The sequence below is a fragment of the Rutidosis leptorrhynchoides genome, chromosome 7 (assembly GCF_046630445.1).
Source record: "Rutidosis leptorrhynchoides isolate AG116_Rl617_1_P2 chromosome 7, CSIRO_AGI_Rlap_v1, whole genome shotgun sequence".
Taxonomy (NCBI): domain Eukaryota; kingdom Viridiplantae; phylum Streptophyta; class Magnoliopsida; order Asterales; family Asteraceae; genus Rutidosis; species Rutidosis leptorrhynchoides.
The window spans coordinates 365,483,072-365,555,160 of NC_092339.1; the positions used below are offsets into that span (position 1 = coordinate 365,483,072).

Below are 72,089 nucleotides of genomic sequence, written 5' to 3' on the forward strand. Positions count from 1 at the left end.
TATAAACCACCGTTTTTGCTAGAACGAGATATGATCGAAATTTGTCAAAAGCAAAGACAATAGCAAGGAGTTCTTTTTCAGTAGTTGTATAGTTCGTTTTTGCTCCTTGTAACGTCTTACTAGCATAATATATAGGTTGAAATCGTTTTTCAATCCTTTGTCCTAAAACGGCTCCCATTGCAAAATCACTTGCATCGCACATTAGTTCAAATGGTAGATTCCAATTTGGTGTTATCATGATCGGCGCATTAGTGAGTTTCTCTTTAAGAATATTAAAAGATTTGATACACTCATCTAAAAAGATGAATGGAGCATCCTTTTCTAGGAGTTTATTCATAGGAATGGCAATTTTAGAAAAATATTTTATGAAACGTCGGTAAAAACCGGCATGCCCTAGAAAACTCCTAACTCCTCTAACATTGGTGGGATGTGGAAGTTTAGCAATTACATCTACTTTAGCTCTATCCACTTCAATTCTTTCTTTTGAAATTTTATGTCCAAGAACGATGCCTTCTTTAACCATAAAATGGCATTTCTCCCAATTAAGAACTAGATTTGATTGTTCGCATCTAATAAGCATTCGTTCCAGATTAACTAGACACGATTCAAATGTATCACCGAAGACTGAAAAGTCATCCATGAAAACTTCCATGCATTCTTCTATCATGTCGTAAAAAATCGCCATCATGCACCTTTGAAAGGTTGCAGGGGCGTTGCAAAGTCCAAATGGCATGCGTTTGTAAGCAAAAGTACCATAAGGGCACGTGAACGTGGTTTTCTCTTGGTCCTCGGGTGCTATTGGAATTTGAAAATATCCGGAAAATCCATCTAGAAAACAATAGTAACTATTTCCGGCTAATATTTCCAACATTTGATAAATGAAAGGTAAGGAAAAGTGATCTTTTCTAGTGGCGTCATTTAATTTTCTATAATCAATACACACACGCCATCCTGTTACAGTCCTAGTAGGAATAAGCTCATTTTTTTCATTTGTAATGACAGTCATGCCACCCTTCTTAGGCACGCATTGAACTGGGCTTACCCATGGACTATCAGAAATTGGATAAATTAGACCTGCATCTAGCAGTTTAATAATCTCTTTCTTAACTACATCTTGCATATTAGGATTTAGTCTTCGTTGGCGTTGCACATACGTTTTATGACCTTCTTCCATAAGAATTTTATGTGTGCAATACGAAGGACTTATTCCTTTAATATCATGAATCTTCCATGCAATGGCTGGTTTATGAGCTTTCAACACAGAAATGAGTTGTGATTTCTCATTTTCAGTAAGAGAAGACGATATTATTACAGGTAATTCAGATTCACCATGTAAATAAGCGTATTCCAAATGGTTTGGAAGTGGCTTTAACTCTAATTTCGGAGGTTCTTCTATCGATGATTTATATCGATATCTGTCTTCTTCTTTTAGCATTTGAATTTCTTCTGTTGTTGGTTCATATCCATTAGCTATAAGTGTAGCTAACAATTTAGCTTCATCAATTGGTTCATTACCTTCTCCTAAAGAACATTCTCCTGTTCCTTGTAATTCTAGAAATTCTTCTAATAATTCTGCATGTGCATCTATAGTTTGAATATAATAACATGTATCATCTGCAGATTGTGGTTGTTGCATTGCTCTATCAACTGAAAAGGTAACACTCTCATCCTCTATACTTAGGGTCAGTTTCTTACCGAACACGTCTATCATTGCTTTAGCCGTGTTTAAAAATGGTCTTCCTAATATGAGAGGAACTTGAGAATCTTCTTCCATGTCCAGAACAACAAAATCTACTGGAAATACTAAAGTACCAACTTTAACTAGCATGTTCTCCATTATCCCTCTAGGATATTTTATTGATCTATCGGCTAGTTGTATGCTTATTCTAGTTGGTTTCAATTCTCCAAGGTCTAGTTTAGCGTATAGTGAATATGGCATTAGATTTATACTAGCACCTAAGTCTGCCAATGCTTCTATTGAACTAAGACTACCCAGAAAACATGGAATTGTGAAACTTCCTGGATCAGATAGTTTTTCTGGTATCTTATTCAACAGCACTGCTGAACAATTAGCATTCATAGTAACAGCCGAGAGTTCTTCCATTTTTTTTCTATTTGAGATTAGATCTTTCAAGAATTTAGCATATCTAGGCATTCCTGAAATCACATCAATGAAAGGAAGATTTACATTTATCTGTTTAAACATATCCAAGAATTTGGATTGCTCGGCTTCAAGTTTATCTTTCTTCATTTTACTCGGGTAAGGAAGTGGTGGTTGGTATGGTTTAACATAAGGTTTATCCTTAGCTGTGTTATCTTCATTAACCTTTTCAACTACCGGTTCTTTTTCCTTATCTTGATCAGGTTATGGTTCTTGTGGAGTAGGAATAGCTTCATCAGAATTTACAGGTATTTCAGGTGGTTTAAGTGTTGTACCACTTCTTGTGGTAATAGCTTTAGCTGTTTCATTCCGGGGGTTAGCATTTGTATCACTAGGTAGACTTCCCGGTTTTCTTTCACCTATTAATCTTGCTAGGTTACTTACTTCTTGTTCCAGATTTTGAATAGAAGCTTGTTGATTTCTAAATGCTTGAGCATTTTGTTCATTAGTTTGTTTTTGAGATGTGAAAAACTGCGTTTGAGTTTCAACTAGCTTTGTCATCATATCTTCTAAATTCGGCTTTTTATCATCGGTTTGTTGTGGTGGTTTGTTTTGAAAATTAGGTCTTTGCTGATTGTAAGTATTATTGGATACTTGTTGATTGCTAGGACCTTGTTGGTTGTTGTATGGAATATTTCGGTTATAGTTCTGGTTTTGATTGTAAATCGGTCTTGGCGGTTGATAATTATTCTGATAATTATTTCCAGGCCTTTGGTTTATGTATGAAATATTCTCTCTTTGTTCTATTGTTAATTCAATACTGAGACAATCTTTTGTCAAATGTGGTCCTCCACACTGCTCACAACTAATTCGTATTGAGTGAATATCCTTAGTCATCTTTTCCATTCGTCTCTCGACAGCATCTATCTTTGCGGAAATGGAATCTAAGTCATGGCTAGAATCGGCTCTAGCTGCTTTAGATGATCTAACGATATCTTTTTCTTGGTGCCACTCATGTGAGTGGGAAGCAGTGTTATCAATAATTTTGTAAGCATCAGTTTCGGTTTTCTTCATAATAGAACCACCAGCTGCTATATCTATGTCTTTCCTTGTAGTGATGTCGCATCCTTGGTAGAATATTTGTACTATTTGACAGGTGTCTAAACCATGTTGCGGACATCCTCTTAATAACTTTCCAAATCTTGTCCACGCCTCATATAGAGTTTCATTTAGTTTCTGTGTGAACGTAACAATTTCTGCTTGAAGTCTTACGGCTTTAGATGCAGGAAAGAATTGTTTAAGAAATTTTTCAACTAAAACGTCCCATGTATCAATCGCCCCTTCAGGTAACGATTCCAACCAATCTTTGGCTTCTCCCTTTAAAGTCCAGGGAAATAACATGAGATATATCTGTTCATCCTCAACTTCTCTTATTTTAAATAGTGTGCAGATCCTATTAAAGGTACGAAGATGTTTATTTGGATCTTCCTTTGGCGCACCACTAAATTGGCATTGATTAGTCACCATGTGTAGAATTTGTCCTTTGATTTCATAATCTGGCGCATTAATGTCTGGATGAGTAATTGCGTGACCTTGGCCAGTGCGTTTAGCTCTCATTCGGTCTTCCATACTTAAAGGTTCTGTTACTTCCATAATTGAATTTGTTGAATCGGAATCACTAGAGGATTCTGATTTAATGGTTTGTTCCTCAACAATCTCTGTTTGAATGATTGGTGGTTCCGGAGGAAAGTTTAGTGGTTCAGGATCTACGAATCGTCCTTGAATATTCTCCGGATTCTCAATTGTGAGGTCGAGTTCAAAAAATGGATTATCGGAAATTTGAACTGGAGTACTTGGTCGACTGGATGACGATTCTAAAGAAAAATCAATGGCAGTAATATTTGCTAAATGTCTTGATCTAGTTACAGGTGGTGAACGTACAAAAGGTGGTGAACGTCTTGCTCGGTGCATTCACTGAATTTCCTATTAGTTTTTAAAAGGAAAGAAAAATTATAATAAGTTATCCAATCAATAGACTTTTCTGATTTTGCCCACGTTTCGAATAGCCAAAAGATGCAGCAGAGGGGCAGGATTCGTTTGGTCTCAATATAATTGAGGACTGTTTGGCTCCAATAACCCGGTCCACGTACAAATCCAACTATTACTACGAACTAGAAAATTTTGATGTCTATCAATTTAACCACTTAAAATAAATTTTCGTAATTTTAAGAAAATTAGATAAGAAGTAGAATAAAAATCTATGTCCTAAAACTAGAATAGCGAGAAATAAGAAAGAAAAAGAGTTCGTCGAAAAAGGTCGAAAAAGAAAAATGGTTGAAAAATAAAAGGTGACGGAAAAATAAAAGAAACTTATAAAACTTAAAAACACTTGACTAACCCAACCTTATCACTACAACTAACTTAAAATTATAATCGCAAATTGAGATTACTAATTGGAATGATAATTGATACATAGGTAAAAGGTGTCTAAAAATATTAAAGCTTACAAGTAAAACTATATCCCAAATGGAAATAACTTAAAAAGAAACTAAAACTTAAAAAGGCGTCGCAAAATTCTAAAGTACCTAAATCTTAGTCTAAAGAAAAAGCACTTAAGGGATTTTACGGCAAGGCCTAAAAATCTAGAAATAAAAATAACTATGGCAAAAACTATGAATTAAAAATAAATACGAGCGAAAAATACAAATATTACGCTAAAACTATTAAAAAGGGACAAAATATAAAAATATATAAAAAGTTGTAAAAATTACAATTTTTATAAAAATATTATTTTTATATTATTTATTTAATAAAACTATTAATTTTACAATTTAAATAAACTAATTAAACTAAAAATACAAATTAATAAATAAAACTAAATTAATATATTAATTAACTAATAAACCCTAATTAGGGTTTTAATAATAATAATAATTAAAATATACTCCGTAATTAATGCAGTTGCAGTCTGGCGTGTCAGATGGGCTCATGCGATCGCATGAGTCCTAAACTATCCGGCCATGCGATCGCATGGGCTAGGGTTTCGGGCCACAGAGTGGGCTGCTACAGTACCGACCGAATTAATAAATTTTTTTTTGTTTTATTGTTTTTGCTGTAAAATATAAAATATATTTATAAATTAAATAAAACTTATATTTTTACAAACTAAAAAAATAGAAATAAAGAAACTTTATAAAACTTAAATATTTACCAAACTCTTAAAAAAAAATATTTATATTTTTGTTTTTCTTTTAATATTTTTGAATATTTAAAACGTATTTTTACAAAAGCGTACTAAAAATAAAAATCTTTTTTTTTATATATTAGCGTTGCGCTTCCGGCTTTTAAGCTAGATTGATTCCCCGGCAGCGGCGCCAAAAATAACTTGATTTTTCGCGAGGTATATATAAAATACTATTAAATTTTACAAGGAAATACTATTAAATACGATACAATTTTACACAAGATATTTATTTATTTATAGAATGGATATACTTAAACCTTGCTACAACACTTATAGGCAGTGTACCTAATCGTACAGTAGTGTAGTTTTTAGTAAGTCCGGTTCGTTCCACAGGGAAAATCTTTAAACAAAGCTTAACGCTATATTAGTTTACTTTTATAAAAATACAAATATATATATAAGTAATATTATTATTATAAAGGGGGGTTTTTACCGTTTAATGACCGGTTTATCGATTTTAAAACTTTAGTTGCAGTTAAAACCAAATGTAAAATATTAAAAATAAATACAAGACTTAAATTAAAGCGTAAAGTAAATAACGATAATGAAATTTCGAATAATAAAAGTGCGATAAAATAAACTTGCGATAATTAAAAAGTACGATAATTAAAAGTGCAATTAAATACAATAACAATAAAAATGCGATAATTAGAAGTGCAATTAAATATAAAATAAAGGAAATTAAATATGAAATAAAAGAATTATGCTTATTTAAACTTCCGTAATCATGATGTTTGACGTGTTGATTTTTAGTTTATTCCCATGGGTTAATTGTCCTTTGTCCTGGATTATTTAATATGTCCGTCTGGTTTTTGTCCATAACAGTCCATCAGTCATAAATATAAAGTGCGAGTGTCCTCGTCAAATTATCCTTATACCCGAAGTTAAATATTCCAACTAATTGGGGACTTAAACTGTAACAAGATTTTAATACTTTGTTTAATAATTACACCAGGATGTCGACTGAGTGTAACCCCATGTTTTAATATTTTGTTATCAATTATACCAAGTGTCCTTGTACATAATTTCACCCCTGTTTTAATTATTCTAGTGGCTATTAATCCATTCCCGTGTCCGGTTAAATGAACGATTATTCGTACATATAAATACCCCGCCCATCGTGTCCGATCGAGTGTATATGGTAATTTATAGGGACGTCCAATTGTAAATCTTTATATTAACATTAACAAACTATCATTTAGTTAAACAAATATAAAGCCCATTAATAGCCCATAGTCTAATTTCCACAAGTGTCGTTCTTTTATCCAAACCCCAATTATGGTACAAAGCCCAATTACCCAATTTTAGTAATTAGCCCAACATCATGATTACTTCGTATTAAATAAGCATAATAATAACTTAGCTACGAGACATTAATGTAAAAAGGTTGAACATAACTTACAATGATTCAAAATAGCGTAGCGTTACACGGACATAATTTCGACTTACACCCTTACAACATTCGCTAACATACCCTTATTATTAGAATTATAATTAAAATTAAAATTAAAATATAAATTATACATATAAATATTACGTATGAATGGAGAAGAGAAAGATAGATGGATTTTGTGGTGCACCAAAGCTCGATTTTTATAGGCATGTGGGCTGGAACTGGGGCTCATGCGATCGCATGGATTTATGCCTTCCAGGCCATGCGATCGCATGGCCAGCTGGGGAGGCTCACATTTGGTTGTTTTCTTCTGCCGACGGTTTTATAAATAAATATAATATATTAAATAATTATAAGAATTATTTAAATATTAGATTATATTTATGTGCATAGTTGACTTGTAATTTTTACTCCGTTGCGTCGAGCGTTGAGAGTTGACTCTGGTCCTGGTTCCGGATTTTCGAACGTCCTTTCGTACAATTTAATATCTTGTACTTTTTGTTTTGAATCTTGTACTCTTGTAATTTTGAGACGTTTCTTATCAATAATTGGAACCTCATTGATTGTATTTTGTACTTTTGAGCTTTTTGGTCGTTTGCGTCTTCAATTCGTCGAATCTGTCTTTTGTCTTCACCTTTTATTTTTTAAGCGAATATCACTTGTAAATAGGACAATTGTAACTAAAAGCTTGTCTTTCTTGAGGAATAATGCTATGAAATATATGTTTGTTTTTAGCATTATCAGCACTCTTTGCATCAAAACACACCTGAGCCCATTTAAAGAAGCATCACAATAAACCGTCATGTCTTCTACCCCTTCCGGCAACACTAACACCGGGGCTTGACACAATTTCTCTTTTAACAATTGAAAAGCGATTTCTTGCTCGTTCTCCCAATTGAATCTTACGTTCTTCCTCGTCAATTTAGTCAAAGGAGAAGCAATCTTGGAAAAGTCTTGGATAAACCGACGGTAATAACCGGCCAACCCGAGAAAACTTCGGATTTCCGTAGGCGTAGTCGGTTGTCCCCAACTCTTCACCGTTTCTATCTTCCCCGGGTCTACTTGAATACCTTCCTGATTCACAATATGGCCAAGGAATTGAACTTCCCTTAGCCAAAATTCACATTTGGAGAATTTTGCATACAACTTCTCTTTCCGCAATGTCTTCAAAACTTCACGCAAATGGTGCTCATGTTCCTTCATACTCTTAGAATAAACAAGTATGTCGTCGATGAACACAATTACCGAATTGTCCAACATAGGTTGGCACACCCGGTTCATAAGATCCATGAATGCCGCCGGTGCATTCGTAAGACCAAAAGGCATAACTACAAACTCAAAATGCCCGTAACGAGTTCGAAAAGCCGTTTTCTCTATGTCTTCCTCACGGACCCGCACTTGATGATAGCCGGACCGTAGGTCAATCTTAGAAAAATACGTTGCACCTTGGAGTTGGTCAAACAAATCGTCAATCCGAGGTAATGGATAACGATTCTTGATCGTCACTTTGTTCAACTCCCGATAATCGATGCACATCCGCATACTACCATCTTTCTTTTTCACAAACAAAACCGGAGCACCCCATGGCGAGGAGCTCAGTCGAATAAAACCCTTCTCAAGTAACTCTTGGGTTTGATTTAACAACTCTTGCATTTCCGTCGGCGCTAAACGATAAGGAGTTTTAGCAATGGGAGTAGCTCCCGGAACCAACTCAATGCGAAATTCTACTTGTCTTTTCGCCGAGACACCCGGTAATTCATCCGAAAAAACATCTTCAAATTTATTAACCACTGGGATTTCACGAATAGGTGGTGGCTCATCACGAGTATCAACTACATGAGCAAGATAACATATACCACCACTCTTGAGAAAACATCGCGCCCGTGCATAAGTGCATAATGGCACGAGTCTTCTTCGTTTGTCGCCATGAATAATCAACTCTCCCCCACTTGGGGTCTTGACACGAATGAACTTATCATGGCATGCAATATCGGCTCTATAACGATCGAGCCAATCCATACCAACAACAATATCAAACTCACCCAAAGTCATCGGGATGAGATCGATTTTAAACGTTTAGGTACCAAACACAACATTACAATTTTCACACACATCAACCACTAGCACCGTCTTGCCATCCGCTATTTCAACTTCTACCGGATGACTCAACTTAACTAGCGGTTTATTTAACTTAGGCACAAATCGAGGCGACACAAAAGACAAATTAGCACCGCTATCAAATAATATCCGTGCCGGATTAGAATTAACCATGAAAGTACCTGAGACAACTTCATTGGAATGCTTGGCCTCATCATTGGTCATCAAATAGTTTCGCCCCCGGGCCGTACCCGCCGCCTTCTCTAACCTCTTAACATTATCATTATTCAAATCGGGACATTCCAGCTTCTTGTGCCCTTCCTTACCACAATTATAACAAGTGAGTTTGGTTGTAGAAGATGGTTTGGTGCAATCACGGGCCATATGCCCCCTTCGCCCACAATTGTGACAAGAATAAGGAAAATCCCCCGAAGCACCTTGCTTCACGCTTCCAACACTCTCGGATCCCTTCTTATACTTCTTGTTAGAAAAATTCGATTGACTAGTAGCTTCAAACTTCTTTTTGCCCAAGGTAAAGCCACTTTTTCTCAACACAAGTGCCTCAAAACCTTTGGCCATGTTAAACAACTCATCAAAACTTTTCACTACATTCACACTTATCTTCTCTTGATAACTATCATTTAAGATCCGATAGAAATCTTCTTTCAACATCTTATCATTCCCGACATACTCCGGGCAAAATTGGGTCTTAGACAAAAACACGGATTTGAGAGTGTTCAAATCCATCGACCCTTGCCTCAAGGAACGTAACTCGTCCTTAAGCCTAGTAAGATCGGCCGGAGTTCGGTATTCATCAAAAAACTCTTTCTTGAATTCATCCCAAGTGAATTCCATGCATTGTTCTTCGCCATATAGTTGGATCTTCGCGTCCCACCACAATTTAGCATCGCCCCTTAACATACTACACCCGTACCTTGTCTTCTTATCGAGAGGACATTCACAAGTACGGAAAGCCCCCTCCATATCGGAGATCCATCGGGCACTCTTAAGAGGGTCTCTTTCACCTTCAAAGGTGGGAGGTTGAGAATCCTTGAAGTTCTTATAGTAAAAGTCTCGTCTTCCCACATTATCTTCGTGAAGAATGGCCTTTACTTGCTCCTTGACTACATTGACTAATTGCTCGTCAATCGTATCTAGAAACATTTTCTTAACATCCTCGAGGAACTCCGCCTTTTGACGTTTAAATATGGCCTCAACCTTGGCTGTGAACTCAACGTCCTCACTCGTACCCCCGTTATCAACATCGGGTCCATTTCTCGTCTTCATTCTATAAAACGAAAAGGATTAAATGACGAAGCAAAAGGACTTAACACGAATGTATGTACACATACACCACACTACCCCATCTTGCTCGACAATCATCGTACATCACTTGTTTGACACGATTTGCACCTGTAACAATGGTAGCTAATCATTGTTACGCGAGCACGTCGCATTAACTTGCTAGTACCACGTTCATCTCGCTTGATGATTGCTAAACACAACACAAAACCATTAGCACAAGGTTAGTTCACATAAACTAAAATACTAACAATTCCCGATTAGACCCAAAGTCCTACAAGTCCCGCATAAAAGCGCTTACACATTACAATCTAAGTCTAGGCACCTATCTCAAGTAGCCTAAATCCCTTAGACCATGCTCTGATACCACTTGAAACAACCCAACCCGTATTCCATGCAATAAATTTTTTTTTTAATGATGCACGTTTACGCGCCAATTAACGATGTAAACCATTCCCCAAGTTCCATTTAAAACATACAACAATCTAAATATTTACAAAAGGCACGAAGGCCATTAATTAAGTTTAATACAAGTTCGACCCATTAAAATGATAGTTTTAATCCAAACAACACTTCGAGCATGGTTTGGGGCTAAACTACCCAAAACGCTAGGCCAACTTCAAAAGCTTCAACAAGCAACATCAAGGGACATCTAGTGCCCAACAACCCCTTTGCCCTTATTCGCACCTGCATATAAAAAGATAAACAACGAGAGGGGTAAGCTAACTCTTAGTGAATGCAATAATTATACATGTTCATATATAACCTACTTACTTGCAATCACTTACAAATACCTCATACGAGCTAGCAATTTGACAAACATGCAAACATCATGCATAAACTACTATCCACAATTCACAAGAAGCTAGCAACCAATAATAGCATATAGTTCATAATTCAATATGCTAAATACACATTCACACATCCATGGTTACCCGATCATACAAGGGAACGGTACTCGAAAGACCGCCGGAGTTCATAACATCCATTAGTGTTACTTAAACACCGCGTAATCACTAATTTCCCCCGGGTGATGTCTTAAACACCGCGACTAATTCACCCTCATGACAACATGGCGTCTTAAACACTGCGACGAATCCACACGTCAATCAAAACAATGAGTGGTGTCTTGAACACAGCGACAATTCCACTCCCATGACAATGTGGCGTCTTAAACACCGCGACAATACCACATGTCAATCAACCATGAGTAGTGTCTTAAACACCGCGACAATACTACTCGTTACTTAGAATGTGGTGTCTTAAACACCGCGACAATGCCACATTCATACTACGCAAATAAATACATTATATACGTACACGCATAATTATTCCACTCACCTTAACACCTCGGTGGTGATTTAATGCTTCCGAATGCTTCAAAGCAAGTACCTATTACATAAGTACACATTTAATTACATAACTAGTGAAATTAATCACATTACACATACTTGAGCATTTAATGACCCGATTCGCATTAAATGACTCAACCGCACCAAAACCGCCCTTAATTGGCCAAGACACAACTTTAATCACTAAAGCTAGTGAATTAAAGTTTACTAACTTCAATTAACATAACTTAGGGTAATTCATACCCATTTCACCCAAACTAGGTCAACATTACCCATTTGACCCATTATAACACTTACACTTACAAACTTAGTCTAACATGACCCAATTAACATCTCTTTCAACTTTAAACAAGTGTCTTGATGCTTAACAACACAATTTACACTTAAAATTCTCATTAAACAAGACCAAACCCTAGATTACATCTATTTAGGGTTTTTCCTTTCATCACATGACCCAAGTTCACCCATTTTAACCCCAAATGGGTCATACAAGTCTCTAGTGGCCAAAACCCTAACCATAAACTAATTAAAACTCAAATCATAGAGTTAGGACTTACCAAGACTACCAAAATGTAGCTAGAGACGCAAGGAACAACTTTAACACTCGGACTTGGACAAGATTTGGCCTTCTTCCCTTCCAAAATGAGCTCTCTCACTCTAAAACTCAATCTCTCTCTCTAGATTTGATTTTAATTAAATGAAAATGTGAAGAATGAGTTTTGGATAAGCTTGAACCAGCTTTTGACTCCCAAAACCGGCCACCAAGTGAAAAGACTAACATACCCTTCTTTTAAATTACAAAATAAAAAGGTATGCTGATTCAGGGGTGTGCGCGCCGCGCACACTATATACGCGCCCCGCGCACCAAGTGTAATTTGTGTGAGTCGCGCACCTATAATGCGCGCCCCGCGCACCAAGTGTAAATTCTGTGAGCCGCGCACATGAAAGTGCACCCCGCGCACCTAGTGTAATTTTTGACTGGTCACTTTTTCTTCATACGTGCGCGCCTCACACCCTAACAAGCGCGCCTCACACATTCTAGACTTCGATTTTTGGACATTTTCTTGCACTTTTAACCAATCGAACTTATACCCACAACCTTTATAACCCGCGATAACATAAGAGCTTCAAAATATAGGAAAATAACACAACTTTCGCGATAAACACTCAAACTATACATAATTGATCCCGATTAATATTAAACGTTTACAAGGTAACAATACGCACCTTAAGTCATATATAAGAAAATCGGGATGTTACAGTTGATGACAATTCGTTCGGTCAATCTTGGATCACGAATGACGAAACAATAACTGGTTGTGAAATCTGTGGAGATTATCACTCAACATGGGAATGTTATTATTACGTTCCTATGGAAAATTATGCACCCACGGAACCTGAATGGAACGATTATGAAGAATACAATTCAAATTGGGATTATTCCCAAGAATATATCCAAACTCAACAACCAGAAGGCGAGGAAAATAATGTGCCTGAAAATTCTTTAGATTATATGAAAATCAAACTCGAAGAACTTGATGCTCAAAATGAACAAATGAGAGAGTTTGTAAATCGGTAAGCTGAAACTCTATCAGATTACGCACCTGTTGATCTGAGGAGTCATGTACAAGAAAATCTCATATCATCAAATTTTGATGAATTCGAGAGCTCCGAAATCACCAATTATCCCGATGATACTTTTTATTCAGTTTTACCAATTTCACAACATATTGACACATTAGCCTCTACCGACAAAATCATCGATCCATCAATGAATGAAGAAGAAGTAAGGGTGACAAATTGGTACTCTTGGGAAAACGATAACGTTGAAAATTTTACCCCCGAGACCAAAATGGTGAGACCAATAAGTACCATTAATGAAGAAGAATTTGCTTCTATCCCGAAATTCACCATTCCACAACCTTCCAACCCAATATTCTCAATAGATGAGTCATCTACCAAAGATGAACTACAAGCTGTAATAGATATTGACACCTTGAATTTCACCCAATTGGGTAATAGAGGTGAAAACTTTAATCCCGAGAATAAACGAAAGGAAATGTTAGGAATTGTCCACCCTATAGAAATATGTATGTCAGTGTATATCGATCCATTTGACCAAGAACCAGAAAAGAGACGTATCTATTTACTAAAAGCTACACTTAAAAAAGAATTAAGTAGTGACGATCGGGTGATTCTAAACTTTAAACCCATTGATATATTATACACCACCCGAGATGTAAATAACTGGCTCACTATTCTAATTCGTGAAACTTATTCTACCGACTTCACATATCGTCAGCTAAGTGTGGGGAAGTCTAACCCCACTTAATGTTAAATTAGGGGTTCGGGTTAGTGCATAACTCGTTAATAAACATGCATAATAAGTAAGGGTAAAAGACGCATTTTCAAATATTAACAAACAGCTCAGAAAATCAGCCGTTTTTGAAGAAAAAAAACATGTGTGATAAAACAAGAAGGGATGAACGATGAGGCGCGCCATCTATCATTCGACGAGCTTTGTAATTACAAACTGGGTATTTTCAATCACTTTTCTACACTAATCACCCTCATGAATTTATAATTAGAGTCTGATTTCATGCAAATGAGGGCATTGCATGATCTCAAGTGTGGGGAAGAGTTATAAATTCTCTCCGGTTTATACTTGGTTTATTTTCTAAATTTTGTGAAAATTTTAAAAAAAAATTTCAACTAAATGAATTCAAAATCATGTTTATACATATTTATGAACGATGAAAACTAGGTGTTAATACCGAAATTATCGTTACCTCGGAAAGGACATAAATTGAGAAAAAACTAAAACGCTTGAATTTATTTATTAAGATATAAAAAGACGCATGAAAAAAGCCAAGTGTGGGGAGAATGTACCAAGTTATTCAATTAAAAACTATCTATCACATGTTTCTGTAAAGTTTATTGCAGGTGCTTTTGTTTTGGACTAAATTGACCGTTTTACCCACAATATTATAATAAAAATAAAAGAAAAGATGGATATACACGATGAATCAATTCCATCATTAAAAGGAAGTAAAGTCTTCCGAAAAAGATACGCGCTTCTTGATTTAGGTCAAGAAGTTGTCGTCCAGACCAGCTGTAGGTTGACGAAAAATCTAGAAAAGTCATCTCTAAAATCAGCAGGAAATCCACGGACCTCAGCATCAAACAGGGTCACCATGTGTTCAGACTTATCCTAACCATGAGAGGATATGTCTCATAAAATGGGGAGGGCGCCGTGCAAATTAGCTTGATAAGACTAATGAATCAGACCCCCAGAAAGGATAATCTCCTTAAAGATTAAAAATCAGCTTTTAAGCCTGATATTACTCAATCCTTGAGATTGACCTTAAAGATTGAGAATTACAAACTCATGGAATTTGATGATATCTAAACTCGAGCTTGAACGAGAAAATATTTTGATCAAAATTACAAACCGATTTGTTTTCTGAAGACCCATTTTCAATGCGTTCATTACCATTGAATGTAAAATCCTAGAAATTCACCTGGAATTCATTAGGTCACCTGAACCAAATTGGGTGTCAACCGTAAGAACGGTGGTTGCATAACATGGTCGAAGACAGGACCTTGTTCCAGACCGAAAAATCATAGGATGATCTTTACTATTGCTCCTACAAAGGATAGTAATAGCATCTGACACGTTTTTGGACCATAATCAAATGCATGTCATTAGACATTGCCTTAACAGTTGCTTGTTCAACACTTTCCTTTACAATCGGACGGTAGTTTGCCGAAAGGTAATATACGGAGCAAGTAAACTGGACGTGTTGCTTTCCTAAATACAAGGTTAGCAAGTGGGTAACACAAAACCGCAAGTGTTGAGCTAAAATTTTCAAATCTGAAACCCACAAAACCCACAAAAATATTTTGCAAAAACCGGTGAAGGGTTATTCCGGAAAACTTATCTAGGGTAAAAGCTCGATTGAATTTTCAAAAGATCAAATGTTTTCATAAAGATTCAATTTCCTTAAAGGATCTAAATTTTTAATAGTCATGTGGGACTGTAAACCACACCGTTACTATCATTGTTTATACCGCCGTATCAAAATCACTAATGTATAAAGTGTGAAGAATAAAGAAGTGATTCGTGTGATTCAATTTCAAGTTCTGTATTGCTTGAGGACAAGCAACGCTCAAGTGTGGGGATATTTGATAGTGCTCCAAATGAACATATATTTAGTAGCAATATCCTCCCAATATGTAAATTATTTAGTTGTAATTGTCCTATTTTAAGTTGTAATCGTTTATATTAAATAAGTGCGAAGACAAAAGGCGAAAACAACGATTTGAAGACGCAAACATCCAAAAAGCTCAATTGTACAAGATACAATTCAAGTGATTCAAATTATTGATGAGAAACGTTTAAAAATGACAAGAGTACAAGTTGCGGAACGCAAAGTACAAGATATTAAATTATACGAAAGGACGTTCGAAAATCCGGAACCGGGACCTGAGCCAACTATCAACGCCCGACGCAACGGACCAAAAATTATGAGTCTACTATGCACAAGAATATAATATAATATTTAAATAATTATATAAATTATTTATTTATTATATATTATATTATTAAATAAAAATGTCGGCAAGCTAGAAAACAAGGCAACTTGGCTGGATCCAGGTGGCCATGCGATCGCATGGCCTGGTAGTTATAATCTCATGCGATCGTATGAGCCGAAAAGTCAGGCCACATTCCTATAAATTGCAAGTTTGGGCGACGAGTTTTAAACATAATAATAATACTCCTCTGTAATAATAATAATACTCCTCTGTAATAATATATATATATATATATATATATATATATATATATATATATATATATATATATATATATATATATATATATATATATATATATATATATATATATATATATATAGTGTAGTTTTATATTAGATTAGTTTTGGGTTATGCAATGGTTATTTTACGGGTTTTAAAGTCGGAGCTCTGTCCGTGTAACACTACGCGATAAATAATCAATGTAAGCTATGTTCTTCTTTTTAAATTAATGTCTCGTACTTAAGTTATTATTATGCTTATTTAAGATGAAGTAATCATGATGTTGGACTAAAAATAATTACTAAAAATGGGTAATTGGGCTTTGTACCATAGTTGGGGTTTGGACAAAAGAACGACACTTGTGGAAATTAGACTATGGGCTATTAATGGACTTTATATTTGTTTAACTAAATGATAGTTTGTTAATTTTAATATAAAGATTTACAATTGGACGTACCTATAAATAACCATATACACTCGATCGGACACGATGGGCGGGATATTAATATGTACGAATAATCGTTCATTTAACCGGACACGGGAATGGATTAATAGTCTATGGAATTATTAAAACAGGGGTGAAATTATGTACAAGGACACTTGGCATAATTGATAACAAAGTATTAAAACCTTGGGTTACACGCAGTCGATATCCTGGTGTAATTATTAAACATAGTATTAAGACCTTGTTACAGTTTAAGTCCCCAATTAGTTGGAATATTTGACTTCGAATATAAGGATAATTTGACAAGGATACTCGCACTTTAAATTTATGACCGATGGACTGTTATGGACAAAAACCAGACGGACATATTAAATAATCCAGGACAAAGGACAATTAACCCATGGGAATAAACTAAAATCAACACGTCAAACATCATGATTACGGAAGTTTAAATAAGCATAATTCCTTTATTTTCATATTTAATTGCATTTCTAATTATCGCACTTTTATTTATTGTCATTGTATTTAATTGCACTTTTAATTATCGTACTTTTTAATTATCGCACTTTTATTTATCGCAATTTCATTATCGTTATTTACTTTACGCTTTAAATTAAGTCTTTTATTTATTTAATATTTTACATTAAATTTTAACTGCAACTAAAGTTTTTAAAATCGACAAACCGGTCATTAAACGGTAAACCCTCTTTTATATATTATTAATGTATATAATATATTTTGTACAAATATAATTGTTTAAAAATATAGTGTTAAATAAGTCGTCTCCCTGTGGAACGAACCGGACTTACTAAAAACTATACTACTCTACGATTAGGTACACTGCCTATAGTGTTGTAGCAAGGTTTAGGTATATCCCATCTGTAAATAAATAAATATCTTGTGTAAAATTGTATCGTATTTAATAGTTTTTCCTAGTAAAATATACACTATTTCCTAGTACGCCTCGCATAACATCAGCTATGTAAACTCGTTGTATGCTTTTGCTTATTCTCGTCACTGGATGCTGCTATCTGCTTTTGATTGCATGCTCGATACTGTTATTACTGCCATGCTATGTACTGCTTTAGACGATCTAGGCTGCTGTAGTTGATATGCCTGATTACACTCTTGCTACATGTCTGCTATTCGCTGTACCGACTTGGAGAACTTATCCTTCCCTGTTCAGATGTTTTTCTGAACTACTTTCCCACTCGTCTAACCCTAAGAACTAATAATGTAATCCACCTGTTACTACTGTTCCACCGTTCCAGAGATCGAAACATTACTTCACGCAATCTTGAAGGAGTACCCCTCGGATTACGCGCCCACTAAAGTTGATCCTCGGAGGAGGAGGTATGTGAGGACTTGTCGGAATAACCGCACCCCAAGCTCACTCTAATTAGCCACATACAACGTATGAACATTAGAAGGTTGGTTAGTTTCCGTAAGCTGGCCCGTATCCCGCACGCTTTCATGACCATCACTTATCTCTTTCATTCTTCACCACTACTCGACGAACTAACGACACTTCTAGACTTAGGTCCCTAACCCTCTTAGACATTGGAGAAGTCGGGAAGGCATCTCCTTTCGCAAGGTCATAGTGTCTTCTACTAATGCTCCGCCATACCCAAAGACTTGGGAGTTGCCTCAAAACACATCATGTTACTACTTGTTACACGTACGACTTGACACGAGACCCAAATCAAATTTATAGAAAGGAACCTAATGACATTACCTGAACCCGAACATTTCGAAGAAATTTCGGGACATTTAGACATTGATGCATGACCTACGGAACCTACGCACCCACACCGAGCAACCGTGAGATTAATTATGTAAATTTTATTTTGAGATAGCATAGATAAAGCACCGTTAGATGAAATCGAGTAGAACTTGAAGTGATCACATTACATTGACCATATGAAGTGATATTGGAATGAACGTACGATTTAGTACAATATAATGACGCCAGGCCAGCATGATTATATTGAAGTAAATCATGCAGAAGTCCCAATGTTACTATATAAGGAATATGAAGCGATTCAAAGGAAATTTTGATAGGAACCACTTGAACATACGCATTATAGTCTGTTAAAGTTAGGGAAGGAATAACCACGTAGCCCAGATACTGTACAAGAAGGGCCTTGATTTCAGAATTGATAACCCGAAAATTTTTTATAGATATCGACACCCTAAACATTTAAGGAAAAAGTTCTCATATAGGAAAAACTTTAAACTTACTTGCGGTAAAGCAATCGTTATGAAGACTTGCATGGATCCTGATTTTAGTTAGGGTACATTTCATCACAGCATTTTATTGTCTCGAAGTTGTTTAATACTAGAACGATAGAAACCTTATATCTAAGAACCTTAGTGTTATGACTAATAAGCCATTAACAACCATGGGAATTAAGTATTCTATAGGACAAGCTAATGGTAAGCTGGCAGAGATAGAGAAATAATTTAAGGTAGTACCTTAAAATTAACAGGTGGGTCATTTGGAGATGACCTCATGTCAACAAAACTTGGAAATTTTAAAGTAGTAGTTGGAAAGGATTAGTTACCTATGCACAAGCAGATGTTATTTGAGAAGATTGATAGAATTTTTCACGGCAGTATAATAAGATTTGGTTGGAATGAACCTTAGGATTTACCTAATACTCATCAAGTTAGGAAGCCTTGATGTAATAGTTGGAATGGACTGACTTTCAAGGATGAAAGTGAAAGTTATATATAGTAAGAAGATTACTCGTATACCCCGCTAGCATGGTGAGCCAAAAGCCACCTGGGTTACTTCAACAACCCGAAATCCCACAATGGAAGTGGGAAGGAATAACAATGGATTTCATCATGAAGTTACTGAAAACGATAGTCAGTTAGGACATCATCTGGGTTATTATTGACCATCTCACCAAATCTGCTCATTCTCTAGCCATGAGAGAAACCGATACAATGGACAAACTTGTACAACGATACATAAAGGAAATTGTATCCCGTCACTTCAGCAATTCAGATTCTATATTAAGGATTACCCAAGAATCTTATTTGATACTCATTCTTACGCAACTCTAAATCCTCACTTTTCCGAGAGATTACTTATTCGATGATAATCACAACATCATCCTTCTTACTTTGACATTAGTCATACCAGTTTGAAATTTTCCTAAAATTAACGAGTGGTTAATTCTCATCCTCATACTCTCCCATTCGTAACTCACTTATAAGTAACAACTTCACACTTAAGCATTTTTGGTCAAAGGACTTGTGCCCCACTAATAGTCATCAACCACATTTAAATTCAACAGTTTTCATTACCTCGTAACATTTTTGCTCAAATATCACCCAAAATTTTCAAAAATCTTTTACTCAACCCTTAACAATTTTTATCCAACTTGTAACCTTCGAAATATGAAAATTTTGTTTGCCAAAATTTTACACACTATTTTACCGTGCGATCCTCTCAAAGTTTTATAAAAATAAATTTATTTTATTGCCATTTGTACAAATTTTAGAAGCCGTATATGTTATATATAATAAAGTAAATGATTACTTACTTTTGACTAGTACATGTGAAATTTTACTTTCACTTTTACAAATTAATCCTTTTAATCAAAAGACATTTTACTTGGAGTAACCTATATTTACTAAGAACTTCGTTTCTTTTCTTACATTGTCACCTTAAACAATTTCTATAAAAAAAAATTCGTTGCTTGTTATATAAAGTTTTTCGTTGCTTATTCGTATCCAAGTCATCATGAAGACTCTACAACCGTCGAAATTGAGAGATTTATGTGTGTGTGATGAAGGCACTTACTACCACGTCATGCAAGGCCTTCGGACATCCACTAACACTTAAACCATTCAAAATTATTGCGTTACCCCATGGATCTTATTCGCCACACCTGTTGGAACAATGCTCTTTCTTACATAACTCTAAGTCCTGACTTATTCCAAGGGATTCTCATTTAGTTATATTAATACCATCAGTATTCTGACTTTAATACTAGTCATAACCTGTTTGGCATTTTGCAAATTCAAGAAGCGATTAACTTCTCATCCTCGTGCTCTATCCTTCGTACCTCAGTTTTTAGCAACGGCTTCGCACGTGAATATTTTTGGCCCAAAGATTTGTGTCCTGATAATTACCAAAACTATATTTAATTCATTAGTTTTCATTACCTAGTAACTTGTCACCCGATGATTTAAAGATTCTCCACTCAATCTTTTTCAAATCGCAACCTCTGAAATACGAAAAGCTATGTTTATCAAAATTTTTACAAATTGATTATTCGTGCGGTCCTCACGGGATTTATGGACAAATGAAAGTAATAAAATTTTTCTGTCACTTATGCGATTTATAAAATCGTATATGTATGTATAATTAAGTTAATAAATTTACCTTTACTTATTTTGGTTAGTACATACTAAGTTATATCTTTAAATTATTTAAAAATCGCTCATTTATCGAGTTATTCAACTTAAATCAAATAGTTTTGTGCAAAATGGTACACGTTGTACCTACTTCTAAATTTACTAAGAACTTCGTTCCGTTTATGTTGTCGCATCAAACGTTTAAAGGTTTTTTTTTCAAAACTTCCTTGGTTGATTTTATTAAAGGTTTTCGTATTAGACTACACCATGTATGGATCACACTTCTTCTCGCCCTCCGTTGGGGATGAAGCTTACCATTAAGATATTTGTTAAAAACTCTTGAGCCACTTTGGATGGCAGTTTTATAAAATTTGTTAGAAAATCTTAGCACCCATAAAATGTTCCTTTTAAGGTTAGACATGACAAAAGCGCGGGCCAATAAATCAGTTTTCTGAGGTACACTCAGTGGTCACCCTATTGTAGGAAAGGCACAAGGTGGGTTTCTGTTCTCAATACTTCACGGCAAATCACAACACCCTCGTAAACCTCATCTCTATGAAGCTGTATATAGAGGTACAAGAAATCATTTTTGAGATTCTTTTCACTTAGAGTAAACCATTCTTTATGACCAAGGGTTCACGTATTTTCTCATCCGCGCATCCCCTTAAGTACACGGATAAATTCAGAACGAACCGCTCAAAGAGTTCACTCTCGTTCAAAGATCACATTTTTTGTGCGACTTTCTTTCGAAAATGTAATGTAAGATACTTGAGAATATATGAATCTTGTTATCCTCTTGGAAGGGGACTGCTTAAAACATCTACGACACTGATGTGGTTACTCTACATATTCCTTCCTTAGTTGGTTGCAACTATCTATTGTCCAAGTTAATGTTAACCCTAACTTCAACATGTAACTGAAAGGATGAAGTTACATTACGGAACTGTGCTTTCATTTCATCCAAGGATAAGTTCACCTGCAGTATGGTAAACTGGGTGATATCCTTCATTTTTCATTCAAACCGTCCTGAAGACACTATAAATAATTATGGCTTGCAAGTCCGATTGGTCACTTTCAGCTAAAATTCCAATTCATTTATTCAAATGAAACGTTCTTAAATATCGAGTTCTTTATGCCTATGGCCTCCTTCCGAAATCAAGGGGTTGGTAAAATCCGTGGCTAACATTATCCAGACATCAAATCGCATGGTTGTGATCATCATGTTTTCCATTCTACTTGTCAGCTTTGTATTGCGACATAAGCGCTCAATGTTTTAGATGAGTTTAGAAACATTCATGATTCATTTCACGCATCTAGCTTACTGAAGATGCCTGTAAGGCTAAAAACACCATCTTTCCTTTTGTAGATATATATTCAGATGGCATACTCATGTTAATCAGAAACGAAACCAATTGGTTGAGAGACTTAATTAATGGCATATACCTATTCTTACTTTCATACGCCGAAGTACCTTTCAAGGTAAATAAATCACTTCTGAGCCTATGAGACTCACAGAACTTTGATACGCTCCTTCTTATTCAAACACGGTACCATTGTTGGTCACTCCCGAAATTTTCTTTAACAGGTGGATAATGTAACGACCCGACTTTTTCGACTTGCTTTTGTGCTTTGTGCTTTCACGAAACTGCGTATTTGTGCGTACTGAGCTAGCTTATGCTCTGGGATCTTTTATCATGATTAATTACTCTCATTAATATCTTACTACGTGCTATTAAGTGTGTAATCACTTAATTACTCTCTGAGAATTCTTTCTCACAGGTAAGTATGTACAGTTTTTATTTGTTTTTATTTATTGCTTTTAACCTTTTGATAATAAACGCTGAATCGTTCGCTATAAAGTATTAAATTGATATTCAATAAAATTAGGTATGCGAAACCGAAATTATTGATATCATACAAAAATTTATTACATCACTGCGAAATTTACCGTTTATTCTTAAGGTATAAATATCTTTAATCAATCAATCCAAAATATTTCAAAAATTCATCAGGAGTAAAACTAGGTAATATAGCCGAAATTACTTTACCGAAAAGAGGGGCGTATATTTTTGATAATATTTGATTGATTAAAGTGGGATAAAAGACCAAAAAGATTTTTAATTTTATCTTTACCATGTTTTTAAAATTAATATTATAAATTTTTAAAATCAATATATTTAAGTTTGTAAATATTTTAAACTACTATTTTTAATATAAGTTTGTAAAATTTAAAAATATTAATTATATTTATATGAATTTTTAATTTTATGCATTTTAAATTTAAGTTTGGTGTGAATTTAAAAACAAAAATGTACTTTATTTCATTAAGTTAAAAATTTGATACCTAAAATTCGTCGTGAGTTGAAGACTAGGTCGTTGAACCGAAATTGCTTTACCCGAGGGCGTGACGAGAAATTTTGTTATCATTATTTTTAATCTTATTGATTTAAAGTATGCCAAAAACATTTAAAAAACCAAAAAATCTTTGCTTTTAAAACAATCGCTTTAAAAATGACAAATTTTAAATTTTGTCGAGGGACGGACTAGGTAAACATACCGAAACTACCTAAAGTAAAAGAAAACAAAATTTTAAAAAATTATGAATTTAAATTGTTTTAATAAATAAAGATTTTATAAAAATAATAATAAAAATAATAATAATAATAATAATAATAATAATATTATGTATGTTTGTAGTTTATCTCATGTACAAAACAGGGTAAAATAGCGCACTTTCAAAGACTGGCACTAAGTTCAGCAAAAGCTATTAATTTTGACGAAAAAATAAAAAACAAGTGTGATGTAACAACAGACGGAATGAACAAACGATGTGCATCATTTATCATTCAACACAAACAACAATATGTTTGAAAACTTTGGTAAAATTTAATCATTTTTCTACGCTAATCACCCTCAATAATTTAAATTGTTACTGATTTCTTGCAAATGAGGACATTTTCAAGATCTTAAGTGTGGGAAGGGGTTAAATTCTTTCGGATTTTTAAAATTTTTGACTTATACACTTGGTTACCATTGAAAATACTAGTAACGCAGTAGTTGTATTAGAATCTAGTGCTCTCTGATAATAAAGAACAGCCCTAGTCTTATATACTGACTACCCAATTCTAGTAAAAATTTTCAAAATTTTCAAATAAATGAATTCAAAATCATGTTTATACATATTTATGAACGATAAAACTAGGTGTTAGCACCGAAATTATTGTTACCTCGGAAAGGACATAAATTGAGAAACAACCCAAAATGTTAGAATTCATTTAAAATGGAATAGAGGAAAATAAAAAGGTAAAGAAAGGCAAATAAAAGCCAAGTGTGGGATAAATTTACCAAGTTATTTAGAACATATGTCACATATTTTTGTACAAATAATTGAAGATACTTTTGTTTTGGACAAAATTAACTGTTTTACCCAGTTTATTATAATATAAATAGAATTTATAAGGAAGTAAAGTCTTCCGAGAGAAAAAGACACACGCTTCTTGATTTAGGTCAGGAAGTTGTCGTCAGACCAGTTTTAGAGTCTACGAAAAACCTTGAAAAGTTTTCTCGAAAATCAGCTGGAAATCCACGGACCTCAGCATCAAATAGGGTCGCCAAGTGGTCAGACTTGTCCAAACCATGAGAGGATCTGTCTCGTACAATGGGGGAGAACCGTACAAATTAGTTTATAAGACTAATGAATCAGATCCCCAGAAAGGATAATCTCCTTAAAGATCAAAAATCAGCTTTTAAGATTGATATTACTCAATCCCTGGGATTGACCTTAAAGATTGAGAATTACAAACTCATGGAATTCGATGATATCTAAACTCGAGCTTGAACGAGAAAATATTTTGATCAAAATTACAAACCAATTTGTTTTCTGAAAATCTATTTTTAATGCGTTCATTACCATTGAACGTAAAATCCTAGGAATTCACCTGGAATTCATTAGGTCACCTGAACCAAATCGGGTGTCAACCGTAAGAACGGTGGTTGCATAGCACGGTCGAAGACAGGACTTTGTGCCAGACCGAAAAATTATAGGGTGATCTTTACTATTGCTCCTACAAAGGATAGTAATTGCATCCGACACGTTATAGACCATAATCAAAAGCATGTCACGGGACATTGCCTTAACAGTTGCTTGTTCAACGCTTTTCTTTACAACCGGACGGTAGTTTACCGAAAGGTAATATACGGAGCAAGTATACTGGATGTGTTGCTTTTCTAATACAAGGTTAGCAAGTGGGTGACACAAAACCGCAAGTTTTTGAGCTAAAATTTTCAAATCTGAAACCCACAAAACTCACAAAAACAATTTCGCAAACACCGGTGAAGGGTTATTCCGAAAAACTTATCTAGGGTAAAAGCTAGATTGAATTTTCAAAAGGTCAAATGTTTTCATAAAGATATAATTTCCTATAGGATTTAAATTTTCATAGTCATGTGGGACTGTAAACCACAACGTTATTATCATTGTTCATACCGCCGTATTAAAATCACTGATGTACAAAGTGTGAAGAATAAAGAAGTAATTCTAGTATTTTTATTTCAAGACTATATTGCTTGAGGACAAGCAATGCTCAAGTGTGGGAATATTTGATAATGCTAAAAACGAACATATATTTCATAGCATTATCCCTCAAGAAAGACAAGCTTTTGGTTGCAATTGTTCTATTTACAAGTGATATTCGTTTAAATAATAAAAGGTGAAGACAAAAGACAGATTCGACGAATTGAAGATGCAAACGACCAAAAAGCTAAAAAGTACAAAGTACAATCCAAGTGGTTCAAATTATTGATGAGAAACGTCTAAAAGTTACAAGAGTACGAGTCGCAAAACGCAAAGTACAAGATATTAAATAGTACGAAAGGACGTTCGAAAATCCGGAACCGGGACCAGAGTCAACTCTCAACGCGCGACGTAACGGACTAAAAATTATAAGTCAACTACGCACATGAATATAATATAATATATAATTAATTCTTAAAATTATTTATATATTATATTATATATTAAAACCGTCGGCAAACAAGAAAATAAAGTTATGTGAGCTGTCCCTAGACTCCATGCGATCGCATGGCAAATGCAAAGGAAGACCATGCGATGACATGGCCCTAAAAGTCTGGCCACATTTATAAATTTCGTAGTTTTCGGTCGAATATCACACACCTAATTCAATCTCTCTCTCTCTCACGATATATATATATATATATATATATATATATATATATATATATATATATATATATATATATATATATATATATAATTTATAATTTTAATTTTAATTTAAGATTAATAATAATAAGGTTATGTTAGCGAATGTTGTAAGTGTGTAAGTCGAAATTCTGTCCGTGTAACGCTACGCTATTATTAATCATTGTAAGTTATGTTCAACCTTTTTAAATTAATGTCTCGTAGCTAAGTTATTATTATGCTTATTTAAATCGAAGTAATCGTGATATTGGGCTAAATATTAAAGACGGGTAATTGGGCTTTGGACCATAATTGGGGTTTGGATAAAAGAACGACATTTGTGGAAATTAGACTATGAGCTATTAATGGGCTTTATATTAACTAAATGATACCTCATTAATTTAATATATAGACTTATAATTTGACGTATTTATATATAACCACATACGCTTGACTGGGTACGGTGGGCGGGATATCTATAAATACCAATAATTATTCATTTGACCGGACACGGGGATGGGTTAATAATCAATAGACTTGTTGAAACATGGGTGAATTACATACAAGGGTAATTGGTGTAATTGTTAACAAAGTAATAAAACCTTGGATTACACGCAGTCGATAACCTGGTGTATTCATTAAACAAAGTATTAAGACCTTGTTACAGTTCGAATCCCCAATTAGTTGGAATATTTGACTTCGGATATAAGGATAATTTGACGAAGACTCTCGCACTTTATATTTATGACGATGGACTATTATGGACAAAACCGTATGGACATATCGAATAATCCAGGACAAAGGACAATTAACCCATGGTAATAAACTAAAATCAACACGTCAAACATCATGATTACGGAAGTTTAAATAAGCATAATTCCTTTATTTCATATTTTATCGCACTTTTATTTACTGTCAATTTATTTATCGCACTTTTAATTATCGCACTTTAATTATCGTTATTTACTTTACGATTTAAATTAAGTTATATTTATTTTAATATTTTACATTAGGTTTTAACTGCGACTTAAGACATAAAATCGACAAACCGGTCATTAAACGGTAAAAACCCCCTTTTATAATAATAATATTACTTTTATATATATATATATATATATATATATATATATATATATATATATATATATATATATATATATATATATATATATATATATATATATATATATATATATATATATATTTATACAAATATAGTTTTAAAAATATAGAGTTAAACTTGGCTAGTTCCCTGTGGACGAACCGGACTTACTAAAAACTATACTACTGTACGATTAGGTACACTGCCTATAAGTGTTGTAGCAAGGTTTAGGTATATCCACTCTATAAATAAATAAATAACTTGTGTAAAATTGTATCGTATTTAATAGTATTTCATAGCAAAAATATAACTATTTCGTATACACCTCTACGCACATCAAGTATTTTTAGCGCCGCTGTCGGGGACTTCTTAAACGCCGGAAGCGAAACGCTATAATAATAAAAAAAAGATTTTTATTAAGTTTTAATTTCTTTTTGTAAAAATACGTTTTAAATATTAAAAATACAAAAATATAAAAAGAAAAACGAAATATATATATTTTTAAGAGTTTGTTTAAAATATATAAAATTATAAAGTTTTTCTATTTCTATTTTAGTTTTTTTTTTTTAAAATTAAGTTTTTATTTATTTTATATAAATAAATTAAAAAACAGAAAAAAATAATAATAATCGGGCCACTACACTGTAGCAGCCCAATATCTGGCCTGGATCCACGAACCATGCGACCGCATGGAGTTAACAAAGAAACCTCATGCGATCGCATGAGGTAACCTGACACGCCAGTTCTGATCCTGGTACAGCATTAATTACGGAGTATTATTACTTATTATAATTAACTAACTCTAATTAGGGTTTAATTAGTTAATGTTTAATATTAGTTTTAATTTTATTATTTAAATTGTAATATTAAGTTTATTATTGTTTTAATTAATTATAAAATTAATACTTTTATAAAATAATAATATAAAAATAATATTTTAAAAAAAAAAGTTTTGTACTTTTATAACTTTATGTTCTATTTTTATATTTTGTATATTTTTTTAATCGTTAAAGCGTAATTTTATAAGTTTTAGTTCATAATTAGTTTTAAAACTAGTATTTTGCCGTAGTTATTTTTATTTTTATATTTTTAGGCTTTGCCGTAAAATTCCTTAAGTGCTTTTTCTTTAGACTAAGATTTAGGTGCTTTAGAATTTTGCGACGCCTTTTCAAGATTTTAGTGCCTTTTTAAGTTATTGCCGTTTTAGATATAGAATTCCTTTTAAGCTTTAATACCTTTAGACGTAAGTTTTAATTTTTAGTTTTTAGACTTTTAAGTTTCAACGCTGCATTTTATTATTTTTTCGACATTTTTTTTCCGACATTTTATTTTTCGACGCGCTCTTTTTCTTTCTTATTTCTCGACGCTCTAGTTTTTAGGACATAGAATTTTCTATTTCTTCTCTAAAATTTCTTTAAACTTCAACGAAAAATTATTTTAAACGGTTAAATTGATAGACATCCAAAATTTTATGGTTCGTAGTAATAGTTGGATTTGTTAGTGGCGAGTTGTGGGCTTCCGATTTAAAGGGTCCTAGCTACCTGCTGCATCTATTGGCTATTCGAAACGTGGGCAAAATCAGAAAAGTCTATTAATTTGATAACTTATATAATTTTTATCTTTTATAACTAATAGGATATTCAGTGAATGCACCGAGCAAAACGTTCACCACCTTTTATACGTTCACCACCTGTAACTCGATCAAGATATCTAGCCAATATTGTCGCCGTTGAATTTTCTTTAGAATCGTTATCTAGTCGACCAAGTACTCCAATTCAAATTTCCGATAATCCATTTTTTGAACCCGACCTCACAATCGAGAATCCGGAGGATATTCATGGACAATTCAGAGATCCTGAACCACTAATCATTCCTCCTGAACCACAAATCACTCATCCAGAGATTGTCGAGGAAGAAACCATTAAATCAGAATCCCTTAGTGATTCAGATTCAACAAATTCAATAATGAAAAATCTGGAACCTCTAAGTATGGAAGACCGAATGAGAGCTAAACGCACTGGCCAAGGTCACGCAATTACTCAACCAGACATTAATGCGCCAGATTATGAAATCAAAGGACAAATCCTACACATGGTAACTAATCAATGCCAATTTAGTGGTGCGCCGAAGGAAGATCCAAACGAACATCTTCGTACCTTTAATAGGATTTGTACTCTATTTAAAATCCGAGAAGTGGAGGATGAACAGATCTATCTCATGTTATTTCCCTGGACTTTAAAGGGAGAAGCCAAAGATTAGTCAGAATCGTTACCTGAAGGGGCGATTGATACATGAGACGTTTTAGTTGAAAAATTTCTTAAACAATTCTTTCCGGCATCTAAAGCCGTGAGACTTCAAGAAGAAATTGTTACGTTCACGCAGAAGCCAAATGAAACTTTATATGAAGCGTGGAAAAGATTTTAAAAATTGTTAAGAGGATGTCCGCAACATGGATTAGGCACTTTTCAAATAGTACAAATATTCTACCAAGGATGCGATATCACTACACACAAAGACATCGACATAGCAGCTGGTGGTTCCATTATGAAGAAAACCACAACTGAAGCTTACAAAATTATTGATAACACTGCTTCTCACTCACATGAGTGGCATCAAGAAAAAGATATCGTTAGATCATCTAAAGCGGCTAGAGCCGATTCTAGCCATGATTTTGATTCCATTTCTGCAATGATAGATGTTGTCGAGAGATGAATGGAAAAGATGACTAAAGATATTCACTCAATACGAATTAGTTGTGAGCAGTGTGGAGGACCACATTTGACAAAAGATTGTCTCAGTATTGAACAAACAATGGAACAAACAGATAATGTTTCATACATGAACCAAAGGCCTGGAAATAATTATCAAAATATTTATCAACCGCCAAGACCAAACTACAATCAAAACCAGAATTATAATCGAAATGTTCCATACAACAACCAACAAGGTCGTAGCAATCAACAAGTATCCAACAATCCTTACAATCAGCAAAGACCTATTTTTCCAATTAAACCACCACAGACTGATGATAAAAAGCCACATTTAGAAGACATGATGTCGAAGCTAGTTGAATCTCAAACACAATTTTTCACATCTCAGAAACAAACTAATGAACAAAATGCTCAAGCATTTAGAAATCAACAAGCTTCTATTCAAAATCTGGAACAAGAAGTGAGCAACCTAGCAAGGTTAATAGGTGAAAGAAAACTGGGAAGTCTACCTAGCGATACAAATGCTAACCCCCGGAATGAAACAGCTAAAGCCATTACCACAAGAAGTGGTATTACACTTAAACCACCTGAAATACCTATAATTTCTGATGACTCTATTCCTACTCCACAAGAACCACAATCTGAGCAAGATAAGGAAATAGAACCGGTAGTTGAAAAGGTTAATGAAGATAACAAAGTTAAAGCAAAGCCTTATGTTAAACCATACCAACCACCACTTCCTTACCCGAGTAAAATGAGAAAAGAAAGACTTGAAGTCGAGCAATCCAAATTCTTGGATATGTTTAAACAAATAAATGTAAATCTTCCTTTCATTGATGTGATTTCAGGAATGCCTAGATACGCTAAATTCTTGAAAGATCTAATCACAAATAGAAAGAAAATGGAAGAATTCTCGGCTGTTACTATGAATGCTAATTGTTCTGCAGTGTTGTTGAATAAGATACCAGAAAAATTATCAGATCCAGGAAGTTTCATAATTCCATGTTTTCTGGGTAGTCTTAGTTCAATAGATGCATTGGCAGACTTAGGTGCTAGTATAAATTTAATGCCGTATTCACTATACACTAAACTAGACCTTGGAGAATTGAAACCAACACGAATAAGCATACAACTAGCCGATCGATCAGTAAAATATCCTAGAGGGATAATAGAGGACATGCTAGTTAAAGTTGGTACTTTAGTATTTCCAGTAGATTTTATTATTCTGGACATGGAAGAAGATTCTCGAGTTCCTCTCATATTAGGAAGACCATTCTTAAACACCGCTAAAGATATAATAGACGTGTTCGGTAAGAAACTGACCCTAAGTATAGAGGACGAGAGTGTTACCTTTTCTGTGGATAGAGCCATGCAACAACCGCAATCTGCAGATGATACATGTTATTATATTCAAACTATAGATTCACATGCAGAATTGTTAGAAGAATTTCCAGAATTACAAGGAACAGGAGAATGTTCTTTAGGAGAAGGAACTGAACCAATTGATGAAGCTGAAATGTTAGCTACACTTATGGCTAATGGATATGAACGAACAACAGAAGAAATTCAAATGCTAAAATAGGAAGACAGATATCGATACAAATCATCGATAGAAGAACCACCGACATTAGAGTTAAAGTCACTTCCAAACCATTTGGAATATGCTTATTTACATGGTGAATCTGAATTACCTGTAATAATATCGTCTTCTCTTACGAAAAATGAAAAAAACTCAACTCATTTATGTGCTAAAAGCTCATAAACCAGCTATTGCATGGAAAATTCATGACATTAAAGGCATAAGTCCTTCGTATTGCACATATAAAATCCTTATGGAAAAAGGTCATAAAACGTATGTGCAACGTCAACGAAGACTAAATCCTAATATGCAAGATGTTGTTAAGAAAGAAATTATTAAACTGCTAGATGTAGGTTTAATTTATCCAATCTCTGATAGTCCATGGGTAAGCCCAGTACAATGCGTACCTAAGAAGGGTGGCATGACTGTCATCACAAATGAGAAAAATGAGCTTATTCCTACTTGGATTGTAACATGATGGCGTGTTTGTATTGATTATAGAAAATTAAATGACGCCACCAGAAAAGATCACTTTTCCTTACCTTTCATTGATCAAATGTTGGAAAGATTAGCCGGAAATAGTTACTATTGTTTTCTTGACGGTTTTTTCGGATATTTTCAAATTCCAATAGCACCCGAGGACCAAGAGAAAAACACGTTCACGTGCCCTTATGGTACTTTTGCTTAACGCCCCTGCAACCTTTCAAAGGTGCATGATGGCGATTTTTCACGACATGATAGAAGAATGCATGAAAGTTTTCATGGATGATTTTTCAGTCTTCGGTGATACTTTTGAAACATGTCTAGTCAATCTTGAATGAATGCTTATTAGATGCGAACAATCAAATCTAGTACTAATTGGGAGAAATGCCATTTCATGGTTAAAGAAGGCATCGTTCTTGGTCATAAAATTTCAAAGGAAGGAATTAAAGTGGATAGAGCTAAAGTAGATGTAATTGCTAAACTTCCACATCCCACTAATGTTAGAGGAGTTAGGAGTTTTCTAGGGCATGCCGGTTTTTACCGATGTTTCATAAAAGATTTTTCTAAAATTGCCACTCCTATGAATAAACTCCTAAAAAAGGATGCTCCATTCATCTTTTCAGATGAATGCATCAAATCTTTTAATATTCTTAAAGAAAAACTTACGAATGCGCCGATCATGATAACTCCAAATTGGAATCTACCATTTGAACTCATGTGCGATGCAAGTGATTTTGCAATGGGAGCCGTTTTAGGACAAAGGATTGAAAAACGATTTCAACCAATTTATTACGCTAGTAAGACGTTACAAGGAGCATAAACTAATTACACAACTACTGAAAAAGAACTCCTTGCTATTGTCTTTGCTTTTGACAAATTTCGTTCATATCTCGTTCTAGCTAAAACGGTGATCTATACCGACTATTCTGCTCTTAGATACCTATTTTCAAAACAAGATGCCAAACCACGATTAATCCGTTGGATCTTACTCTTACAAAAGTTCGATATTGAGATCCGAGATAAAAAGGGAGCAGAGAATCTCGCCGCTGATCATCTTTCTCGTCTTGAGAATCTCGAATTAGAAGTTCTAAATGAATCAGCTATACAAGATAACTTTCCTGATGAATATCTTTTGAAGATTGATTATAATGAAATTCCATGGTTTGCAGACTATGCAAACTATTTAGTATGTGGATTCCTTGAAAAAGGGTTGTCGTACCAAAAACGAAAGAAATTCTTTAGTGATATAAAACACTATTTCTGGGAAGATCCGCATTTGTTTAAAAGTTGTCCCGATGGAATAATCCGCCGATGTGTATTAGGGGATGAAGCTAGTCAAATCTTAAACCATTGTCACACAGGACCAACAGGAGGGCATTATGGACCTCAACTCACAGCAAGAAAAGTTTACGACGCTTGATTCTATTGGCCTACAATTTTCAAAGACGCACACCTTCTTTGTAAATCCTGTGATGCATGTCAAAGGGCCGAAAAAATAAGTCAACATGATGAAATGCCACAAAATCCTGTGATGCACGAGTTGTAGTCAACTTCTTAAAACGTCTTTTTGCAAGGTTCGGAACACCGAAAGCTTTAATAAGTGATCGGGGTACTCATTTTTGTAATAATCAACTTGAGAAAGTTCTCAAAAGATATGGAGTAACTCATAAAATCTCAACCGCGTATCATCCACAAACAAGTGGACAAGTTGAAAATACCAACCGAGCATTAAAACGTATTCTAGAGAAAACCGTAGGATCAAATCCGAAGGAATGGTCCATGAAATTGGAGGATGTACTCTGGGCTTTTAGAACAGCCTACAAAACTCCAATTGGTACCACACCTTTTAGACTCGTTTACGGAAAAGCATGTCAGCTTCCAGTAGAAATTGAGCACAAAGCATTTTGGGCTTTAAAGACATGTAATCTTGATTTACATGAAGCCGGACATCTACGGTTAAGACAATTAAACGAATTAGAAGAATTAAGACATGAAGCATACGAAAATTCGTTAATCTATAAGGAAAGAACGAAGAAATGGCATGATAAAAGAATCAGAAGTTCAAAAGAATTTAAAGAAGGAGACATAGTTCTTCTTTTCAATTCACGATTCAAGCTATTTCCTGGAAAATTGAAATCAAGATGGTCTGGACCATTCATAGTCAAAAGAATTTTCCCATATGGAACAATAGAGTTAATAAATTCAAATGGGATTGAATTTAAAGTTAATGGTCACAGAGTTAAACATTACATACATGGTCCGATGGAAGTTGACAATGAAGTCAATCATAATTTCACCACCCAAGAAAACCCTCAGAATGAAAACATAAATATGTTATCAACAACATATGAAAAACCAAAATTGAAAGACGGGGAAACTTCAAATTGGAGTGATGAAGAAGAATTTCTATACAAACCTCCCATTCCAAGAAACGAAGAAACTTTATAAACGGATTCAAGATGCTAGGATTAAGGGGAACTTTAAGTTATGTAACCGATTAGTATCCAATTTGTCGCCTAAAGAAAAGGCAATGTTAGTTGAATTTGTGAAAATTACAGAGGAAATCAACAATTGGCTTGAAGCAAAAGTCAGAGATATACAAGTTGTTGATAGTCCAATTGAAAACGAAGTTAATCACAATTTCGACACCACAACTAACTAAGTGTGGGAAGATTCGAATCTTTTAAGGGTAATATATATTTCTGTTAGAGTTAGATATTCTGTTTTCGTGTAATTTCCAAGAATGGAATCCGAATGGTCTTTCCCTAGCAGACCCTAAAGAACTAGTCTTCTTCCCCCATTCTGAATTTTTATTTTTTTAGGTTTTACGAGATAAAGAATTCCTTTGATTTGAACCATGGTCTAATGCTACACGCTTTGATTACTAAACGTAATAATGACACACTCCCGAGTGACCTGGTGTCAGTAATAAGAGGCAGATGTGATGAAGTAAGGAAAGAACTCAGGAAAGATCATCATAAGACACATTTTGGTAAAGGAAAATCAAAATCCGCAACAAAAAGAAGAGCACGACACCTTGAAAGATGTTATAAATGCGGAAAATGGTCACACGAAGGTAAATGTTTGAACAATCAAACATATTCAAATACCGAATTTGTTACTCTATGCAGAGAAGGACCTTTCATATGTTTAGAAGAAAAGATATTGAAGAATCGAGGTTACGCTTATGTAGCTATAGAAAACCAAATCACACGACTCTCCTATGAGTCAGCTAAAGCAGGTCTCTGAGAATTCTTTCTCACATGTAAGTATGTACAGTTTTTATTTGTTTTTATTTATTGCTTTTAACCTTTTGATAATAAACGCTGAATCGTTCGCTATAAAGTATTAAATTGATATTCAATAAAATTAGGTATGCGAAACCGAAATTATTGATATCTTACAAAAATTTATTACATCACTGTAAAATTTACCGTTTATTCTTAAGGTATAAATATCTTTAATCAATCAATCTAAAATATTTCAAAAATTCTTCAGGAGTAAAACTAGCTAATGTAGCCGAAATTACTTTACCGAAAAGAGAGGCGTATATTTTTGATAATATTTGATTGATTAAAGTGGGATAAAAACCAAAAAGATTTTTAATTTTATCTTTACCATGTTTTTAAAATTAATATTATAAATTTTTAAAATCAATATATTTAAGTTTGTAAATAATTTAAACTACTATTTTTAATATAAGTTTGTAAAATTTAAAAATATTACTTATATTTATATGAATTTTTAATTTTATGCATTTTAAATTTAAGTTTGGTGTGAATTTAAAAACAAAAATGTACTTTATTTCATTAAGTTAAAATTTTGATACCTAAAATTCGTCGTAAGTTGAAGACTAGGTCGTTGAACCGAAATTGCTTTACCCGAGGGCGGGACGAGGAATTTTGTTATCATTATTTTTAATCTTATTGATTTAAAGTATGCCAAAAACATTTAAAAAACCCAAAAATCTTTTCTTTTAAAACAATCGCTTTAAAATCGACAAATTTTAAATTTTGTCGAGGGACGGACTAGGTAAACATACCGAAAGTATCTAAAGTAAAAGGAAACAAAATTTTAAAAAATTATGCATTTAAATTGTTTTAATAAATAAAGATTTTATAAAAAAAATAATAAAAATATTATGTATGTTTGTAGTTTATCTCATGTACAAAACAGGGTAAAATAGCGCACTTTCAAAGACTGGCACTAAGTTCAGCAAAAACTATTAATTTTGACGACAAAATAAAAAACAAGTGTGATGTAACAATAGACGGAATGAACAAACGATGTGCACCATTTATCATTCAACACAAACAACAATATGTTTAGAAACTTTGGTAAAATTTAATCATTTTTCTACGCTAATCAACCTCAATAATTTAAATTGTTACTGATTTCTTGCAAATGAGGGTATTTTCAAGATCTTAAGTGTGAGAAGGGGTTAAATTCTTTCGGATTTTTAAAATTTTTGACTTATACACTTGGTTACCATTGAAAATACTAGTAACGCAGTAGTTGTATTAGAATCTAGTACTCTCTGATAATAAAGAACAGCCCTAGTCTTATATACTGACTACCCAATTCTAGTAAAAATTTTCAAAATTTTCAAATAAATGAATTCAAAATCATGTTTATACATATTTATGAACGATAAAACTAGGTGTTAACACCGAAATTATTGTTACCTCGGAAAGGACATAAATTGCGAAATAACCCAAAATGTTAGAATTCATTTAAAATGGAATAGAGGAAAATAAAAAGGCAAAGAAAGGAAAATAGAAGCCAAGTGTGAGAAAAATTTACCAAGTTATTTAGAACATATGTCACATATTTTTGTACAAATAATTGAAGATACTTTTGTTTTGGACAAAATTAACTGTTTTACCCAGTTTATTATAATATAAATAGAATTTATAAGGAAGTAAAGTCTTCCGAGAGAAAAAGACACGCGCTTCTTGATTTAGGTCAGGAAGTTGTCGTTCAGACCAGTTGTAGAGTCTACGAAAAACCTTGAAAAGTTTTCTCGAAAATTAGCTGGAAATCCACGAACCTCAGCATCAAACAGGGTCGCCAAGTGGTCAGACTTATCCTAACCATGAGAGGATCTGTCTCGTACAATGGGGGGACACCGTGCAAATTAGCTTATAAGACTAATGAATCAGATCCCCAGAAAGGATAATCTCCTTAAAGATCAAAAATCAGCTTTTAAGACTGATATTACTCAATCCTTGGGATTGACCTTAAATATTGAGAATTACAAACTCATGGAATTCAATGATATCTAAAATCGAGCTTGAACGAGAAAATATTTTGATCAAAATTACAAACCGATTTGTTTTCTGAAAACCCATTTTTAATGCGTTCATTACCATTGAACGTAAAATCCTAGGAATTCACCTGGAATTCATTAGGTCACCTGAACCAAATCGGGTGTCAACCGTAAGAACGGTGGTTGCATAGCATGGTCGAAGACAGGACCTTGTGCCAGACCTAAAAACTATAGGGTGATCTTTACTATTGCTCCTACAAAGGATAGTAATTGCATCCGACACGTTATAGACCATAATCAAAAGCATGTCACGGGACATTGCCTTAACAGTTGCTTGTTCAACGCTTTCCTTTACAACCGAACGGTAGTTTACCGAAAGGTAATATACAGAGCAAGTATACTGGACGTTTTGCTTTCCTAATACAAGGTTAGCAAGTGGGTGACACAAAACCTCAAGTTTTTGAGCTAAAATTTTCAAATCTGAAACCCACAAAACCCACAAAAACAATTTCGCAAACACTGGTGAAGGGTTATTCCGAAAAACTTATCTAGGGTAAAAGCTAGATTGAATTTTCAAAAGGTCAAATGTTTTCATAAAGATCCAATTTCCTAAAGGATCTAAATTTTCATAGTCATGTGGGACTGTAAACCACAACGTTACTATCATTATTCATACCGCCGTATTAAAATCACTGATGTACAAAGTGTGAAGAATAAAGAAGTGATTCTAGTATTTTTATTTCAAGAATATATTGCTTGAGGACAAGCAACGCTCAAGTGTGGGAATATTTGATAATGCTAAAAACGAACATATATTTCATAGCATTATCCCTCAAGAAAGACAAGCTTTTGGTTGCAATTGTTCTATTTACAAGTGATATTTGTTTAAATAATAAAAGGTGAAGACAAAAGACAGATTCGACGAATTGAAGACGCAAACGACCAAAAAGCTAAAAAGTACAAAGTACAATCCAAGTGGTTCAAATTATTGATGAGAAACGTCTAAAAGTTACAAGAGTACGAGCCGCAAAACGCAAAGTACAAGATATTAAATAGTACGAAAGGACGTTCGAAAATCCGGAACCGGGACCAGAGTCAACTCTCTACGCACGACGCAACGGACTAAAAATTACAAGTCAACTATGCAAATGAATATAATATAATATATAATTAATTCTTAAAATTATATATATATTATATTATATATTAAAACCGTCGGCAAACAAGAAAACAAAGTTATGTGAGCTGTCCCTAGACTCCATGCGATCGCATAGCAAATGCAAAGGAAGCCCATGCGATCGCATGGCCCCAAAAGTCTGGCCACATCTATAAATTTCGCAGTTTTCGGCCGAATATCACACACCTAATTCACTCTCTCTCTCTCACGATATATATATATATATATATATATATATATATATATATATATATATATATATATATATATATATATATATATATATATATATATATATATATATGTATAATTTTAATTTAAGATTAATAATAATAAGGTTATGTTAGCGAATGTTGTAAGTGTGTAAGTCAAAATTCTGTCCGTGTAATGCTACGCTATTATTAATCATTGTAAGTTATGTTCAACCTTTTTAAATTAATGTCTCGTAGCTAAGTTATTATTATGCTTATTTAAATCGAAGTAATCGTGATGTTGGGCTAAATATTAAAGACGGGGTAATTGGGCTTTGGACCATAATTGGGGTTTGGATAAAAGAACGACACTTGTGGAAATTAAACTATGAGCTATTAATGGGCTATATATTAACTAAATGATACCTCGTTAATTTAATATATAGACTTATAATTTGACGTATTTATATATAACCACATACGCTTGACTGGGTACGGTGCACGGGATATCTATAAATACCAATAATTATTCATTTGACCGGACACGGGGATGGATTAATAATCAACAGACTTGTTGAAACAGGGGTGAATTACATACAAGGGTAATTGGTGTAATTGTTAACAAAGTAATAAAACCTTAGATTATATGCAGTCGATAACCTGGTGTATTCATTAAACAAAGTATTAAGACCTTGTTACAGTTCGAATCCCCAATTAGTTGGAATATTTGACTTCGGATATAAGGATAATTTGACGAAGACTCTCGTACTTTATATTTATGACTGATGGACTATTATGGACAAAACCGTATGGACATATTAAATAATCCAGGACAAAGGACAATTAACCCATGATAATAAACTAAAATCAACACGTCAAACATCATGATTACGGAAGTTTAAATAAGCATAATTCCTTTATTTCATATTTTATCGCACTTTTATTTACTGTCAATTTATTTATCGCACTTTTAATTATCACACTTTAATTATCGTTATTTACTTTACACTTTAAATTAAGTTATATTTATTTTTAATATTTTACATTAGGTTTTAATTGCGACTTAAGACATAAAATCGACAAACCGGTCATTAAACGGTAAAACCCCCCTTTTATAATAATAATATTACTTATATATATATATATATATATATATATATATATATATATATATATATATATATATATATATATATATATTTATACAAATATAGTTTCAAAAATATAGCGTTAAACTTGGCTAGTTCCCTGTGGACGAACCGGACTTACTAAAAACTACACTACTGTACGATTAGGTACACTGCCTATAAGTGTTGTAGCAAGGTTTAGGTATATCCACTCTATAAATAAATAAATAACTTGTGTAAAATTGTATCGTATTTAATAGTATTTCGTTGCAAAAATATAACTATTTCGTATACACCTCTACGCACATCAAGTATTTTTGGCGCCGCTGCCGGGGACTTCTTAAATGCCGGAAGCGAAACGCTATAATAAAAAAAAAGATTTTTATTAAATTTTTATTTCTTTTTGTAAAAATACGTTTTAAATATTAAAAATACAAAAATATAAAAAGAAAAACGAAATATATATATTTTTAAGAGTTTGTTTAAAATATATAAAATTATAAAGTTTTTCTATTTCTATTTTAGTTTTTTTTTTAAATTAAGTTTTTATTTATTTTATATAAATAAATTAAAAACAGAAAAAAAATAATCGGGCCACTACACTGTAGTAGCCCAATATCTGGCCTGTATCCACGAACCATGCGATCGCATGGAGTTAACAAAGAAACCTCATGCGATCGCATGAGGTAACCTGACACGCCAGTTCTGATCCTGGTACAGCATTAATTACGGAGTATTATTAATTATTATAATTAACTAACTCTAATTAGGGTTGAATTAGTTAATGTTTAATATTAGTTTTAATTTTATTATTTAAATTGTAATATTAAGTTTATTATAGTTTTAATTAATTATAAAATTAATACTTTTATAAAATAATAATATAAAAATAATATTTTTAAATTTTTTTTTTGTACTTTTATAACTTTAAGTTCTATTTTTATATTTTGTATATTTTTTTAATCGTTAAAGCGTAATTTTATAATTTTTAGTTCATAATTAGTTTTAAAACTAGTATTTTGCCGTAGTTATTTTTATTTCTATATTTTTAGGCTTTACCGTAAAATTCCTTGAGTGCTTTTTCTTTAGACTAAGATTTAGATGCTTTAGTATTTTGCGACGCCTTTTCAAGATTTTAGTGCCTTTTTAAGTTATTGCCGTTTTAGATATAGAATTCCTTTTAAGCTTTAATACCTTTAGACGTAAGTTTTAATTTTTAGTTTTTAGACTTTTAAGTTTCGACGCTGCATTTTATTATTTTTTCGACGTTTTTTTTTCGACCTTTTATTTTTCGACATTTTTCGACGCGCTCTTTTTCTTTCTTATTTCTCGACGCTCTAGTTTTTAGGACATAGAATTTTCTATTTCTTCTCTAAAATTTCTTTAAACTTCAACGAAAAATTATTTTTAGCGGTTAAATTGATAGACATCCAAAATTTTCTGGTTCGTAGTAATAGTTGGATTTGTTAGTGGCGAGTTGTGGGCTTCCGATTTAAAGGGTCCTGGCTACCTGCTGCATCTATTTGCTATTCGAAACGTGGGCAAAATCAGAAAAGTATATATTAATTTGATAACTTATATAATTTTTATCTTTTATAACTAATAGGATATTCAGTGAATGCACCGAGCAAAACGTTCACCACCTTTTATACGTTCACCACATGTAACTCGATCAAGATATCTAGCCAATTATGTCGCCGTTGATTTTTCTTTAGAATCGTCATCTAGTCGACCAAGTACTCCAATTCAAATTTCCGATAATCCATTTTTTGAACCCGATCTCACAATTGAGAATTCGGAGGATATTCAGGGACAATTCAGAGATCCTGAACCACTAATCATTCCTCCTGAACCGCAAATCACTCATCCAGAGATTGTCGAGGAAGAAACCATTAAATCAGAATCCCTTAGTGATTCAGATTCAACAAATTCAATAATGAAAAATCTGGAACCTCTAAGTATGGAAGACCGAATGAGAGCTAAACGCACTGGCCAAGGTCACACAATTACTCAACCAGACATTAATGCGCCAGATTATGAAATCAAAGGACAAATCCTACACATGGTAACTAATCAATGCCAATTTAGTGGTGCACCGAAGGAAGATCCAAACGAACATCTTCGTACCTTTAATAGGATTTGTACTCTATTTAAAATCCGAGAAGTGGGGGATGAACAGATCTATCTCATGTTATTTCCCTGGACTTTAAAGGGAGAAGCCAAAGGTTAGTTAGAATCGTTACCTGAAGGGGCGATTGATACATGGGACGTTTTAGTTGAAAAATTTCTTAAACAATTCTTTTCGGCATCTAAAGCCGTGAGACTTCAAGGAGAAATTGTTACGTTCACGCAGAAGCCAAATGAAACTTTATATGAAGCGTGGAAAAGATTTGGAAAATTGTTAAGAGGATGTCCGCAACATGGTTTAGACACTTATCAAATAATACAACTATTCTACCAAGGATGCGACATCACTACACGCAAAGACATCGACATAGCAGCTGGTGGTTCCATTATGAAGAAAACCGCAACTGAAGCTTACAAAATTATTGATAACACTGCTTCTCACTCACATGAGTGGCATCAAGAAAAAGATATCGTTAGATCATCTAAAGCGGCTAGAGCCGATTCCAGCCATGACTTTGATTCCATTTCCGCAAAGATAGATGCTATCGAGAGACGAATGGAAAAGATGACTAAAGATATTCAATCAATACGAATTAGTTGTGAGCAGTGTGGAGGACCACATTTGAAAAAAGATTGTCTCAGTATTGAACAAACAATGGAACAAAGAGAGAATGTTTCATACATGAACCAAAGGCCTGGAAATAATTATCAAAATAATTATCAACCGCCAAAACCAAACTACAATCAAAACTAGAATTATAATCGAAATATTCCATACAACAACCAACAAGGTCCTAGCAATCAACAAGTATCCAACAATCCTTACAATCAGCAAAGACCTATTTTTCCAATTAAACCACCACAGACCGATGATAAAAAGCCACATTTAGAAGACATGATGTCGAAGCTAGTTGAATCTCAAACGCAATTTTGCACATCTCAGAAACAAACTAATGAACAAAATGCTCAAGTATTTAGAAATTAACAAGCTTCTATTCAAAATCTGGAACAAGAAGTGAGCAACCTAGCAAGGTTAATAGGTGAAAGAAAACTGGGAAGTCTACCTAGCGATACAAATGCTAACCCCCGGAATGAAACAGCTGAAGCTATTACCACAAGAAGTGGTATTACACTTAAACCACCTGAAATACCTGTAATTTCTGATGACTCTATTCCTACTCCACAAGAACCACAATCTGAGCAAGATAAGGAAACAGAACCGGTAGTTGAAAAGGTTAATGAAGATAACAAAGTTAAGGCAAAGCCTTATGTTAAACCATACCAACCACCACTTCCTTACCCGAGTAAAATGAGAAAAGAAAGACTTGAAGCCGAGCAATCCAAATTCTTGGATATGTTTAAACAAATAAATGTAAATCTTCCTTTCATTGATGTGATTTCAGGAATGCCTAGATACGCTAAATTCTTGAAAGATCTAATCACAAATATAAAGAAAATAGAAGAACTCTCGGCTGTTACTATGAATGCTAATTTTTCTGCAGTGTTGTTGAATAAGATACCAGAAAAATTATCAGATCCAGGAAGTTTCATAATTCCATGTTTTCTGGGTAGTCTTAGTTTAATAGAAGCATTGGCAGACTTAGGTGCCAGTATAAATTTAATGCCGTATTCACTATACGATAAACTAGACCTTGGAGAATTGAAACCAACACGAATAAGCATACAACTAGCCTATCGATCAGTAAAATATCCTAGAGGGATAATAGAGAACATGCTAGTTAAAGTTGGTACTTTAGTATTTCCAGTAGATTTTGTTATTCTGGACATGGAAGAAGATTCTCGAGTTCCTCTCATATTAGGAAGACCATTCTTAAACATGGCTAAAGCAATAATAGACGTGTTCGGTAAGAAACTGACCCTAAGTATAGAGGACGAGAGTGTTACCTTTTCTGTGGATAGAGCCATGCAACAACCGCAATCTGCAGATGATACATGTTATTATATTCAAACTATAGATTCACATGCAGAATTGTTAGAAGAATTTCCAGAATTATAAGGAACAGGAGAATGTTCTTTAGGAGAAGGAACTGAACCAATTGATGAAGCTAAAATGTTAGCTACACTTATGGCTAATGGATATGAACCAACAACAGAAGAAATTCAAATGCTAAAAGAGGAAGACAGATATCGATACAAATCATCGATAGAAGAACCACCGACATTAGAGTTAAAGCCACTTCCAAACCATTTGGAATATGCTTATTTACATGGTGAATCTGAATTACCTGTAATAATATCGTCTTCTCTTACGAAAAATGAAAAATCTCAACTCATTTCTGTGCTAAAATCTCATAAACCAGCTATTGCATGGAAAATTCATGACATTAAAGGCATAAGTCCTTCGTATTGCACACATAAAATCCTTATGGAAGAAGGTCATAAAACGTATGTGCAACGCCAACGAAGACTAAATCCTAATATACAAGATGTTGTTAAGAAAGAAATTATTAAACTGCTAGATGCAGGTTTAATTTATCCAATCTCTGATAGTCCATGGGTAAGCCCAGTTCAATGCGTACCTAAGAAGGGTGGCATGACTGTCATCACAAATGAGAAAAATGAGCTTATTCCTACTTGGACTGTAACAGGATGGTGTGTTTGTATTGATTATAGAAAATTAAATGACGCCACCAGAAAAGATCACTTTCCCTTACCTTTCATTGATCAAATGTTGGAAAGATTAGCCGGAAATAGTTACTATTGTTTTCTTGACGGTTTTTTCGGATATTTTCAAATTCCAATAGCACCCGAGGACCAAGGGAAAACCACGTTCACGTGCCCTTATGGTACTTTTGCTTACAAACGCATGCCATTTGGACTTTGCAACGCCCCTGCAACCTTTCAAAGGTGCATGATGGCGATTTTTCACGACATGATAGAAGAATGCATGGAAGTTTTCATGGATGACTTTTCAGTATTCGGTGATACTTTTGAAACATGTCTAGTCAATCTTGAACGAATGCTTATTAGATGCGAACAATCAAATCTAGTACTTAATTGGGAGAAATGCCATTTCATGGTTAAACAAGGCATCGTTCTTGGTCATAAAATTTCAAAGGAAGGAATTGAAGTGGATAGAACTAAAGTAGATGTAATTGCTAAACTTCCACATCCCATCAATGTTAGTGGAGTTAGGAGTTTTCTAGGGCATGCCGGTTTTTACCGACGTTTCATAAAAGATTTTTCTAAAATTGCCACTCCTATGAATAAATTCCTAGAAAAGGATGCTCCATTCATCTTTTCAGATGAATGCATCAAATCTTTTAATATTCTTAAAGAAAAACTCACGAATGCGCCGATCATGATAACTCCAAATTGGAATCTACCATTTGAACTCGTGTGCGATGCAAGTGATTTTGCAATGGGAGCCGTTTTAGGACAAAGAATTGAAAAACGATTTCAACCTATTAATTAAGCTAGTAAGACGTTACAAGGAGCACAAACGAATTACACAACTACTGAAAAAGAACTCCTTGCTATTGTCTTTGCTTTTGACAAATTTCGTTCATATCTCGTTCTAGCTAAAACGGTGGTCTATACCGACCATTCTGCTCTTAGATACCTATTTTCAAAACAAGATGCCAAACCACGATTAATCCGTTGGATCTTACTCTTACAAGAGTTCGATATTGAGATCCGAGATAAAAAGGGAGCAGAGAATCTCGCCGCTGATCATCTTTCTCGTCTTGAGAATTCCGAATTAGAAGTTCTAAATGAATCGGCTATACAAGATAACTTTCCTGATGAATATCTTTTGAAGATCGATTATAATGAAATTCCATGATTTGCAGACTATGCAAACTATTTAGTATGTGGATTCCTTGAAAAAGGGTTGTCGTACCAAAAATGAAAGAAATTCTTTAGTGATATAAAACACTATTTCTGGAAAGATCCACATTTGTTTAAAAGTTGTCCCGATGGAATAATCCGTCGATGTGTATTCGGGGATGAAGCTAGTCAAATCTTAAACCATTGTCACACAGGACCAACGGGAGGGCATTATGGGCCTCAACTCACAGCAAGAAAAGTTTACGACGCTGGATTCTATTGGCCTACAATTTTCAAAGACGCACACCTTCTTTGTAAATCCTGTGATGCATGTCAAAGGGCCGAAAAAATAAGTCAACATGATGAAATGCCACAAAATATCATTCAAGTATGTGAAGTATTTGACGTTTGGGGTATTGACTTTATGGGTCCATTTCCAAAATCTCATAATAATCTCTACATTCTCGTTGCCATTGATTATGTATCTAAATGGGCGGAAGCACAAGCTCTTCCAACTAATGATGCACGAGTTGTAGTCAACTTCTTAAAACGTCTTTTTGCAAGGTTCGGAACACCGAAAGCTTTAATAAGTGATCGGGGTACTCATTTTTGTAATAATCAACTTGAGAAAGTTCTCAAAAGATATGGAGTAACTCATAAAATCTCAACCGCGTATCATCCACAAACAAGTGGACAAGTTGAAAATACCAACCGAGCATTAAAACGTATTCTAGAGAAAACCGTAGGATCAAATCCGAAGGAATGGTCCATGAAATTGGAGGATGTACTCTGGGCTTTTAGAACAGCCTACAAAACTCCAATTGGTACCACACCTTTTAGACTCGTTTACGGAAAAGCACGTCATCTTCCAGTAGAAATTGAGCACAAAGCATTTTGGTCTTTGAAGACATGTAATCTTGATTTACATGAAGCTGGACATCTACGGTTAAGACAATTAAACGAATTAGAAGAATTAAGACATGAAGCATACGAAAATTCGTTAATCTATAAGGAAAGAACGAAGAAATGGCATGATAAAAGAATCAGAAGTTCAAAAGAATTTAAAGAAGGAGACATAGTTCTTCTTTTCAATTCACGATTCAAGCTATTTCCTGGAAAATTGAAATCAAGATGGTCTGGACCATTCATAGTCAAAAGAGTTTTCCCATATGGAACAATAGAGTTAATAAATTCAAATGGGACTGAATTTAAAGTTAATGGTGTAGTGACCCGAACTTTTCCATGTTTATATATATTAATTGAGATTGATATTTACATGATTAACTGTTTCCAACATGTTAAGCAGTCAAACTTGTTAAGACTTGATTAATTGAAATATGTTTCATATAGACAATTGACCACCCAAGTTGACCGGTGATTCACGAACGTTAAAACTTGTAAAAACTATATGATGACATATATATATGGATATATATATATATATAGTTAACATGATACTATGATAAGTAAACATATCATTAAGTATATTAACAATGAACTACATATGTAAAAAAAGACGACTAACTTAATGATTTTTAAACGAGACATATATGTAACGATTATCGTTGTAAAGACATTTAATGTATATATATCATATTAAGAGATATTCATACATGATAATATCATGATAATATAATAATTTAAAATCTCATTTGATATTATAAACATTGGGTTAACAACATTTAACAAGATCGTTAACCTAAAGGTTTCAAAACAACACTTACATGTAACGACTAACGATGACTTAACGACTCAGTTAAAATGTATATACATGTAGTATTTTAATATGTATTTATACACTTTTGAAAGACTTCAATACACTTATCAAAATACTTCTACTTAACAAAAATGCTTACAATTACATCCTCGTTCAGTTTCATCAACAATTCTACTCGTATGCACCCGTATTCGTACTCGTACAATACACAGCTTTTAGAAGTATGTACTATTGGTATATACACTCCAATGATCAGCTCTTAGCAGCCCATGTGAGTCACCTAACACATGTGGGAACCATCATTTGGAAACTAGCATGAAATATCTCATAAAATTACAAAAATATGAGTAATCATTCATGACTTATTTACATGAAAACAAAATTACATATCCTTTATATCTAATCCATACACCAACGACCAAAAACACCTACAAACACTTTCATTCTTCAATTCTCTTCATCTAATTGATCTCTCTCAAGTTCTATCTTCAAGTTCTAAGTGTTCTTCATATATTCTACAAGTTCTAGTTACATAAAATCAAGAATACTTTCAAGTTTGCTAGCTCACTTCCAATCTTGTAAGGTGATCTTCCAACCTCAAGAAATCTTTGTTTCTTACAGTAGGTTATCATTCTAATACAAGGTAATAATCATATTCAAACTTTGGTTCAATTTCTATAACTATAACAATCTTATTTCAAGTGATGATCTTACTTGAACTTGTTTTCGTGTCATGATTCTGCTTCAAGAACTTCGAGCCATCCAAGGATCTGTTGAAGCTAGATCCATTTTTCTCTTTTCCAATAGGTTTATCCAAGGAACTTAAGGTAGTAATGATGTTCTCATTCGATTCATACATATAAAGCTATCTTATTCGATGGTTTAAACTTGTAATCACTAGAACATAGTTTAGTTAATTCTAAACTTGTTCGCAAACAAAAGTTAATCCTTCTAACTTGACTTTTAAAATCAACTAAACACATGTTCTATATCTATATGATATGCTAACTTAATGATTTAAAACCTGGAGACACGAAAAACACCGTAAAACCGGATTTACGCCGTCGTAGTAACACCGCGGGCTGTTTTGGGTTAGTTAATTAAAAACTATGATAAACTTTGATTTAAAAGTTGTTATTCTGAGAAAATGATTTTTATTATGAATATGAAACTATATCCAAAAATTATGGTTAAACTCAAAGTGGAAGTATGTTTTCTAAAATGGTCATCTAGACGTCGTTCTTTCGACTAAAATGACTACCTTTACAAAAATGACTTGTAACTTATTTTTTTGACTATAAACCTATAATTTTTCTGTTTATATTCATAAAATAGAGTTCAATATGAAACCATAGCAATTTGATTCACTCAAAATAGATTTAAAATGAAGAAGTTATGGGTAAAACAAGATTGGATAATTTTTCTCATTTTAGCTACGTGAAAATTGGTAACAAATCTATTCCAACCATAACTTAATCAACTTGTATTGTATATTATGTAATCTTGAGATACCATAGACACGCATACAATATTTCGACCTATCATGTCGACACATCTATATATATTTCGGAACAACCATAGACACTCTATATGTGAATGTTGGAGTTAGCTATACAGGGTTGAGGTTGATTCCAAAATATATATAGTTTGAGTTGTGATCAATACTGAGATACGTATACACTGGGTCGTGGATTGATTCAAGATAATATTTATCGATTTATTTCTGTACAGCTAACTGTGGACAACTAGTTGTAGGTTACTAACGAGGACAGCTGACTTAATAAACTTAAAACATCAAAATATATTAAAAGTGTTGTAAATATATTTTGAACATACTTTGATATATATGTATATATTGTTATAGGTTCGTGAATCAACCAGTGGCCAAGTCTTACTTCCCGACGAAGTAAAAATCTGTGAAAGTGAGTTATAGTCCCACTTTTAAAATCTAATATTTTTGGGATGAGAATACATGCAGGTTTTATAAATGATTTACAAAATAGACACAAGTACGTGAAACTACATTCTATGGTTGATTTATCGAAATCGAATATGCCCCTTTTTATTAAGTCTGGTAATCTAAGAATTAGGGAACAGACACCCTAATTGACGCGAATCCTAAAGATAGATCTATTGGGCTTAACAAACCCCATCCAAAGTACTGGATGCTTTAGTACTTCGAAATTTATATCATATCCGAAGGGTGTCCCGGAATGATGGGGATATTCTTATATATGCATCTTGTTAATGTCGGTTACCAGGTGTTCACCATATGAATGATTTTTATCTCTATGTATGGGATGTGTATTGAAATATGAAATCTTGTGATCTATTATTATGATTTGATATATATAGGTTAAACCTATAACTCACCAACATTTTTGTTGACGTTTTAAGCATGTTTATTCTCAGGTGATTATTAAGAGCTTCCGCTGTCGCATACTTAAATAAGGACGAGATTTGGAGTCCATGCTTGTATGATATTGTGTAAAACTGCATTCAAGAAACTTATTTTGTTGTAACATATTTGTATTGTAAACCATTATGTAATGGTCGTGTGTAAACGGGATATTTTAGATTATCATTATTTGATCATCTACGTAAAGTTTTTTAAACCTTTATTGATGAAATAAAGGTTATGGTTTGTTTTAAAATGAATGCAATCTTTGAAAAACGTCTCATATAGAGGTCAAAACCTCGCAACAAAATCAATTAATATGGAACGTTTTTAATCAATAAGAACGGGACATTTCAGTTGGTATCCGAGCGTTGGTCTTAGAGAACCAGAATTTTGCATTAGTGTGTCTTATCGAGTTTGTTAGGATGCATTAGTGAGTCTGGACTTCGACCGTGTTTACTTGAAAAATGATTGCTTAACAAATTTTATTGGAAACTATATATTTTTAACATGTGAATATTATGTGATATATTAATCTCTTAACGCGTTTGATATTATGTGATAGATGTCTACCTCTAGAACAAGCCTCATTGACTCACCTAATAATAATGAAGAGTCAAATGTAAATTGGAATGATTCGTGGACTGATTCACAAGTTCCCGAAGAGGAACCGGAAGAAGAGTCGGAACCGGAAGAAGAATCGGAACCGGAAGAAGAATCGGAACCGATGAAGAAATAGAACCGGTGGGGGAAATAATAAAACGGTTAAGTAAAAGAAAATCCTCAACCAACCGACCAAGGTTAATTATGGTCAATGGTGTTTCCGCCAAGGAAGCAAAATATTGGGAGGATTACCAATTCTCCGATGAATCGGATTCCGACGAGAATTCCGATGATGTTATAGAAATTACCCCAACTGAATTTAAAAAGGCAAAAGAAAATAATAAGAGAAAGGGCATAAAAATAGAAAAATCTAATTCCAACCCCGATGAACTTTATATGTATCGTCAACCTCCGAAGTCCTTAAGTTGTAACAATGACCCGGGAACCTCTAAACCACCAGGTTTTTCTAAATCAATGTGGAAAACGACGGCTCGTATTAGGGGAACATCATATATCCCTAGAAACTTGGCAAAACGAACCAAAACCGAAGAAGAAGAAACAAGCGAGTCGGAATAAGATAGTTGTATTCGTGTGGTGTAATATATGTAATATAGTGTGCTTATGCTTTATGATATATGTAAAAATTGCTTGTATTAATAAGTATTTTTTTTATGAATCTAACTCTTGTCTATTTTACAGTATAAAAACACAAAATGGATAGACAACCCAATATTTTAAGAGACCTACCCGGAGACATGATTGATGAAATCTTGTCTAGAGTCGGTCAGAATTCTTCGGCACAATTATTTAAGGCGAGATCAGTTTGTAAGACATTCGAAGAACGTTCCAAGAATGCCTTGGTTTATAAAAGGCTTTCGTTCGAAAGATGGGGGATATCACATTGGGAAATCCATAAGTTACGATGTGTTTACTTTGACGCATATATTGCGGGGAACCCAAATGCTATTTTACGCAATGGGTTAAGAAATTATTTTGACTCAATAAATCCGAATATTGGACTTCGTGATTTAGAAAAAGCGGCTAACATGCAACATAAATAAGCATGTTATGCTTACGGATTAGTAATGTTCGCTTCTCACCAAAGTGAGAACAAGAACATCGGGCTACAACTATTAAACAAAACGTTCTCACAAGTGACGGAGTCGGTAATTGGGGTAAGAAATGAGGTTTTTAGATTGTTACAGGACTGTTGGACATTACGTAACCCTCGTCCCTTTGACGATGTTACAACACGATGTCTTATCAACGGCCATAACGGTTATGTTCCACAAGACCAAGGATGGGAAGTAATCCTAGTAAAACCAGAATGCATGACTTGTTTCTGGACGTATGAATTACGTGTCTTTATTGCCTTTGCTGAACGACTTGTGTACTAGCTAGAATTATCTTCACAACCATCTTGTATCAAATTTATTGTGTGCTATATTTCATGCTATATGTAAAATAAGCGGTATTGTAAGTTTGTAAAATATTGTGTAAAAGTTTGAACGCGAAATATTATTATAATCAGTTTTTCATATAGAATTGTAGTAGTTGAATTGTATATTAGCTACTAAGTATGAACTTAACGGGTAGGTACTACCCGAATTTAAACTTATAAAACGCTAATATGAAGAAAAAGCTTTTATAAATGAGTTCATATTATGCTACGAAATACTATTAACTACTCTTAATATTCTGTATGATTAACTTGTTCCATTTGACTATTTTGAAGGAAATGGCACCGACTACTCGACACACCATGAATATGAATGAAGAGGAATTCCGTAATTTTCTAGCTTCAAACATAGCCGCAGTACAGGCTGCGCTACATACCAACAATAACCTTGGATCTAGCAGTACAGGAAATCGTGTAGGATGCACCTACAAAGAATTCACTGCCTGCAAACCTTTGGAATTTGATGGAACCGAAGGACCGATCGGATTGAAACGGTGGACCGAGAAGGTCGAATCGGTGTTTGCCATAAGTCAGTGTACTGAAGAGGACAAAGTGAAGTACGCTACGCATACCTTCACAGGTTCTGCGTTAACATGGTGGAATACCTATCTAGAGCAAGTGGGACAAGACGATGCGTACGCACTACCGTGGTCAGCATTCAAGCACTTGATGAACGAGAAATACCGTCCCAGAACCAAGGTCAATAAGCTCAAGACAGAACTTAGAGGGTTACTGAAAGGACCCGTTCATATGCATTATAAACGATTCACAATAGTTGATTACATCGCAAGGTATTTGACCTCTATATGATACGTTTTACAAACATTGCATTCGTTTTTAAAAGACAAACTTTCTTTACATCAAAAATTGACGGCATGCATACTATTTCATATTACATCCAACTATAATTGACTTAATATTAATCTTGAAGAACTCAACGACTCGAATGCAACGTCTTTCAAAGTATGTCTTGAATGACTCCAAGTAATATCCTTAAAATGAGCTAATGCACAGCGGAAGAATTCTTTAATACCTGAGAATAAACATGCTTTAAAGTGTCAACCAAAAGGTTGGTGAGTTCATTAGTTTATCATTATCCATCATTTCCGTAATAGTAATAGACCACAAGATTTCAGTTTCTATAAATATCCGTACACTCGCAAGTGTATAAAAGTATTCTATAAGTTGTAGGCACCCGGTAACAAGCTTTAACGTTCATGTTTTACCCTCTGAAGTACACCAGATCAGGTGTGTTTAAAATAACCTCGAAGTACTAAAGCATCCCATAGTCAGGATGGGGTTTGTCAGACCCAATAGATCTATCTTTAGGATTCGCGCCTACCGTACATAGACAAGTAGTTTAATGTTACCAAGCTAAGGGTATATTTCTGGTTTAAACCCACATAGAATTAGTTTTAGTACTTGTGCCTATTTCGTAAAACATTTATAAATCAGCGCATGTATTCTCAGCCCAAAAATATATATAAAAAGGGAGCAAATGAAACTCATAATACTGTATTTCGTAGCAATTATGTATATGACGGCACTGAACAAGTGCAGTGTTTGTCTCGGATTCACGAACCTATATTAAGTATATATATTTATATGTTGGTCAACATCTGTCTAACAATTTAGGTCAAGTCGTAGTGTATCACAATCCTAATGCTCGAGACCGACATGCAAAAGTCAACAAAAGTCAACTTGACCCAAAATGACTTCCAAAATCTATACATGTTTATTATATAACTTATATATAGTAGTTTTATATATTTAAATATATTTATCAGATCTTATTATACTAAATAATACAAGTCATTTATTAATAAATAAAAATTTATATTAAAATTCATATATGATAAAAATATACTTTTATATATCTCAAATAATAAAATTTATAAAATTCACTTAATATCATAAAAATATAGTGGTATGTATTATTAATGTAATTACATTACGTGTGGTAAAAATATCTTTGTACGCATATTTATTTGATAAAATAATATTGATAATAATAATAATGATAAAAATAATAAAATGATAGTTTCAATAAAAATATTAATTTTTAGTAATAAAGATAATTTTAATAATAACATGAACTGATAACAGTTATAATAATCGTTTTAATATTAAAATTAATGATAATTCAGTTGACCATATCTTTTAATCCGTTCATCGAAACCACACGATTTCTAAATGAAAAGTTATTAATTTTTTTTTCAGATTTTCAACGACATGCATATCATATAACTTATCTCAGTAGCATATGTATCAAATTCGTGATTTATCATAGACTATTTAACGAAGAAACTAAGCATACAAACATGCATAATCATATATACTCGAGCACTAGTCAGGGATACACTATTAATATATAAAAGATAAGATATGAATGCTCACGTATCAATATTGTGATTCAATATTGCAGGAAAGTACGTAGACGCAACGAAAATGATAAACGTTAGGTTGACCTCACGAGCAATACCCTCGATCAATACCCATAACCTTCATAGCTATAACCCATAATTTCCTTAGCTCTATCCCATTTGAAAACTTATTTTGAAATCGTCTGAATATAACTCCGTCGTAGTATTTTATGTATACTAATAATATCTTGAAATAATACTAAGTAAATATATATATATATATATATATATATATATATATATATATATATATATATATATATATGTAATTCGATTGAGAGAGTTTAGAGAAATATATTTTCAAGTTTCTATGAAATAATGAAACCTATTGAATTCTATTTATAATAGATTTTTGAATTATTAAAGTGAATTATTAAAGTATGAATTATTAAAGTGAATTATTAAAGTATGAATTATTAAAGTAAATTATTAAAGTATGAATTATTAAAGTGAATTATTAAAGTATGAATTATTAAAGTGAATTATTAAAGTATAAATTATTAAAGTGAATTATTAAAGTGAATTATTAAAGTTAAAGTAAAGTAAAAGTAAAGTAAAAGTAAAGTAAAGGTAAAGTTAAAGTATAGTAAAAGTATAAAACTATGTACGTATAATACGCGTATAAATATATTTAATATTAATTTAAATCGTTATATCATAAAACATTTTAGAAAAGTAGAATTATATATATTCATAATAGGTTTCAAGTTTTTAAATTACAGTATGTTGGTGAAGCATGGGATAAAGTCCGAAGATTTAATAAACGTATGAAATCGTCTTAATGAAAAATGTCGAGTTACTTAACTTGTCGATATCCAACATCTAAGTTATTTTTTGAAAGGCAATGTTAGTGGTTAGAGTTAATTCACGAAAATCCCCCCCCCCCCCCCGAGACTCGAACCCTTGGTCTCCTTGAACACCATGTTAACATGGTGACCAATGAGGCAAAGCCCCATTGGCAACATCTAAGTTATTTACACTCCACATTCTTACTTATAGATCACTTTACCATTTTCCGAATATTGTCAAAAAGAATAGATTTCTTAAATCACAGTGGACCTCATAACATTGGCCCATAATCATATCATCATGTATCTGATAATTCAATCATTTGATATTATCTCTTAATTCTGTCGATAAATATATCGAAACAAATACGTTCATGTAAAGTATCATATATATCAAATACTTTGTTAATGTTTTCAGTTATTATATATTATATATACATATCTATATACACATAATTGTTCGTGAATCGTCAAACACGGTCAAAGGGTAATTGATTACATGAATGTAGTTCCAAACTTTTTGAGATTCAACATTACAAATTCTGCTTATCGTGTCGGAAACATATAAAGGTTAGGTTTAAATTTGGTCGGAAATTTTCGGGTCGTCACAGTACCTACCCGTTAAAGAAATTTCGTCCCGAAATTTGATCGAGGTCGTCATGGCTAACTTTAAAAATGTTTTCATGACGAATATGAGTTGATAAATAGAGTTTTATCATCATTGAGTAATATAGATAAAACAATTTGATTACGCGAATAGTATAAGTGAAGCTATCGCAAGAGAATGAAATGAGTAAACGTATATTCGTTTTAACCGATGACGTAGTTATGATTGATTTCCGGAATTCATGAAATTTAAGGAAAATCTTTGCTATAAGATTTGGTTCTTCGGCGATTAAGGAAATCATGATCTTATTTGATTAAATGCGATAATCTGTCTCGATTTCTCTGTCTGATATTTTACTATAATTCCACCCCCTTCGTTTCTTTATTTCCACAGCTCACACCTTCTAGTCTTTCTCCCCAATTCATACTTTAAAGCATTCGTTAATATGCTTCATCCAGTATTGATTCTTGATATACTTTTAACTTTCATATCTGTCATTCTTCTTTTTCATCTACCACCGGAGGAAGTTATTTTCTTCTACCATTACCTTGGGGTTATTGTGTTTTTCATTCTCCCGTGTCTTTATATTGCTATACGCATTTATATACACGGTTTGTAATTTCGGGGTTGTTATCAGGCTTTATATTCTCCATTATATTTCGGAGCTTCATGCTTTCATTTTCTCTTCCCGATCTTAAGTCAAGCGGATAATAGTCCAGAATTCGTAGATATGAATTTTTGGATGAACATAGTTAATGTTCCAAGAAGAAAATCGTAATGGCAAGATCTTGATTTGGCAAATTACCAGAATATCTGAAAATATAGAGCTATCAAGATGATATGTTCTTAATATGTTTGAAAATTGGGTAGAATGTAAGAGTCGTGTAAACAGTACATGATGACGGTATGTTCTGTGAATCATCACGTTCCATTAGAAACTCAGCATGACTTAATGTAATATAATCACGTTGATCAAGTGTCATTATATTATACTAACTCATGCTTCAGTTCCCAACACTACTTCAAAAACATTCCTATTTTAAATTCAAATTTTTTTTTTTTAATTTAGAAACTAACACAATTTCTTTTTATGTTGTAACGCAGATATTGCGAAGAGATAAAAGATATCGGATAAGAATAGTTGTGAAAATATCTTCAGGAATATCGAAGATATTATAATAAAAGATACGATAATATGGATGATGAAGAAGATTTGTCTGTGAAGGTTTAGAATAAGAAGTAAGGTGTTTGCTAACGATTTCAGTAGACACTGAATCATTTGGATCCTTTGAAGGCAGGTTTAGTCTTTGTGATTTGTCCACAGCCTCCTTCATGGTCTGCTCAATCCGTTTTCCAGTTTCAAACCTTCTCTTTTTCTCATCTTTACCACCATACTATTCTTTATCATCAAACTTTTGACTGTTAAAGTTGTTTACAGTTTTTGCTGCTTCATCAGCATTTTTCCAATTTCGGAGAACTAGTTCATAGTTTGGGATGTTTTTCAGAAAATTCACATTCGAAGTATGTAAGTCTAGGAGATAGACGTTATATGTATAACTTTTGACGTAAAATTGTCGCGAAATTCAAAATACTGATTGCTAATTCCCAGTAGTTGGTGTGACAATTATTGTTACAGGATGTAGGTGAGTACATGATGGGGTTTTAATGAATAAGTATAGTGGCTTTTCGGAGAGGCTTAAGTCGAAGGTTAATGAAGTTGTTGATAAGTTTACTGCTAATGTGGCGAGATATGAAAGGTTCCCCGGTAACAATGATGAAGGGGTAATTGTTATAATAAGGTTTATTCGTATAAACAAATGAAGGTGATTTGCTGGAGCTGTGACAAAACTGTCTATTTTGGAAAGAGATTGAAAAATTATATTTGGTAATAAATATCAAAGGATCTGACACGGATACGTGTTAAACTATAACTTTGGTTTCGAGAGCTTTTCAGATGCATGACAGTGGGTAATATGTGGTTGGATCATCATCTCGCATGTCTTTAGGAATTTTGAAGTGTTTGAACACATATTGTAATTGTTAATATACATATGATGTTCTAAGATTTTGAATGATACAAATATTTTTGTGAGTTCCATGAATAGAAATGAGGTTCTAGGACAGTTTTGAAGTCAAAGTATAGTTTTGAAAGATGTAGGAATCTAAGAGTGATGATTTCGGTTATATCTTGAATCGAATTCTGAGATTTCAAAATCAGAATATGTAATTAGATTTTGAATGAGTATGGTTGTTTTGATTTCTATAAAAGAATGTATATTGTTGTGAAAGTAGGGAGTATAATGGATGATTTGCTGAATCAGATTTGAAGAATGTAACATATTAATTGTGAATTTATATATCTCTCGGGTATTACCTACCCGTTAAAAAAAATTTCACAATTAATATTTTGTACAAAAGAATTTTATTACAGTCTTTATGGAAATATATATGTGTATATTTCTTCAGATGTAATATTGATTTAATGAGTTAATATTAAATTAAACTCATTTGATTTATGGTTAAGGCTAGGATAGATAATTTCTAAACTTTAGAAATTACATAATCGCCGTAGAATGTTTCCCCAATGAAGTTATGAATCAATACTTCATCGTTGTGGTATTCCTTGGTATCTACATGGCGTATGACGTCGATGCTCGTGGGACAGATTGTGAAGTTGAGGTTTGCGATGCGGTTGTTGTTGGTGGTGGTAATGGTACTGTTGATGTTGTTGATGGTGGTACTGGTTATGCTGCTGGTGCTACTGCTGGTGTTTGTAACATTTGCACTATATTCTCCAAAGCCACTACCCGAGCGCGAAGCTCGTTGACTTCTTCTATTACACCGGGGTAATTGTCGGTTCGGACGAGCGGATAAATAAGATCTAGAATTTGGTGTAGTATATAATCATGACGAGATACTCTGGAAATGAGAGAGAAAATGGTGTTTCGGACAGGTTCGCCGGTAAGTGCTTCAGGTTCATTGCCAAGAGGGCAATGTGGTGGATGAAAGGGATCGCCTTCTTCTTGTCTCCAATGGTTAAGTAGATTTTGAACCCATCCCCAATTCATCCAGAATAGATGATGGCTAATAGGTTGATCCATTCCGGTCACGCTGCTTTCGGAGCTCATGTGGAAATCCATATCGGCATAGCTGTCGGAATCCGAGGAACTCGAACTGGTTGAGGGATCCATCTTGTATGATCAGGGAAAGAATTTTTTTGGTATGAAATAGATTGTAGAATTTAGATTTGGTATTCTTCAATATATAATTTACATATGTATATATAATACCAAAATCCCATAAATTACGTAGGAATCTTTGAAAGATGTCAGTCAAAGTTCACAGTAACAGATATACTAAGATAAGAAATCGTCTATACACTATTATACAATAAATGTAGGAAAACGCGTCTAGACTTAAGAATGATAAGCAGGTAATTTCCTAAGGAAGGTAAGTAGATGATTTCCGACTAAAAATGATAAGCAAAACTTTTGACATGCAGACACGGTCGATGTCCAGACTCACTAATGCATCTTAACAACTATCAGTTAGACACACTAATGCAAGACCTGGTTCGCTAAGACCACCGCTCTGATACCAACTGAAAGGACCCGTTCATATGCATTATAAACGATTCACAATAGTTGATTACATCGCGAGGTATTTGACCTCTATATGATACGTTTTACAAACATTGCATTCGTTTTTAAAAGACAAACTTTCTTTACATCAAAAACTGACGGCATGCATACTATTTCATATTACATCCAACTATAATTGACTTAATATTAATCTTGAAGAACTCAACGACTCGAATGCAACGTCTTTCAAAGTATGTCTTGAATGACTCCAAGTAATATCCTTAAAATGAGCTAATGCACAGCGGAAGAATTCTTTAATACCTGAGAATAAACATGCTTTAAAGTGTCAACTAAAAGGTTGGTGAGTTCATTAGTTTATCATAATCCATCATTTCCGTAATAGTAATAGACCACAAGATTTCAGTTTCTATAAATATCCGTACACTCGCAAGTGTATAAAAGTATTCTATAAGTTGTAGGCACCCGGTAACAAGCTTTAACGTTCATGTTTTACCCTCTGAAGTACACCAGATCAGGTGTGTTTAAAATAACCTCGAAGTACTAAAGCATCCCATAGTCAGGATGGGGTTTGTCAGACCCAATAGATCTATCTTTAGGATTCGCGCCTACCGTACATAGACAAGTAGTTTAATGTTACCAAGCTAAGGGTATATTTCTGGTTTAAACCCACATAGAATTAGTTTTAGTACTTGTGCCTATTTCGTAAAACATTTATAAATCAGCGCATGTATTCTCAGCCCAAAAATATATATAAAAAGGGAGCAAATGAAACTCATAATACTGTATTTCGTAGCAATTATGTATATGACGGCACTGAACAAGTGCAGTGTTTGTCTCGGATTCACGAACCTATATTAAGTATATATATTTATATGTTGGTCAACATCTGTCTAACAATTTAGGTCAAGTCGTAGTGTATCACAATCCTAATGCTCGAGACCGACATGCAAAAGTCAACAAAAGTCAACTTGACCCAAAATGACTTCCAAAATCTATACATGTTTATTATATAACTTATATATAGTAGTTTTATATATTTAAATATATTTATCAGATCTTATTATACTAAATAATACAAGTCATTTATTAATAAATAAAAATTTATATTAAAATTCATATATGATAAAAATATACTTTTATATATCTCAAATAATAAAATTTATAAAATTCACTTAATATCATAAAAATATAGTGGTATGTATTATTAATGTAATTACATTACGTGTGGTAAAAATATCTTTGTACGCATATTTATTTGATAAAATAATATTGATAATAATAATAATGATAAAAATAATAAAATGATAGTTTCAATAAAAATATTAATTTTTAGTAATAAAGATATTTTTATTAATAACATCAACTGATAACAGTTATAATAATCGTTTTAATATTAAAATTAATGATAATTCAGTTGACCATATCTTTTAATCCGTTCATCGAAACCACACGATTTCTAAATGAAAAGTTATTAATTTTTTTTTTTTCCAGATTTTCAACGACATGCATATCATATAACTTATCTCAGTAGCATATGTATCAAATTCGTGATTTATCATAGACTATTTAACGACGAAACTAAGCATACAAACATGCATAATCATATATATTCGAGCACTAGTCAGGGATACACTATTAATATATAAAAGATAAGATATGAATGTTCACGTATCAATATTGTGATTCAATATTGCAGGAAAGTACGTAGACGCAACGAAAATGATAAACGTTAGGTTGACCTCACGAGCAATACCCTCGATCAATACCCATAACCTTCATAGCTATAACCCATAATTTCCTTAGCTCTATCCCATTTGAAAACTTATTTTGAAATCATCTGAATATAACTCCGTCGTAGTATTTTATGTATACTAATAATATCTTGAAATAATACTAAGTAAATATATATATATATGTAATTCGATTGAGAGAGTTTAGAGAAATATATTTTCAAGTTTCTATGAAATAATGAAACCTATTGAATTCTATTTATAATAGATTTTTGAATTATTAAAGTGAATTATTAAAGTATGAATTATTAAAGTGAATTATTAAAGTATGAATTATTAAAGTAAATTATTAAAGTATGAATTATTAAAGTAAATTATTAAAGTATGAATTATTAAAGTGAATTATTAAAGTATAAATTATTAAAGTGAATTATTAAAGTTAAAGTAAAGTAAAAGTAAAGTAAAGGTAAAGTTAAAGTATAGTAAAAGTATAAAACTATGTACGTATAATACGCGTATAAATATATTTAATATTAATTTAAATCGTTATATCATAAAACATTTTAGAAAAGTAGAATTATATATATTCATAATAGGTTTCAAGTTTTTAAATTACAGTATGTTGGTGAAGCATGGGATAAAGTCCAAAGGTTTAATAAACGTATGAAATCATCTTAATGAAAAATGTCGAGTTACTTAACTTGTCGATATCCAACATCTAAGTTATTTACACTCCACATTCTTACTTATAGATCACTTTACCATTTTCCGAATATTGTCAAAAAGAATAGATTTCTTAAATCACAGTGGACCTCGTAACATTGGCCCATAATCATATCATCATGTATCTGATAATTCAATCATTTGATATTATCTCTTAATTCTGTCGATAAATATATCGAAACAAATACGTTCATGTAAAGTATCATATATATCAAATACTTTGTTAATGTTTTCAGTTATTATATATTATATATACATATCTATATATACATAATTGTTCGTGAATCGTCAAACACGGTCAAAGGGTAATTGATTACATGAATGTAGTTCCAAACTTTTTGAGATTCAACATTACAAATTCTGCTTATCGTGTCGGAAACATATAAAGGTTAGGTTTAAATTTGGTCGGAAATTTCCGGGTCGTCACAGTTACGAACCCAAGGATTTGATATTACCACGTACGAAAGACAATTCACAGAATTATGCCTATTGTGTCCGGGAGCATTCGAAGATGAGGAAGAGAAGATCGACGCGTTTGTGAAAGGATTACCGGAAAGAATCCAAGAAGATATAAGTTCACACGAGCCCGCCTCCATACAACAGGCATGTAGAATGGCTCAAAAACTAGTGAACCAGATTGAAGAAAGAATTAAAGAACAGACTGCCGAAGAGGCCAATGTGAAGCAAGTCAAAAGAAAGTGGGAGGAAAACAGTGATAAGAATCACCAATATAACAACAACAGCAATTACAACAATAATCGCAACAATTATCCCAACAATCGCAACATCAATCGCAACTACAACAAATGGCCCAACAACAACAACAACAACAACAACAACAACAACAACAACAACAGCAACTACAACAATCATCCCAACAACAATAATAACCGCAACAACAACAACAATCAGAAGCAGCTATGCCAAAGGTGTGAAAAGTATCACTCGGGGTTCTGTACCAAATTTTGCAACAAGTGTAAAAGAAATGGTCATAGCGCGGCGAAGTGTGAGGTCTACGGACCAGGGGTTAATAGAACGAAAGGAACAAATGGTGTCGGAACGAGTAATGGCGGAGCAAGTAGTGTCGGAGCAAGTTATGCCAATGTAGTTTGTTATAAATGTGGAAAACTGGGCCACATTATTAGAAATTGCCCGAACCAGGAGAACACGAATGGACAAGGCCGCGGAAGAGTTTTCAATATTAGTGCGGCAGAGGCACAGGAAGACCCGGAGCTTGTTACGGGTACGTTTCTTATTGACAATAAATCTGCTTACGTTTTATTTGATTCGGGTGCGGATAGAAGCTATATGAGTAGAGATTTTTGTGCTAAATTAAGTTGTCCATTGACGCCTTTGGATAGTAAATTTTTACTCGAATTAGCAAATGGTAAATTAATTTCAGCAGATAATATATGTCGGAATCGAGAAATTAAACTGGTTAGCGAAACATTTAAGATTGATTTGATACCAGTAGAGTTAGGGAGTTTTGATGTGATAATCGGTATGGACTGGTTGAAAGAAGTGAAAGCAGAGATCGTTTATTACAAAAATGCAATTCGCATTATACGAGAAAAAGGAAAACCCTTAATGGTGTATGGAGAAAAGGGCAACACGAAGCTACATCTTATTAGTAATTTGAAGGCACAAAAACTAATAAGAAAAGGTTGCTATGCTGTTCTAGCACACGTCGAGAAAGTACAAACTGAATAAAAGAGCATCAATGATGTTCCCATTGCAAAAGAATTTCCCGATGTATTTCCGAAAGAATTACCGGGATTACCCCCACATCGATCCGTTGAATTTCAAATAGATCTTGTACCAGGAGCTGCACCAATAGCTCGTGCTCCTTACAGACTCGCACCCAGCGAGATGAAAGAACTGCAAAGCCAATTACAAGAACTTTTAGAGCGTGGTTTCATTCGACCAAGCACATCACCGTGGGGAGCTCCTGTTTTGTTTGTCAAGAAGAAAGATGGTACATTCAGGTTGTGTATCAACTACCGAGAGTTGAACAAACTTACCATCAAGAACCGCTACCCACTACCGAGAATCAACGACTTATTTGATCAACTACAAGGCTCGTCTGTTTATTCAAAGATTGACTTACGTTCCGGGTATCATCAAATGCGGGTGAAAGAAGATGATATTCCAAAGACTGCTTTTAGAACACGTTACGGTCATTACGAGTTTATGGTCATGTCGTTTGGTTTAACTAATGCACCAGCTATGTTCATGGACCTTATGAACCGAGTGTGTGGACCATACCTTGACAAGTTTGTCATTGTTTTCATTGATGACATACTTATTTACTCAAAGAATGACCAAGAACACGGTGAACATTTGAGAAAGGTGTTAGAAGTATTGAGGAAGGAAGAATTGTACGCTAAGTTTCAAAGTGTGCATTTTGGTTGGAAGAAGTTTAATTCCTCGGTCACATAGTGAACAAAGAAGGTATTAAGGTGGATCCGGCAAAGATAGAAACTGTTGAAAAGTGGGAAACCCCGAAAACTCCGAAACACATACACCAGTTTTTAGGACTAGCTGGTTACTACAGAAGGTTCATCCAAGACTTTTCCAGAATAGCAAAACCCTTGACTGCATTAACGCATAAAGGGAAGAAATTTGAATGGAATGATGAACAAGAGAAAGCGTTTCAGTTATTGAAGAAAAAGCTAACTACGGCACCTATATTGTCATTGCCTGAAGGGAATGATGATTTTGTGATTTATTGTGACGCATCAAAGCAAGGTCTCGATTGTGTATTAATGCAACGAACGAAGGTGATTTCTTATGCGTCTAGACAATTGAAGATTCACGAACAAAATTATACGACGCATGATTTGGAATTAGGCGCGGTTGTTTTTGCATTAAAGACTTGGAGGCACTACTTATATGGGGTCAAAAGTATTATATATACCGACCACAAAAGTCTTCAACACATATTTAATCAGAAACAACTGAATATGAGGCAGCGTAGGTGGATTGAATTATTGAATGATTACGACTTTGAGATTCGTTACCACCCGGGGAAGGCAAATGTGGTAGCCGATGCCTTGAGCAGGAAGGACAGAGAACCCATTCGAGTAAAATCTATGAATATAATGATTCATAATAACCTTACTACTCAAATAAAGGAGGAGCAACAAGGAGTTTTAAAAGAGGGAAATTTAAAGGATGAAATACCCAAAGGATCGGAGAAGCATCTTAATATTCGAAGACAGAACCCGGTATAGGGCTGAAAGGATTTGGGTACCAAAATTTGGAGATATGAGAGAAATGGTACTTAGAGAAGCTCATAAAACCAGATACTCAATACATCCTGGAACGGGGAAGATTTACAAGGATCTCTAGAAACATTTTTGGTGGTCGGGTATGAAAGCTGATGTTGCTAAATACGTAGGAGAATGTTTGACGTGTTCTAAGGTCAAAGCTGAGCATCAGAAACCATCAGGTCTACTTCAACAACCCGAAATCCCGGAATGGAAATGGGAAAACATTACCATGGATTTCATCACTAAATTGCCAATGACTGCAAGTGGTTTTGATACTATTTGGGTAATAGTTGATCGTCTCACCAAATCAGCACACTTCCTGCCAATAAGAGAAGATGACAAGATGGAGAAGTTAGCACGACTGTATTTGAAGGAAGTCGTCTCCAGACATGGAATACCAATCTCAATTATCTCGGATAGGGATGGTAGATTTATTTCAAGATTCTGGCAGACATTACAGCAAGCATTAGGAACTCGTCTAGACATGAGTACTGCCTATCATCCACAAACTGATGGGCAGAGCGAAAGGACAATACAAACGCTTGAAGACATGCTACGAGCATGTGTTATTGATTTCGGAAATAGTTGGGATCGACATCTACCGTTAGCAGAATTTTCCTACAACAACAGCTACCATTCAAGCATTGAGATGGTGCCGTTTGAAGCACTTTATGGTAGAAAGTGCAGGTCTTCGATTTGTTGGAGTGAAGTGGTGGATAGACAGATTACGGGTCCGGAGATTATACAAGAAACTACCGAGAAGATCATCCAAATTCAACAACGGTTGAAAACCGCCCAAAGTCGACAAAAGAGCTACGCTGACATTAAAAGAAAAGATATCGAATTTTAAATTGGAGAGATGGTCATGCTTAAAGTTGCACCTTGGAAAGGCGTTGTTCGATTTGGTAAACGAGGGAAATTAAATCCAAGGTATATTGGACCATTCAAGATTATTGATCGTGTCGGACTAGTAGCTTACCGACTTGAGTTACCTCAACAACTCGCAGCTGTACATAACACTTTCCACGTCTCGAATTTGAAGAAATGTATTGCTAAAGAAGATCTCACTATTCCGTTAGATGAAATCCAAATCAACGAAAAACTTCAATTCATCGAAGAACCCGTCGAAATAATGGATCGTGAGGTTAAAAGACTTAAGCAAAACAAGATACCAATTGTTAAGGTTCGATGGAATGCTCGTAGAGGACCTGAGTTCACCTGGGAGCTTGAAGATCAGATTAAGAAGAAATACCCGCATCTATTTCCAGAAGATTCGTCAACACCTTCAACAGCTTAAAATTTCGGGACGAAATTTATTTAACGGGTAGGTACTGTAGTGACCCGAACTTTTCCATGTTTATATATATTAATTGAGATTGATATTTACATTATTAAATGTTTCCAACATGTTAAGCAATCAAACTTGTTAAGACTTGATTAATTGAAATATGTTTCATATAGACAATTGACCACCCAAGTTGACCGGTGATTCACGAACGTTAAAACTTGTAAAAACTATATGATGACATATATATATATGGATATATATATAGTTAACATGATACTATGATAAGTAAACATATCATTAAGTATATTAACAATGAACTACATATGTAAAAACAAGACTACTAACTTAATGATTTTTAAACGAGACATATATGTAACGATTATCGTTGTAAAGACATTTAATGTATATATATCATATTAAGAGATATTCATACATGATAATATCATGATAATATAATAATTTAAAATCTAATTTGATATTATAAACATTGGGTTAACAACATTTAACAAAATCGTTAACCTAAAGGTTTCAAAACAACACTTACATGTAACGACTAACGATGACTTAACGACTCAGTTAAAATGTATATACATGTAGTGTTTTAATATGTATTTATACACTTTTGAAAGACTTCAATACACTTATCAAAATACTTCTACTTAACAAAAATGCTTACAATTACATCCTCGTTCAGTTTCATCAACAATTCTACTCGTATGCACCCGTATTCGTACTCGTACAATACACAGCTTTTAGATGTATGTACTATTGGTATATACACTCTAATGATCAGCTCTTAGCAGCCCATGTGAGTCACCTAACACATGTGGGAACCATCATTTGGAAACTAGCATGAAATATCTCATAAAATTACAAAAATATGAGTAATCATTCATGACTTATTTACATGAAAACAAAATTACATATCCTTTATATCTAATCCATACACCAACGACTAAAAACACCTACAAACACTTTTATTCTTCAATTTTATTCATCTAATTGATCTCTCTCAAGTTCTATCTTCATGTTCTAAGTGTTCTTCATATATTCTACAAGTTCTAGTTACATAAAATCAAGAATACTTTCAAGTTTGCTAGCTCACTTCCAATCTTGTAAGGTGATCATCCAACCTCAAGAAATCTTTGTTTCTTACAGTAGGTTATCATTCTAATACAAGGTAATAATCATATTCAAACTTTGGTTCAATTTCTATAACTATAACAATCTTATTTCAAGTGATGATCTTACTTGAACTTGTTTTCGTGTCATGATTCTGCTTCAAGAACTTCAAGCCATCCAAGGATCCGTTGAAGCTAGATCCATTTTTCACTTTTCCAGTAGGTTTATCCAAGGAACTTAAGGTAGTAATGATGTTCATAACATCATTCGATTCATACATATAAAGCTATCTTATTCGAAGGTTTAAACTTGTAATCACTGGAACATAGTTTAGTTAATTCTAAACTTGTTCGCAAACAAAAGTTAATCCTTCTAACTTGACTTTTAAAATCAACTAAACACATGTTCTATATCTATATGATATGCTAACTTAATGATTTAAAACCTGGAGACACGAAAAACACCGTAAAACCGGATTTACGCCGTCGTAGTAACACCGCGGGCTGTTTTGGGTTAGTTAATTAAAAACTATGATAAACTTTGATTTAAAAGTTTTTATTCTGAGAAAATGATTTTTATTATAAACATGAAACTATATCCAAAAATTATGGTTAAACTCAAAGTGGAAGTATGTTTTCTAAAATGGTCATCTAGACGTCGTTCTTTCGACTGAAATGACTACCTTTACAAAAATGACTTGTAACTTATTTTTCTGACTATAAACCTATACTTTTTCTGTTTAGATTCATAAAATAGAGTTCAATATGAAACCATAGCAATTTGATTCACTCAAAACGGATTTAAAATGAAGAAGTTATGGGTAAAACAAGATTGGATAATTTTTCTCATTTTAGCTACGTGAAAATTGGTAACAAATCTATTCCAACCATAACTTAATCAACTTGTATTGTATATTATGTAATCTTGAGATACCATAGACACGTATACAATGTTTCGACCTATCATGTCGACACATCTATATATATTTCGGAACAACCATAGACACTCTATATGTGAATGTTGGAGTTAGCTATACAGGGTTGAGGTTGATTCCAAAATATATATAGTTTGAGTTGTGATCAATACTGAGATACGTATACACTGGGTCGTGGATTGATTCAAGATAATATTTATCGATTTATTTCTGTACATCTAACTGTGGACAACTAGTTGTAGGTTACTAACGAGGACAGCTGACTTAATAAACTTAAAACATCAAAATATATTAAAAGTGTTGTAAATATATTTTGAACATACTTTGATATATATGTATATATTGTTATAGGTTTGTGAATCAACCAGTGGCCAAGTCTTACTTCCCGACGAAGTAAAAATCTGTGAAAGTGAGTTATAGTCCCACTTTTAAAATCTAATATTTTTGGGATGAGAATACATGCAGGTTTTATAAATGATTTACAAAATAGACACAAGTACGTGAAACTACATTCTATGGTTGAATTATCGAAATCGAATATGCCCCTTTTTATTAAGTCTGGTAATCTAAGAATTAGGGAACAGACACCCTAATTGACGCGAATCCTAAAGATAGATCTATTGGGCCTAACAAACCCCATCCAAAGTACCGGATGCTTTAGTACTTCGAAATTTATATCATATCCGAAGGGTGTCCCGGAATGATGGGGATATTCTTATATATGCATCTTGTTAATGTCGGTTACCAAGTGTTCACCATATGAATGATTTTTATCTCTATGTATGGGATGTGTATTGAAATATGAAATCTTGTGGTCTATTATTATGATTTGATATATATAGGTTAAACCTATAACTCACCAACATTTTTGTTGACGTTTTAAGCATGTTTATTCTCAGGTGATTATTAAGAGCTTCCGCTATCACATACTTAAATAAGGACGAGATTTGGAGTCCATACTTGTATGATATTGTGTAAAAACTGCATTCAAGAAACTTATTTTGTTGTAACATATTTGTATTGTAAACCATTATGTAATGGTCGTGTGTAAACGAGATATTTTAGATTATCATTATTTGATAATCTACGTAAAGCTTTTTAAACCTTTATTGATGAAATAAAGGTTATGGTTTGTTTTAAAATGAATGCAGTCTTTGAAAAACGTCTCATATAGAGGTCAAAACCTCGCAACGAAATCAATTAATATGGAACGTTTTTAATCAATAAGAACGGGACATTTCAAATGGTCACAGAGTTAAACATTACATACATGGTCCGATGGAAGTTGACAATGAAGTCAATCATAATTTCACCACCCAAGAAAACCCTCAGAATGAAAACATAAATATGTTATCAACAACATATGAAAAACCAAAATTGGAAGACGGGGAAACTTCAAATTGGAGTGATGAAGAAGAATTCCTATACAAACCTCCCATTCTAAGAAACGAAGAAACTTTATAAACGGATTCAAGATGCTAGAATTAAGGGGAACTTTAAGGCATGTAACCGATTAGTATCCAATTTGTCGCCTAAAGAAAAGGCAATGTTAGTTGAATTTGTGAAAATTACAGAGGAAATCAACAATTGGCTTGAAGCAAAAGTCAGAGATATACAAGTTGTTTATAGTCCAATTGAAAACGAAGTTAATCACAATTTCGACACCACAGCTAACTAAGTGTGGGAAGATTCGAATCTTTTAAGGGTAATATATATTTCTGTTAGAGTTAGATATTATGTTTTCGTGTAATTTCCGAGAATGGAATCCGAATGGTCTTTCCCTAGCAGACCCTAAAGAACTAGTCTTCTTCCCCTATTCTGAATTTTTATTTTTTTTAGGTTTTACGAGATGAATAATTCCTTTGATTTTAACCATGGTCTAATGCTACACGCTTTGATTACTAAACGTAATAATGACACACTCCTGAGTGACCTGGTGTCAGTAATAAGAGGCAGATGTGATGAAGTAAGGAAAGAACTCAGGAAAGATCATCATAAGACACATTTTGGTAAAGGAAAATCAAAATCCGCAACAAAAAGAAGAGCACGACACCTTGAAAGATGTTATAAATGCGAAAAATGGTCACGCGAAGGTAAATGTTCGAACAATCAAACATATTCAAATACCGAATTTGTTACTCTATGCAGAGAAGGACCTTTCATATGTTTAGAAGAAAAGATATTGAATAATTGAGGTTACGCTTATGTAGCTATGGAAAACCAAATCACACGACTCTCCTATGAGTCAGCTAAAGCAGGTCTCTGAGAATTCTTTCTCACAGATAAGTATGTACAGTTTTTATTTGTTTTTATTTATTGTTTTTAACCTTTTGATAATAAACGCTGAATCGTTCGCTATAAAGTATTAAATTGATATTCAATAAAATTAGGTATGCGAAACCGAAATTATTGATATCATACAAAAATTTATTACATCACTGCAAAATTTACCGTTTATTCTTAAGGTATAAATATCTTTAATCAATCAATCCAAAATATTTCAAAAATTCGTCAGGAGTAAAACTAGGTAATATAGCCAAAATTACTTTACCGAAAAGAGGGGCGTATATTTTTGATAATATTTGATTGATTAAAGTGGGATAAAAGACCAAAAAGATTTTTAATTTTATCTTTACCATGTTTTTAAAATTAATATTATAAATTTATAAAATCAATATATTTAAGTTTGTAAATATTTTAAACTACTATTTTTAATATAAGTTTGTAAAATTTAAAAATATTAATTATATTTATATGAATTTTTAATTTTATGCATTTTAAATTTAAGTTCGGTGTGAATTTAAAAACAAAAATGTACTTTATTTCATTAAGTTAAAAATTTGATACCTAAAATTCGTCGTGAGTTGAAGACTAGGTCATTGAACCGAAATTGCTTTACCCGAGGGCGAGACGAGAAATTTTGTTATCATTATTTTTAATCTTATTGATTTAAAGTATGCCAAAAATATTTAAAAAAACCCAAAAATCTTTGCTTTTAAAACAATCGCTTTAAAAACGACAAATTTTAAATTTTGTCGAGGGACGGACTAGGTAAACATACCGAAACTACCTAAAGTAAAAGGAAATAAAATATTAAAAAATTATGCATTTAAATTGTTTTAATAAATAAAGATTTTATAAAAAAAAATAATAAAAATATTATGTATGTTTGTAGTTTATCTCATGTACAAAACAGGGTAAAATAGCGCACTTTCAAAGACTGGCACTAAGTTCAGCAAAAACTATTAATTTTGACGACAAAATAAAAAACAAGTGTGATGTAACAATAGACGGAATGAACAAACGATGTGCACTATTTATCATTCAACACAAACAACAATATGTTTGGAAACTTTGGTAAAATTTAATCATTTTTCTACGTTAATCACCCTCAATAATTTAAATTGTTACTGATTTCTTGCAAATGAGGGCATTTTCAAGATCTTAAGTGTGGGAAGGGGTTAAATTCTTTCGGATTTTTAAAAATTTTGACTTATACACTTGGTTACCATTGAAAATACTAGTAACGCAGTAGTTGTATTAGA

The 72,089-nt window shown here is 33.3% G+C and overlaps 2 non-coding genes across 2 annotated transcripts; both read right to left on the reverse strand.

Annotated features, from left to right (window-relative positions):
* Nucleotides 1-29,774: 29,774 nt before the first annotated feature.
* On the reverse strand, nt 29,775-29,881 carry LOC139860838 (small nucleolar RNA R71). Its single transcript, XR_011763453.1, has one exon. It is a non-coding gene; the product is annotated as a small nucleolar RNA R71 (small nucleolar RNA).
* A 12,401-nt stretch (nt 29,882-42,282) lies between these two features.
* LOC139860896 (small nucleolar RNA R71) lies at nt 42,283-42,389 on the reverse strand. Its single transcript, XR_011763522.1, has one exon. It is a non-coding gene; the product is annotated as a small nucleolar RNA R71 (small nucleolar RNA).
* Nucleotides 42,390-72,089: the final 29,700 nt, after the last annotated feature.